The sequence below is a fragment of the Mytilus trossulus genome, chromosome 6, assembly GCF_036588685.1.
Source record: "Mytilus trossulus isolate FHL-02 chromosome 6, PNRI_Mtr1.1.1.hap1, whole genome shotgun sequence".
Taxonomy (NCBI): domain Eukaryota; kingdom Metazoa; phylum Mollusca; class Bivalvia; order Mytilida; family Mytilidae; genus Mytilus; species Mytilus trossulus.
The window spans coordinates 43,224,553-43,280,857 of record NC_086378.1 but is presented as its reverse complement, the minus strand read 5'-3'; the positions used below and the strand labels follow the sequence as shown (position 1 = coordinate 43,280,857).

The window sequence follows — 56,305 nt, the reverse complement described above, 5'->3', positions numbered from 1 at the left end:
GTATTGTTTGCTTTAAGTGCTCTAAGTTTCGGCAGTAGATTTTTTCTTCTTTTCAGAATTTCAACTGGCAATTGTTCGGATATACCAAAATTAGTGTCTTTAAGATTGACAGCGCTTTTACGGACTTCTTGTTTCTGAAAATAATTTGAAAACTTCACCAATAACGGGCGGATTCTGTCCCCCTCTTTTCCAATTCTGGAAGCATTTTTTATGTTTATTTCCCTCTCATTTTCTACTATATTCAACTTTTCTTTGAAAAAAATATGTAAGTTATTCACACAGTCTTCACCTTCCACCTCGGGTATATTATAAAAAACAAGATTGTTTTTCATTTCTTTCATCTGAATGTCAATCATAAGTTCTTCTTTCATTTTAACGCTTTCGTCCTTCACCTTTTTTCGAGTCAGGTCGATTTCATTCTTTTGTTCAGATATTTGTTTATTAAAGCGTGTTACATTTTCTGATTGTGATTTGATTTTATCATTTACTTCTTTAATTTTAGTGTCAAGTTCTAATATTTTTTTTCTCTGATCGTCGAAGCAATCACTGAAATGTTGAGTAGCATGTTCAACCTCCCCCAATCTTTGACTTAAAATCTGTGTTTCATATTCAACTTTAATCACTTTACTATTCATATTATTCACAATGGATTCAATGTTGTCAAGTTTATTCAGCCTACTGTCAATGTTTTCCATTTTCAAAAATAAATCGTCAACCCACGGAGGTTTCTGTGCCATACTAGTTGGTGACATTCGTTGCATAGTTGACTGATAGAATGAGGTGGGAGTTGAACAATATTGCGGTTGAATTTGTTGCATTGTTTGTGATGGAGCGACATATTGTAACTGCTGGTTCATCGGGTAAAACAAGCTATGATCTTGCACCATTTGCGATGAATGTGGAGGACCAGTGTTTTGTTTGTTTACATCTGACATAACGGGTGTGTTGGGTGTACTCGATTTATTCAATTTACCTTCAATGTTACTTTCAATGTTTTTCACTTCATTACTCTTACTTTTTGACCTTTTTGGTTGTCTCCTTGTCGTCTTTTTAATGTCTTTAATGTCCGATTCACTTAATGTATTATCGCTGCTCACGTTTTTACGTTTTCCGCTCATATTAGTCCATAATTCATAAATTTACATTGGATCTTTCTCAAACACCTCTGTCCGCCATGTCGCTTACACCCTTGTTACATGAGCGGAATGTCGTATCGAATTTTCTATTTAAAGAACAAAAACTTATATTTACAGAAACTTATGCAGATGTATCAGATCGCATGGATATATAGATGTCCCATTTTCAATATTTGCTGCAGTGCAGTCATAAAAACTACACAGGCGAATAATTTATTTACAAAAAGAGACACATAGTTAACTTCTTCTTGAATTTCACCATAAACATTTTAAAGTTTAAAAAATGTGTCTTTTTTAAATTTATGAGGTCATTAGCAATGTAGGTCAATAGAGCATAACTACTAAATTAGAAATGCAAATCATATACTAAATACAAAATTATCTTAACATAGATAGGTAAAGGGGTATTAGGAATGAGTAGAACTACAGCAAATATTTCATTACGAAATTTTGTGTTTTGTTTGTTATTTATTTACTAGTTTCACATTTATTCATTCCGGGTTCTTTTAAGGTAACCATACAGAACGAGTTTGTCTATTGCTGAAAGCCGTATAGTATCTTAAAGTTGTTAACATACTATGTTATTTGATGGACAGTTGTCTTCAGTGGCAATCATATTACATCTCCTTATTTTAACGTACAAATGTGCAGCTCTTCAAAATTTTTCAATTTTTCCAATCCAAAATGTTTGTCAAATTCAGACGGTAATTGATTTCATATGCTAAATATGATCATAACTATGATCATAGTCATTTAACACAATATTTTGTTCTTTGGAAATAATTATTAACTACACATAGTTTAGGATTTAAGTTAGATAAGGGGGATGACTCAATTCGTATCTTTTGGGTGTCAATCAAATATGAAAAATTCAAAAAATTCACAAGTCTTCAATCACAGTTATTTAAGATTAGTGACCAGCATCAAAACGTTCGACTTTTCTACACTTAAACATAACACTGCTATATTCCTTATTCGCATTTTGGAAGAAATCATTTTTCTTCTTATTAAACAATGGAGTTTCCCAAAAACAGATTTCTTAACATTAAAAATTTAAACTGATTACAAGAACAAATTCCGCTACGTGAAACTGATAATAACTCCGAGACTTTTATCATCATCATTTTGTGTTTGGTTATCAACAGTCATTTTAGAATTAGACGGTGTAGTATGATTGCCAATGAGACAGCTATCCACCAAAGTTCAAATGAAGTGGGTGTATGCAAATATAAGCCACCGTGGCGTACGGACTACAACAACGAAAAAAACCTAATACCGTATATTCAGTTAAAAAAGGAAAAGAAATGAAAAATATGAAACAATTCAGTAAAACTAACGGCCTAATTTATTACAAAACCATTTACGAAAAAAAAATATGACTGACATGAACCAAAATCAACGTCCATTACAAGCAACAACAAAAAAAGTAAATAGTTAATCACAATGGATTGGATATAATGAAAATAATAAAAATAAAGTCAAACCCATTCTAATTTATATATTTTTTTCACATTGACAAAGAACAGTGATGCTTAATTCGAAAATTGAATCCTGAATATATCAAATAGATTTTTTTCTGTTTATTTTCCGAAGCTGGCATACACATTTTAGTTATAACTAAAAATGTACGAGATGGACGAATATTTCAAAGTAAAATGAGGCGGAAAATACCAGGAAAGGAGAATCAAAGCTCTGAAGTGGAAGAGAGACCAATAATATCAAGAAAAATCAAAGTACTGAGGTACTGAACATCGGATGATCGCAAATTCTTGTGGATGGCCCGACAAGCACTTGTCTCAGAAAAAAAATCACAGCTCTATACCTGAAAGTTATGTTAATGTACAGATAGAGTTTGTTCTGGGACAAATTTGTGATTGGATGATAAATTATATGACAGGGAATTCAACCTCACCGTAATGACGTTTATAGTGTAGTGATACAAATTAGTATACTCTGGTTTATTGTTATATATTATTAATTCGTATATTTTAACAAATTTGATTCGTTTATGCCCGCGTCACATTGTCCCGATTTTTACGCCGATTGCAACACGATTATGGAAATTTTCAAATTCGGGACTGATCGTATCCAGATCGGGCTATTCGTAGTGCCATCTTTAACCATCGTAGAGCCATCGGCCATTTTTTCTACCCTTCGGGGACAACTTCGGGAAGGGTTCGAAGTTAAAAAATCACCGAAGGTGCGTCCGATGTTGAGGGTTCGTATTGAGTTCGTATCACCATCCTCACCATCGTAATGTCACCGGGAATGCATCTTTGAACATCGTATTGCATTCGTGTTTCCCTCGTTTCCATCGGGCAGTTTTGACATTACGATGTCTACACGAATGAATCACGAAGCTACCCGAAGGTCTTACGATGGCAACACGACTTCGTGAAGATCTCGTAATCCCGTCGTGTTGCCATCGAATAAAAGTACGAAGGCGACAAGATGGAACTACGACGGCAAAAAGTCCAGCTGAATGTTAGTTAATTTTTCGCGCTAAAATACATTATTAGTGCCATGCGCGTTATGCACTGGTCAGTCTAATACGACAGTTAAGACGTTCACAAAACATGGAGCTCATATCATATGATTCTATGAGAACAAGAAAGGCGACAGCGTTGTTTCTATTAATTCAAATGGAACAAGAAGAGCAGCTATTACAGGCTCAGGATTTACTTTTACAAGTAAAATATTATTTTTTGACAATTTTTCATATCAAGTAACATAATGAAAATCATATACGCGCCTCGCACACCAACACTGCAGGTACACGTATATAGGGAAACCAACTTTTTCTTCATTATTCAGATTTTTTATGTATCGTCTGAGTTGTTTGCACACGAATGCTAACTCCATAGCCATTTTGTTTTCTACATGTTATGTTTTGCCGCATTTTAATTGTTGCTCTCCTCACATCCTTCCTTTTGTATATATTATTATGATATTCTCCTGGAAAGAGCCCTTTTTGAATAACGAACCAATAACCTTACCTTTAAGATAGATCAGTAAACATGGGCATAATTATGGGTGATTATACAGACTAATGCACACATTTTACAGTTTAAACCAGGCAAAGCCGAGCGTGGCATCCCCTCGTATGTAACATATTGGGGACAAATATGGACACTATATTTGTATATCACACATGCATAAAATGGTAAATTGAATATGCATATTTGATACATAAACTATTTTTTAGAAATCAACCAAAACATTCAGTAACTGGAAATACCTTTAATATTGTCTTTAGAACCAGCAGGTAAAAAATGAGCAACCAATTTCCTGTGTATGTATTATGCTATTTCAAGTAGAGAAAACAAGTCCATTATACTAAAGAAATCGGATACGGGTCACGGAAATTACATTAAAATGATAGGGAATTTTGAAAGCACGAAAAATCACTACATTCGCGCTCATTGTTATGGTTAATTAGCAAAACCACTACTAATTTCTGGCTATGTGACCTTGACCTTTGGTCTTGAACGTAAAAAATGTCAGATCATTACAAGGAGGAATAATATACCAAATGCGGTTAAAATCTTTTGAGGCATATTTGTTTTAGAGTGTCCACAATGGTGATATTGCCTTGTATTACAACTGCCACTGTGACCTTGACCTTTGAACTTTAAAGTCAATAGGGCTTAAGATATTCTTAACGAGTAACACCATACCAAGTTTTGAGCATTTTGGTTCTAGAGTGTCCATAACAATTTTATCTACACGCAAGCTGCATGTAGTAGTCGAGGGGAAAATACACTAAGTTTTATAAGAATTAGACAAAAAGATTGATGTCCCGCCATGCATGGCAGACTTGTACATAAACGATATGTTGTCGAAATTCTGTTCGTATCATAAAAAAGTTCAAAACGCATTTTTAAATCGTTTGTATACTTGTATTATGTACATACATGTATTCTGTTCCTTCGGCATATAATTTAAATGCATCGTATAAAGCTGTACACGACGTCTTTAAGACATCGTATGGCCATCCCGCCATCATCGTAATCCAATGTGTAGCCATCGTGATCCATCGTGTAGGCTTCGGCTGAGATATGAAGCTTAAATACCCGTCTTCGGTTAACCTTCGTATGTCCATATTTTGCTATCGTGTATAACTTCGGCGCCATCGTATAGACTTCGTTATTCATCGTACTTGCTTCGGTCACTTTTTGGTTTTTTAACGAGATCGGGACCAAATTCGTACGAACTTACAATTTTCGCATTCGGGTGTCCATCGTATATAAAAATCGGGACAGTGTGACGCGGGCATTAGGGATAGTCACGTGTTAACCTATATTTTCGAAGGTATAGAGAAAACGGCGGATAGCAAAAAGCATATTGACCGACAAAAAGCATTTCGCACGGTTATTTTTAGAATATCTAAAAACCGATATACTTTGTGTAATGAATTTCAGGATATTGTTTCATGTTTTGAAACACATGATATCTGTGATCGATTATTTGACGAAAACATTCTTCAAATACATAAGATGTCCAAAAAAAAAGTAAATGAAATAACAACTAATATGTTGTTATTGTCAAGGAGACAATGTAGTATCTATAAAATTCCAACAAACCTAAATGACAATTTTGATACAAATATGGTCGGAAATTAATAATATAACAAATATAGCTTTTGTATGAGGTCAATACAGGATATATCGACTCAAAGAAGTATATCGACCTCGGACTTCGTCCCCAGTCAATATACTTCTTTCAGGTCAATATATCCTTGTATTGACCTCATACAAAGGCTATATTTGTATAATATTATATTAATATTTGTTTATTACAGTTATATGTATAAAGAATTTTCATGCGTTTGTATATCATTCTATTCTACTTTATTAATAAAAGTTCAGTGCAAGAGCATGGTGGACACTCTTCTGTCATAATTCGATTTTTCTAATATAATGGATTTGAGTAGGCATTCGTATTTCCCGCAAAAAATGTTTAATCATCCAATCAGAGTTATTTTTCCTTGAAATTGCAAACGTTTTTGAGATATTCTTCCGCATGCGTGTGCATAGATATTAATATATTTTTTAACCTATATGTATATACATACAACAAAACATTTTAACATTATTAATTTATATTCTTTAAAATGTATTTGATGAGTATTCATTGAACAGATGAATTTATAACAAGCGATACGTAATTGAAATCTAGGCGATAGCAATACACCGGAATGCCCTCACGGTCAACGATAGACAAACAACAGTCTACAAAACAAAGTCTATAAAGTAAAGACCAAACAACACAAACCCCACCAAAAAACGGGAGTGATATTTTGTATTTGAAACTTTATGATTTAGAAATGCAATACAACTGTACATATCATGTTTAATTTATTGTAGAATGACCCATTAGCCAACTGACCATTTCCGCTCCTGTATCTTTTCCCACAATCCAAACATCATTCGAAAAACCTTCGAAATGTTCTATTGTTCCGTTTATGTCTGTTGTGTCGTTTTTACTGACAATTACATAGTTCATAAAATACTACACATAAAGAAATCTTATTTAAGAAGTAAGTCTGATGCACCTACGCTGTATTAGTGCATTTGGGAGGAGCATTGACTTATTGTGGTAAAGTATGTTTCATAGTTAGTGGTAAACATTATTATGGTAACTATGGGTATATTTCATTGTTTGCGGTAAACAAGGATACAGACACAAAATTACAAACTTTATTGAAAACAAAACTTCCGATTAGGAAACTTAGGAACATTCAACAGGTGATAAACGAAACATTTTCAAGTTTAATGTGATATATTAAATATTATCTCCCATTGAATGGAATTTTAACAGTCTCTCGCTGCGCTCTTTTGACAGACATTTAAAAGGCGGCACTACAATATCAATTTTAAGTGAAATGAACTTTTGTGATGAAAAACATTTTTTTTATAAATTGTATTCAACCTTATAAGTATTGACTCATAAGTTTGGTGTTGAACCCTTTAGACCCAAATCAAAAAGCAATAAGGCAACTCTCCAGAATGGCAATATACGTCAATTTGACTAACACATGGTCATATATAAAGAGGGAAAATGTATCATGTTTTATAAGTAAGGGAGCATCTTAGCATTATACAAAGTAAGTTTTTAACATTCACAGGCGACATGGTTAACTTTTAGTAATAGAGTCTACAATTTCAATACAATATATTATTTAGGATACGAAAGATACTTTAAAAAAACGTTTACAAATTTTATTATTTGGGAGGACGAAATATTGAAATGCATATAAAATCCAAAAAAAAATCCGCTTTTTTTTCATTTTGTGTTCTATTTTTGTATTATACTCAAAATGAATAAAGAATGTCAAGTTATTTATATTTTTTGTATCATTTTTTAAATGTATTCCTTTAACAGATGAAAATCAGTGAAATATTGCTATCTGGAATATGTTTATGCATTGTAACTGCATCCCAAGCATATCTCTTAACCGATATTATACAAGATCCTTCAAACTCTCCAGTGGATACTCATGACACACAAAACAATGTCGACATCCCTTTGGGAAATATTAATGTTATACCAGTGCAAACTGGTAATATGGTCGACAGCAGTATCGACCAGAACCCAGCGATGATTATCGGCGATGGTGTCCCCACTGGTGTAGAAACGATTAATGATATCGGATTATCGGACGAAAACAAAGGTTAGTATTGTCTGCACACAGACTATTCTTCAAAACCAATTATTTTCTTTTTGATATAATGTCCTGTCTATTCTTCATTTTAACTTTACTTACAAGAAAACTACTAAATAAACACTTTATTTGCTTTCCTCTATTTTCTTTATAAAATGTTTACAAATTTATATTTATACTTTGTCTTCAAGATTTATTTTTGAGGTATGCATACTGGTTAAGGGGTATTAACATGATAAACGTTTGATATTTCACGTAGAGTTTAGGTGGCAAAATGCGCTATTCAACGCCTGTATTTCTAAATGTACGTTGACAAGTTGTTTCGAATCTTGCATCAAGTCAACACAAACATGTATGGACAGAAGCTCCTTGATCAAATTCTTATATCTTTCTGGAAGAGTTAGATACGTGATACTCTTGATTATGTTTGCTAGAGAACTGTAGCAGATTGTTCGTATCTTTTCTTTTATAAGAACAATAAACGTCAGTTCTGCCGTATAACTTTTGCTAAAACATAATCATTTTGTGTATTTTAATATCCAAGAAATTTCCCTCGAAAAAATGCTCCGAAAATTTTATGTTTTTTTAAATTCTCCTCCTGATCATATCTAATATATCCTTTAAGGATCTTGTCTAAAGTATATATGATGGGGTGAAATCAATGTAGAATTTGGGGCAAATTATTTTAAAACATGAGCCAGACGGCTGATAGTAAATATTTTAGAAGTACAATGAATGATTCGATTACAGTATCGGCAAACGAAGATGATATTTACAGTTCCTCTATGGTAGTTGACCGGACAGGTATATCAGATGAGCATGCTGATGATGATACGTTCGATGCCAGTATTAATATTGGAATTGGTAAGATTATCACGAAAAAATGGTTTTAATTATTGTTTATTTATTGGACCATTTTTGTGATTTTAAAATTTAGAAAAAAATCAAAAAAATTACACAATATCACGAAAACACATATTTTAATATTTACAAGAACTGAATGTTTATTAGTCGGTTTTAGTTGTACGTTACTGTTGCTAATAATATAGAAAATAATACATACTTTGTTTGCTTTCGATTATTCGTTTTTATTTTTAAATGTAAAAATTGCATGCAACAGCTGTTGTCTATATACTTGTAATGCCAAGGGGTAATTTATTCATTTGTGTTTTAATATATTGATCTATATGAGAATCTATGAATCTATTACTTACTTTGATTATATTTTTTATCTATGTATTAACTAACATATTATAAATAGGCAAATGAAATTGTGGTCATTTACTAGATTTTAAGCTTTTTGAATAATAAAGTAACAAATAAATCAAATAATGATTTTTATTGTATAACAATATAATATTTCCCACAGAAAGTAACCAAAAGTTAGCGTCCAATAAATTCCAATATTGCACTAGCGCAATAAATCCTCAAAATTCATGACGTCATCAACGTCAAAATCTTAGTTTAAACCAATGTTTTACTTTCAAATATTATATTGCTATACAATAAAAGGGTTATTGCATGACTATTGGGGAACATTGTCCCTCGTAGAACCTATATTGCACTTGCAAATTCGTGCAATATGCAATTCTACTCGGGACAATATTCCCCAATAGTCATGCAATAACCCTATATTACTACGGTTCATTCTACGTTTGAATGCTGCCAGACTATCATATAAGATATATAGATTAAAACAAATATTTTTAAAATTCTATACATCGAAAGAGATTTTCTATATTAAGGAAATAAGAAGATGTGGTATGATTGCAAATGAGACAAATCTCAATCAGAAATCTAATGTCACAGAAGTTAACAACTTTATAAATATGTCAACGTACGGCCTTCTACAATGAACAAAACCCATACCGCACATTAAGCTGTAGGCCCAGAAATGACAAATGTAAAACCATGCAAAAGATAAAACTAGCGGCCTGCTTAATGTACAAAACAATGAACAAAAACAAATATTATATACAGCAACATATTAACCTTTATCCGAAAACTCAAACTTAAAAAAATGAAAGCCAAAGAAGTATACATATCTGAAAACAGAGATATTTCACAAATAAAAATGTAATCAAAAGTCAAATTGAATTTAAGAAATGAAGTTATCGACTGACTGCCATTGGTTATTTTAGCAGCTGAAATCTCTTGTTACTTTGAGTTATATTTCAGGAATGAATTGTTCCCGAAACGGTGTTTATTACGAAGAAGGCGTTGGAATATACGATGATGATATTCCCTGTAAAATGTATATTTGTGAATTTGGTTCGATGAAGCCATACTATTCTAGTAAGTTAAGATCCCTATTCACTCCCGCTTATAGTTGCACGTATTTCACTCTTGTTTATGAACAGAACCAAATTAAAGGTATACATATTTTAATACGTAGGGAGTTATGTGCTGAAATTAAACACGTAGTGCTGAAATTGGTCACGTAATGCATACTATTAGGTAAATTCATTTAAGTTCAATTTTGCCAGAGAGCATTGAAAACTTAGTTTCGTAAGAATGTTAAATAAAATGAATAACTATCGGTTATGCTCGGTTTAAAACGTTTCAACTATAATACTTTTTATATCCCTTATGATATATGCTACCGTAAGAAATTAATATACTAGTATCTAACAATGTCACTGCTGTTTGACAAAAAGCGTTGCAACAATATCGTTACAATAGAATAGGTATAAACTTACATCAGGCACTGTTGTGACATCACAAAGTCTTCCGTAAATGACAAAAATACTTACAAATACTATACTTTAAAAATAAGAAAACGACTGAGGGGTAATATGAACAAAGTTTAACCTATATCGGAGAATAAGTCTCTATAAATATACTTTTAAATCTCTCTGAACAGTTGCCTTTATTTACTATCATTGATAGTTGTTCTCGGCATTATAAATGTTATAACAAAGCTGCGTGTTTCAAACATCTCTGTCTGTTTTTATTGTATATATATAACGTATTGTATAAATAACTTTTCTGATATAATTAACCAAACATTTACATATATTTACAGTGTGTTACATGGATGGTAAATGTTACGATGCAGGCCAAACATGGGTATCTGATTGTGTGCAATATACATGCATATTGACTAACCGTGGCTTCATGTCACAAGTATCAGGAAAACGTAAGTTACACCAAAGGCATTTAAATATAAAATGAAAAAAAAGTTGTTCATGCATACTTCGTCACGCGTCATTGTGCTTTTGTGTGTATTTTTGTCTTTCATTTTTCTAATACGCTTCGTATACTAGTAAATAACGTTTGTGTTTCTTTGTTGTTTATTGCTTTGTTTTTATGGTGATTAAGATTATAACACATTGTTGATCCCTTTTTCGACAGTTTTACCTACTATGTCGTTTTGTTTGTTCACATATCTTTGTAAAATATATTTGGAATTTAATGCGATTCTCATACAAGTGTGAGGTTAAGTTAGCTATTAAACCAAGTTTAATCCACCAATTTTTTTGTAACAAAATGTCTGTACCAAGTCAGGAATATGACAGTTGTTATTCATTCGTTTGATGTGTTTGTGATTGCGGTTTTGCCATTTGATTAGGGAATTTCCGTTTTAAATTCACCCCTCCCCGGAGTTCAATATTTTTATGGTTTTACTTTTAGATAGTTAAATTAAAATAAGAATTGTAAAACAATTTACTTGACGTATACTTTTTGATGCAAGAACACAGTTTGATCAGTTCAATAATTCTTATACTAAGATTTGCTCATTTATACTTTGATATTTCTTCTTATTCAATGTTTTAAAGGAACAGTACATTTAAATACATCGTCTATACGAATGCTCTTGTAAGTGCATTTCTTTAAAAAGACAACATTGACATTACAATGAATTAAACGTTCCTTTAACTTCAGTGTGCAAATTAGAACGACGAAAAGGTGGAACAAAGTGTTTAAAAGATGGCGAGTCCGGACGGACCGCTCCATGTGTTAAACGGCAATGCAAAGTCACCAAGATGAACGATGATTTCATTACAGAACTATCCCTACATCCGGAATTTGGCGGTAAGTGTCTATTGTCAAGTATGACGATGAAGTGTGTTCATCAATATTGTTATGATTGTTATGCAATAGCGTGAATTGATAAAGAAAATTCAAACTAGCACACACATATATCTATACCGGATTAATATAAAAAAGACAATTTCTATAAATATTTGTTTGTTCTGTTTTTGAAATACGACTATTTTACTGTAACATTAAATTTATGTTTAAGGTTGTGGATATGCAAAAGGTTGTAGAGCGCTAAATGAGAAATGGGAGTATAGATGTGTCACTAAGCAATGTATTACTGACGGATGGAACTTCATTAAAATATCTTTGTCACCAAGTAAATACAGCGTGTATCCAAAATATCTAACCTATCCATTAGTATTAATGTGTCGCTAACAACAGTTCTTTTTTCTTAACTTACCTTTTTTCTAAAATTCCCATATGTATCCACATATGTTTCTGTAATCTTATTTCCTACAATCTTCTCATTGACAGATTTCCTTCTAGTCTGGTAAAGAATTAACCCTTACTTTGGTATTTTGTTACTAAGCTGTACTGATTTTGTTTTCGATAAGTCTTCGGATTTTTTATTTTTTGTGTTAACCTTGTATAATATTATACTCTAACTTATTTGATGCATTTGACATAATCAATGTATCAAAGTTTGAACATAAGTTTCAGACTCACAAGAAGACATAGCAGGGTTCTGTGTCTTGGTATACGGAACTTGTTTCAGCGGTATTTAAGGCATACGGTATTCAGAAATCTGTACAGTTCAGTATCAAAATTTTCATATCTAACCCTTTCCCCTCCAATCTAATGTTTATTAGAATACTCACTAATAGAATAGCAAATAATAATTCGTCGTTGAAACATATGAAGTCTACACAGGTCATGTAGATGAAATGGTTTTGATACCATACTTTGATATTTTAACAAAACATAATCCTGTGTCATATTATTGAAAACAATGAAAGGACCAACTTTAGAGTTTAATTTAGTTGTCAGCTTTAGAACACAGATATTTTGTTCTTAATAAAATGATGATATTTTGGATAAAGAACTAGTAGAAGGCCGACATGTGACATAAAGTTGCTAACCGTCTTTATTATTTTTTTTTATCTGGCGGAGAGTTGTCACATTGTACCACATAATCTTATAGTTGTTTCCATAACAATTTTCATTATTTTACATTGAAAAAATGTATATGACTAACAAAATGTTTGGGCATATGTATTTTTACAACCTTTTGATATTATCGTTCTTATGCTTTCACATACTATATAGATTAAACTTACATTTAACTTGTAAGCTTAACACATCTCTTCTGTATCTGCGTCTACCCCTGCTTTTCGTGTGAAACTATATATGTCGGCTTCAAATGTGTTGGTGTTTGATATATGATTGTATAACGACTGGTTTACCATGCACATGGTTTCAACAACTAATTTGCTTTGCTCTGAAGGAGAGGTTCTGAAAACTCGAACTGCTTGCACAGCATATATAATTATTATGTGTTGTCTTCTTATGAGTAAATTAATAACTGTAATTGTATACACCGTCTAATTAAAATTCAATTCATATCTTCATGATTCGGTAATTATAATAAAAAAACGACAGCTTTTGCTTTCTGTTTCAAAGACTTTTCCAGATACTGTTGTTTGTCTTTTATGTTTAGTTTAAACATATTTAATTTTTATAAAATTTGAATTAAAGCAAAATGGATTAGACGCAAGTAAAATAAGTAGAAAAAAACTTATGAAGTCTTCTGCATGTCTTTTATGATGCACACCTTCAAAAGTGTGTAGGCACGCTGTTACAATAATCACATGAACAGAATGTAAACCAGAGTGTTGTTAAACCATGAACACTGGATTGTAATTTTGATAAGATTTTTGATATATCGATGTCATTGTCTATCCAAACAAACCCGTTAGAATATCTAGGGAAATTGTTGTGGAGGTTTTTTCTCATACACAATACCAATATACAATGTTTTTCAGGGTGTATACGCTTTGGTAAGTGTTATGGTAATGGACAATCAATTACTACAAAAAGATGTGTGACAAGAACCTGTCGGGTAAATGAACTTTTTCAGAAAGCATGGTTTGAAGAAACAGAGAGAGGTAAGTTGTCAACTTACAGCTGTTTTTTTTTATCTTTCGTTGTAAAAATGTCCATGTATATAAAATATTTCGATCAAATAAAAAGAGATGTGGTATTTTTGCAAATGAGTCACAATGAACATTTATTTTTGGCCAACAAAATTAACGCATATTTCGAATCATTCATTCATATAACATTGTTCAGTGTGATGCAAACATATTTCTTCATGGTGCGATAAATGGAAAATGTTTGTGAGTGTTTCTTGGTCATCCAATGAAAATTGCTGTAGTCACAAGAAATAAGTACCGTATACTTTCCAAAACCTTTCAATGAAGATGTTTCCTCATGTTTTTTCATTTCTTTATGAAATCTATGTTACAAAATGACCGCCTAAATTTTCCACCTTTCCGTCCTCCCTTCCTCAATTCAGGAATCACTTAATTTCGATTGCCACCAGCAACACGATTTGTCACTAGTAGTGAAGCAAAATGATTCCTTTCCGGTACAACTGAGATCATTCCATGTTTTCGATCGGATTCGAGTCAATCTATAGTTAATATGTAAAAACGTAACATACCACATACGAATTATTATTACAATAGCAAATACAATTTCAATATGTTGCATATTTAGTATTCGTAGCTGTATATCATTATTAAAAAAGATATAATTCAGAAATAATAAAAAAAAATGAAAGAGATACAATAAAGGTATAATTGTCGCATATGTTTCACAATTAAGTTTACAGTGTAGAAACAATCATCTATTGTATACTTGATTAGGATGCAAGTTTGGAGGTAAATGTCTAGAAGAAGGAGAAACAGCAGTCAGAAGGTGCATAGAATTCACTTGTACCAGAAAAGTGGTTCAAAATAATAAGATAAGAATGGTCATGAAGAAAACGAACAAAAATGGTAAAATTATTATACTAGTATATGATAATTAGATATTTTCATTTGTTTAAAAGAGGCATACCATGAATAGTAAGAATAATTTTACTTGTCATGATTATGAAACATGTGTAAAACAAACCAAAAGAAACAAAATTACTAATATATGAGCGAAATGAAATAGATAAGAAATAAATATGAACACACTTCGTAAAGCCTCACAATGCAATGTTTAGAGACAAAAATAACCATATAGTTAATGATAAGACATAAAGACAATAATAGTGCATTGACTTGACATATAAACGATATAAGAATGAGGCTTAGAAACGTCGAAATACGAGACTTTGCCGAGCTATTTACCCGTTTCGGGCCGAATCCTTATATCGTTGATATGTCAAGTCAATGCACTATTATTGTCTTTATACTGCAATTAAAAACATTTTTAATTGTTGTTTAATGCGTTAAGGTTATTTATTTGATTTAAATATTGGGGGAATCCCCTTTGAAAAGACCTCATAGCATGCTGTTGGAGAAAAATACAACACATTGAAATGTAAATTTACCTGTTGAATCTTACACTCGATGGTGAATAAAATCGTTGAGTATGGACTAAAATATCAACCATAAGCTTTAAACATTATGATTTATAGGTTGCAAACAAAACATATTAACAAATGAAATATGTTTTTTTTCTCCAAAAATTGCAAAAGAAACAAAGTTTTGTCCTTCCATGCATCGTTGTATGCATTGGAAACAAGAACAGGTTGAAGAGGTCGAATAAAAATTATAAAGTATTATTTCGGCAACTTCTATTTACATATTCTTGAGGAAAAGTTATATCGGGTCAGTGACTGTATATGAAATAGAAATATTGATGGCGATCCGATGGATACATCTGTTGTAGAGTTGTCACTGACTCAGACGTACTTATGAATATAATTATTTTCTGTGACTGTATCTTACATTAATTTGTAGGATCCTTTACTATAGATAATTTAGCTGATTTGTAACAATAACATCTTCATGCCTTATATATTATGTACTGTAGTACGCCGCTAGATTAAAACTGACGAGGAAAGGTAACACACGGCCAGCGAAAGCTCTATTATTAGAGCCCAGGTGGTCGTGTGGTCTAGCGGGACGGCTGCAGTGCAGGGGATTTGGTGTCACGATATCACAGTAGCATGGGTTCGAATCCCGGCGAGGGAAGAACCAAAAATTTGCGAAAGCAAATTTACAGATCTAGCATTGTTGAGTTGATGTTTAGACGAGCGTATATGACATAGAAATATACAGTCAACGCATTTTAACTGATCATATATTACGAGTGCAGTATAAATGACTATATATAGTTATCACTGTATTGTATGCTTCTTTTTTATATTTACAGTTTGTGGTGGAAAAAACCCAGATAACTACTGATCAACAACTTTGTCACGGAATGGAAACAGAACATTAGTGTACGACAATATTCTTCTGATTTGTTTTAATATCACGAAGGATGCATGTTTATTTTTTGTGTGCAAAATTTTACAAATAATGTTAGGACGATAATAATAATGGACGACATCGAAGCTTCAACTGAGAGATATTCAATTGACAAATCCGTTATAAATAAAGTTTGATTTTGCGATTAATAGTTTGTGTTTTGTTTGTCTAATTGTCCATATTAATAAATAAGTAACACAAAACAAATTTCATAAAAGATTATGTTCATTTTACCGTAAAAAGTAATTAACAAAAATACCGATTGCCGAGGAAAATTCAAAACGAAAAGTCAATAATCAATTGGCAAAATGAAAAGATCAAACACATCAAACGAATGAATAACAACTGTTATATTTCTGACTTGGTAACCTTGTCAGGACCAGTTACCTTCTTTACACCTATTTAATATTTGTTTTATCTTACTTGACCGAATACCAAGATGTCCAACCCTAGAGTTCGTTAATCATATAATCCGGAGTCGATCGTTTGTAATATGAAAATAGTCTTAAGTCATGTAGATTTATGTCATTTTCTTCTACTTCAGTTATTTTTTTTTCTTTTTACCTTTAAATACGTGTACCAGACTTAAAAATAATACAATTTACTAAAGACTAAGGCTGTTCTACCACATGAATAGATTAGCTTATCTGTGTTTGGCAAAGCTTTTAGGAATTTTGTTTTCAATGCTCTTACCTTCGTACTTTATTTAGCCTTTTTAACATTTTTAGCTCACCTGGCCCAAAGGGCCAAGTGAGCTTTTCTCATCACTTTGCGTCCGGCGTCCGGTGTCGTCCGTCGTCGTCCAGCGTCCGGCGTTAACTTTTACAAAAATCTTCTCCTCTGAAACTACTGGGCCAAATTAAACCAAACTTGGCCACAATCATTATTGATGTATCTAGTTTAAAATTTGTGTTTTTTGACCCAGCCAACCAACCAAGATGGCCGCCATGGCTAAAAATAGAACATAGGGGTAAAATGCTTATAACTCAAAAACCAAAGCATTTAGAGCTAATCTGACATGGGGTAAAATTGTTTATCAGGTCAAAATCTATCTGCCCTGAAATTTTCAGATGAATCAGACAACCCGTTGTTGGGTTGCTGCCCCTAAATTGGTAATTTTAAGGAAATTTTACTGTTTTTGGTCATTATCTTGAATATTATTATAGATGGAGATAAACTGTAAACAGCAATAATGTTCAGCAAAGTAAGATTTACAAATAAGTCAACATGACCAAAATGGTCAGTTGACCCCTTTAGGAGTTATTGCCCTTTATAGTCAATTTTTAACCTTTTTTCGTAAATCTCCATGATCTTTTACAAAAATCTTCTCCTCTGAAACTACTGAGCCAAATTAATCCAAACTTGGCCACAATCATCATCTAGTTTAAAATGTGTGTTTTGGTACCCGGCCAACCAACCAAGATTGCCGCAATGACTAAAAATAGAACATAGGGGTAAAATGCAGTTTTTGGCTTATAACTCAAAAACAAGAGCATTTAGAGCAAATCTGACAATGGGTAAAAAAAATTATCTGGTCAAGATCTATCTGCCCTGAAATTTTTAGATGAATCGGACAACTCGTTGTTAGGTTGCTGCCCCTAAATTGGTAATTTTAAGGAAATTTTGCTGTTCTGGGTTATTATCCAGAATATTATTATAGATAGAGATAAACTGTAAACAACAATAATGTACAGCAATTTAAGACTCAAAAATAAGTCAAAATGACCAAAATGGTCAATTGACCCCCTAAGAAGTTATTGTCCTTTATTATCAATTTTTAACAATTTGCATAAAATTTGTAAATTTTTTCTAACATTTTCCACTGAAACTACACGGACAAGTTCATTATAGATAGAGATAATTGTAAGCAGCAAGAATGTTCAGTAAAGTAAGATGTACAAACACATCACAATCACCTAAACACAATTTTGTCATGAACTCTCTGCTTCCTTTGTTTAATTCACATATATCAAGGTTAGCGACACAGGCTCTTTAGAGCCTCTAGTTTATTCGAACGTCACTGATGAGTCTTTTTAAGACGGAACGCACGTCTGGGGTAAGTATGAAATTTCAATCCTGGTATATATGATGAGTTTATTAACTACGAACAGTTTAGTGTCAATCTGGTATCTTCTTATCCTTTTTAAAGTGAAAAACAATTGTATATCTAATAACTACAATGTATTATTAAAATATTAATATCTAAATCAACTGCTGATTGTACGAAAAAAAAAAGTTCGGAATACTGTTAACCAGTTAACCAACTTATTTTCGCAGATACTTTATTTCGCGTTCCACCCTTTCTATCACACTTCGGGATTATTTGCGATTCTTTAATTTTCTTGATGTAGTTGAATACACAAGGTCTTAGTTTTTTATATTCGCGTTATTTTTCTGCGCGTGAATTTCGGGAAAATAAGTTGGTTTACAGTAATTGTTATTGAAGGACTTACCACAGACGTAAAACAAATAATTATTACTGTGAACAATACATTCCGTTGTCGTGAAATTAGTTCATTCTAAACAGTTAGAGCTAATCAAAAGTAAGGAGTCATCCAAAACCTCAACTCAAAATAAATCCAAAGCTGTCTGAACTTGTCAGTGTTGCTTTTGTTCTCATATACATTGTATATGTTTAAAATATTATTTTTTGTTGAGTAATTTTCTTTTGTTATAAAAAGAAGAATTATTGATATTTTGAAATATAGTTTAGTGGTTCAAATCTTAAGCGAAAACAATACATCAAATGACCTAACAATTATATAAAACGAAGATAAAACGTGGAACCTTTATTATCTCAATGTAAGTACAAATGACCTCTTAAAATCTCCGATAGACACGCGTTGTGTGCATAATGGAAGTTCTCCTGTACATTTACATATTTCTAACAGTAAGAACAATAGCTGGAACAACAGGTATGTGTTCTACATGTAAGATAATGTGCGCGTTCAGTCTGTTTAACACCCTCTCAAAATGTGGATAAACTCATCATAGATACGATAATTAAATTTTGTATTTACGCCAGACGCGCGTTTCGTCTATATAAGACATATCAATGTCAGAACGCCTCTAAAATAATGTTTCTGTGAAAGTGTGAAAGAAATAACATATATCTCGCAAAGGCTGGAAACAAATTTCCGGACAGACAAATAAACTAAAAAGCTGGGCAATAAAACCAGATTTGAATGAAAAGTCACCAAAGTTAAATATAAATCATAAACTTGGTGTATGATAAACACCAAATTGTACCATATAAGACATTGACACATATTATGTACACCTATGCAACTTTGACACATACTTAATACGATGCAGTAAATTGAAAATGAATCTTATTATGAATAGACTAGAATAGACTAGAATATTCTAATATTGAAGTGCAATCGGAATTATAACAAACAATACCATTCATATATACAAGTAATGTTCAGCCAGCCAAAATAGGCTTATGATGGACTGCACTGTACATTGTTTATCATTATTAAAAATAAAATAAATAAATACATATAGTTCAAATTTACTTGCAAATTATATCAAGGCACGTTATCAGTTGATCACAGATTGTCTGATGGTAAAACAGTTCAAGATAAAGTTAGAAACAAGGTTGCTGTAATTACAAATAAATGTTTTAATTTGATGTTCGCTGGTAGTCTAGTTAAGTCTATGTTGTACTTATCTCGGATATCATTGAATAATGTTGTTCGTTATTGTTCAAATCTTAAGCGAAAACAATACATCAAATGACCTAACAATTATATAAAACGAAGATAAAACGTGGAACCTTTATTATCTCAATGTAAGTACAAATGACCTCTTAAAATCTCCGATAGACACGCGTTGTGTGCATAATGGAAGTTCTCCTGTACATTTACATATTTCTAACAGTAAAAACAATAGCTGGAACAACAGGTATGTGTTCTACATGTAAGATAATGTGCGCGTTCAGTCTGTTTAACACCCTCTCAAAATGTGGATAAACTCATCATAGATACGATAATTAAATTTTGTATTTACGCCAGACGCGCGTTTCGTCTATATAAGACATATCAATGTCAGAACGCCTCTAAAATAATGTTTCTGTGAAAGTGTGAAAGAAATAACATATATCTCGCAAAGGCTGGAAAACAAATTTCCGGACAGACAAATAAACTAAAAAGCTGGGCAATAAAACCAGATTTGAATGAAAAGTCACCAAAGTTAAATATAAATCATAAACTTGGTGTATGATAAACACCAAGTTGTACCATATAAGACATTGACACATATTAGGTACACCTATGCAACTTTGACACATACTTAATACGATGCAGTAAATTGAAAATGATCTTATTATGAATAGACTAGAATAGACTAGAATATTCTAATATTGAAGTGCAATCGGAATTATAACAAACAATACCATTCATATATACAAGTAATGTTCAGCCAGCCAAAATAGGCTTATGATGGACTGCACTGTACATTGTTTATCATTATTAAAAATAAAATAAATAAATACATATAGTTCAAATTTACTTGCAAATTATATCAAGGCACGTTATCAGTTGATCACAGATTGTCTGATGGTAAAACAGTTCAAGATAAAGTTAGAAACAAGGTTGCTGTAATTACAAATAAATGTTTTAATTTGATGTTCGCTGGTAGTCTAGTTAGGTCTATGTTGTACTTATCTCGGATATCATTGAATAATGTTGTTCGTTATTGTTCATAGCGTTCTCAAAACAGCAAGAGATGGGACTCGTCCTCTATTAATTGAGACTGGCACATTTTACAAAGGCGTTGGTCAAATAGCACATAACGAAATCTGCCATTTTTGATCTCTAAATGTAAAGTTCCGCTTCGCATCCGGGCTTATTTTTATTCTTAATAGACAAATACTGTTTGCGACTTATATGAACTAAAAACAACCACTGAACTGCCGACTACTTATTTGAGACAGACAAATTAGGAATGTGGTGGGGTTAAACATGTTATCAGTGCTCAGAATATACCCTTATCTAGAACAATTGTGTAACAGCACACTATAAGAAAAAAAAATGTAGAAATCAGTAGCTATTGGCTTGTCTCAAAAGATTGATAAAGACGACAGAAAGCATCGAAAAGAGAGTACTCACAGTTTATGAAAGCTAGTTCAAAGCCAATTACAAATAATACTTGAATCATGTTTTCCCAAACTAAAGTTAAGAAGCATTAAGTACACATTAAAAGGTTTTACGGTAAAGACGGTATAAAAAATCTATAAAACGAATGGTCATAAGAAAACAGTACCGACATAATGTAGAATAATAAGTTCGCGTATCTGTACTGAAGCAATGTATGTACCGATTAACAGGTTATCTGCATGTTGATATCGTAAAATATCAGCTGCGAGACATACTATGAAGCTTTTTGTCGAGTGAGCGTATCGAACGAGATCAAAAAGCCTTCATATAATATCAAGCAGCTGATATTTTACAATATCAATATGCAGATAATCTGATAATCGATTTATGTTGCTATATTTTTGTGTTTCAGAAGTGTTTTCTTTGTTTCACCAGCACACAAAAGATGACTTGATAAGTTCGGTTCAAAATTATTAACGTCGGTTCAAACATTATGACGTCGCTGATATGTCCGGGTCAAAATTATTAAGGCCGGGTCAACGTATTTGACGTCACAAACACATGATACGGAATAATATTAAAGCAACCGCCTCTCCTGATCCCAAAACATTATATATAATTGTCTATTTTATTATTTTAGCTTGCCATGACCATTTAGTGAAAATGTATATGTGCATATGAATATTGTCCATTGTCTATTGTCATATTTGTACAAAGGTTTATATTGCTAGATGCTCCATATATTGAATACAAAGCCTGATGTTACGAAGTTCTCACCTGTCCATTATGACACTCCTTGGTATCATTTTCAGAACCCTTTCTGCTTATAAAAATGCCGTTTTGTTTATCATATCAATTTTTCACTTATAATGAGTAATATGATAACTATATATGGTATATACGATTCTTACAAGATCTTAATGTCTGTCAGTTAGACTTCATGATACATTGACATCGTTTCATGTGTCTATGATGTATGATGGTCTGGTCAAATCTATGTAGTCAAACAACGTATTTAAGACGCTATTGAAATATTTCAGTTCTTCTATAACTCAAATTCATTATATCATTAAATCATTGAAATATTCCATGATGTCAATAAATACAAATCATGCATAGTTCAACGAGGCTTAATTGTTTAAAACATATTCACTGCAGTCACAAGACCAGTTGATCCATGCAAAGACAAAAATGACCACTGTAATCAGTATGTCAGTGACGTGTGTACTACCTATGTTCCATGGGCAACGGATAATTGTCAAAGGTTCTGTCAATTTTGTGCACGTAAGTAGAATGGATGTTATTTTTTAAGAATATATATAAAATAAACTTATAAAGGTTTCAATAAATGTTTGAAATAAAATATGTAGACAACGTCTGTAATTGCACGTGATTTGACAGATACAGATTTTAGGACGATCTCATAGAAATTTTTAGGAGAGTCTTGTCTCTCTCATTAATGCGCATTTCCCTCAAACGTTATACAGAATTTGAATATATTTTTTTTTTTAAGTATACAAAAATGAATATAAAAAAAATTCAGCTGTAATATAATACGGGATGCCGGCGTCACACGTTGGCGTATAGACTGGCGTGCACCAAACGTATAGAGAAAATGACAAAGTCGGTATACGTTAGTTGCACGCCAGAGGATCGCTAAGCAATCGTTAAACGTGCATTTCTTAAGTTTGACGCTCAGATCAAAATTGTTATAAAGCCAAACAAGTACAAAGTTGAAGAGTATTGATGATATAAAATTCCAAAAAGTTGTGGCAAATACGGCTAAGGTAATCTATGCCTGGGATAAGAAAATCCGAAGTTTTTCGAAAAATTCAAAGTTTTGTAACAGGAAATTGACCACATTATTGATATTCATGTCAACACCGAAGTGTTGACTACTAGGCTGGTGATACCCTCGGGCACGAAACGTCCAGCAGCAGTGGCATCGACCCAGTGGTGTAAATAGTTATCAAATGTACCAGGATTAAAATTTAGTTCGCCAGACGTGCGTTTCGTCTACATAAGACTCATCATTGACGCTCATATCAAAATATTTATAAAGCCAAACAAGTACAAAGTTGAAGAGCATTGATGACCGGAAATTCCAAAAAAGTTGTGCCATATACGGTTACGGTGATCTATGCCTGGAATAAGAAAATCCTTAGTTTCTCGAAAAATGATAAAAAGGATCAAATAATTGAAATTCATGTCAACACCGAAATGCCGATTTCTGGCCATAGGCTGGTGATACTATCAGGGGCGAAACATCCAGTAGCAATAGCACCAACCCAGTGGTATAATAAAGGTACAATGACTATTATGTAATACGCATGTAAGCTACTGAACATTTTCTGAACATTTTTCTGAACATTCACTGTACCCGGGACTTGAGTATACATTTATCATTCAAATCCAATGCCTATTTTATGTCCTCCTTCAGAAAATTAAGATTTCTTTGCTAAGTGCGTCCGTTGTGACTGTGTAAGATGAGTAACTACGTAGTCTAGTTGTCATGGGGAAGTTAAAAGTCGATAACTCCCACACACAGAGCGTGTCAGACTCTCTCACAGAATAATCATTGTTTAAACAAAACGAAATGGAAAAAAATATAACTTTCTGAAATATATTCAATCAGCAATCTTCCGTTCATTTTGTAACTTTTGGATCGTTTATGTTTTAGTTCCCTTGCTGGGAAGACAATCTTCTATTTCCATTTTAGCTCTGTACACGACAGCACCACCACCATGTGAAAACAAACTGAGTACCTGCTCTGACTACAGCATAGATGTTTGCCATGACCCACGTTACTATCCGTGGTCAGAAGACAAGTGTAGATTGCACTGTGGATTGTGTGGTAAATAAAAAGCTAAGACTAAGGTTCACGACAACATACTGTACAGCATTGTGGTTAAAGCGATATCATATTTAATAAAAAGAATGAACATGCTCTTGTAGATGATACAATTTTGGCATTTTAACTCATAGGATAATACCTTAGGATATTATGCATGGTAGCTGGCTTTCAAAAAAGTGATACCATATTACAGTTAAATACATTAAAGCTACCTTTATTGTTTTGATAATATTCGTACCGTTAAAAAGACAAAACCATTACATTAAAGTATATTTATCTTAATGAATTTAAATGCTTAAATCCAAAAATGTATCATTGCTTTTGAAAAGGTTTTCAAAACCGTATTCATGGTGTTTATACTTCGGAGATTGTTTTTTTTTTGTTTTTGTATAATTTTAAGCTTTCTACATACATGTTCTTGTTGGTCATTTTGTTTTAACTATTGCCATATATTTCTTTCAGAATTTTTTTAAATTTTTTTTTAAAATATATAAAAACTTAGTTCAATTAATATTCAAACTGGCGATTGAAATAGGAACATGTTAGCCGCTTTAACTTGCAGTGAAGTGAGAGTGTTTGCTCCGTACTGTAAGCCTCACTGTGAATTTGATAACAGCAATAAACGCGTATATCATACTGTTGCGAATGTTTTGTATTGTCACATTAAACATAAACTTTTCTTATTGAGGTATACAAAAAAATTAAATCCTTTTGAAAATAAGAAGTGAAGTTTTCAAAGTGAAGATGAAAGTATTGAGCTAAATAAAGACAAACGAATGAAAAAAAATAAAATAAAATAAAGTGCCTTGTAGAGGTTTTGCAGTGTTGTTATATGAAATCATAATGGTACCATTGGAAACAGATTTGCAACAGTCATGACATTTAGACGGCTGAATTCTTAGTTAAAAGTAAAAAAGTATAGATAATTTAATTTGATTATTAAAAGGCATTAACAGAGCTCATTTATTTTGTTCAATTAAGCATATAATAAGCAAGATAGGAAAAGTTTTCGAAAGTGAGCAGCTTTTGTGTATCGAAAGAGTATCCCAGTTTGCTCTATGGATGGCAATCGTTTGGCTACTGGTTAGAGGATACATTTATGTAACTGTTAATAAAATTTACAAAAAGTCTTGCTGGCAACAGTAAAATATTGTGTAATGTTATTTTGATAAAATATATTAAAATCTGATTTATTATCTATTACAGGCGATACCGGATTCTGTAAGTAAACATAAAGAAGTTCCTTTTCTTCGGGTGAATGGCGTGTCAAACTTTTACTATTGTATTTTTTAATTCATCTATATGCTGTACTTTAAGGTAGGATTTTTATTTAACGTGCTATGACGATTCTCTTCTTTAATAGAAATCAGTGGGTGTTTTTAAGTCAATTGACTGAATGTCGTTAACAGACATGGCCATTCACTTTGTAACATAATTTTGTCATCTATTTTGATAATTCTAGAGATTTCGAGATGCATAAGAACAAAAGAAATCAAAGTGACCGGGTGATACAGAAATAATAAAAATGTAGAAATTGATTCTTCAAAGAATATTATCACATGGCAGCCTGAGTTCGAATCTAATTATCACCTAAGGTTATGAAAGAAAGAGTACAATGTATGTAAACATTCGCATCTAGTGTGGATTAAAGTCTTTGAAACAAAACAAAAAGCGTCTTTCAAAAAGCCTTGTAGGGATATGTATAAATACGCACTTCACATATTAACCTAAAGCGTTCTTTGTGAAGGTCAATCTCTAGAAACATCGAAGCTATCAAGTGATATTTCAATCTTTTGAGACGTTAAACATGATTTTTCTCTATTCACGTAGTACAGCAAAAAAATATTACAAATCTCCGAGACGGTAAAATTACAACCGTCTTTTCGGGTCCGATTGTCAAAAGATAATTCGACAAAAGTGTAGGGGTGAAGTTCCGCAAAGCTAAGTTTCAAACAACCGTTAGCCTTTGTAAAGGACATCAAATTCAAATTCTTTATTACCTTGAACTTTACAGTTCATCGGTGTAAATACAAGTTTTCATAGTAAACATGTAAACAAACAGAGAATGTTCATGTAATATTGTCTATCACCATGTTTTTGAACGAAAATCGTTTAAAAATGAAGAATTACTAAATTATAACGAAAACAATCGTGTATCATTCCTTTCATGTTTAATCAACAGAAGTTCAGAGATAAAAAGCAAAATCGTCAAACAGACGACAATTCACCCAGGTGGGGGGATGGGGGTTTACAAGTTATAGTACTTTACGTAAGCTAGATCATTGGAGGTCAAAACCCACTATGCTTCGAAAAGCCTATTTATTCTATGTAACATACATGCTTTTGAGGGATGAACGTTTGTGATATAAGAAAGTATTTTTTTTAATTTTGTTTTTCTCAGTCAAAAAATGCCACTATAAAGGAACAACGTACAAGGAAGGAGAAACATGGACTGATGGATGTGATTATGAATGTGAATGCATAGATGGACAAACTGGAAGATACACATGTAGCAATAAGTACTGTATTACTATTAATATATTGACAATCTCCTAATATTATACTAATTTTACTCGCTCAACATTCAAATGATGATTCTTGTGAATTGAATCTGTCTTTAAGGTCAGAACGATTTACTTCAATAAACATACATTTAAAATAAAATATAGAAATAAAAGTGAAACTTATTTTTGAATTCGAACTCTTTCTTGAAAAGAGTGATATTACACAAATAAAAAATTGCAATCACAATTTATTGATAGATTAAAATACATTAAAAGAAATCTTACAGGAACACAAGCATGTTTTTTTGTAAACTCTTTATTTTTAGCTCACCTGGCCCGAAGGGCCAAGTGAGCTTTTCTCATCACTTGGCGTCCGGCGTCGTTAACTTTTACAAAAATCTTCTCCTCTGAAACTGCTAAGCCAAATTTAACCAAACATTGCCATAATCATTATTAGGGTATCTTGTTTAAAAATTGTGTCCGGTGACCCGCCCAACCAACCAAGATGGGCGCCATAGAAATGCAGTTTTTGGCTTATAACTCAAAAATCAAAGCATTTAGAGCAATCTGACAGGTGTTAAATTGTTGATCAGATCAAGATCTATCTGCCCGGAAACTTTTAGATGAATCGGACAACACGTTGTTGGGTTGCTGCCCCTGGAGTGGTAATTTTAAAGAAATTTTGCTGTTTTTGGTTATTATCTTGAATATTATTATAGATAGAGATAAACTGTAAACAACAATAATGTCCAGCAAAGTCAGATTTACAAATAAGTCAACATGACCGAAATGGTCAGTTGATCCCTTTAGGAGTTATTGCCCTTTGTAGTCAATTTTTAACAATTTTTCGTAAATCTTAGTAATGTTTTACAAAAATCTTCTCCTCTGATACTACGTGGCCAAATAAAACCAAACTTGGACACAATCATCATTCGGGTATCTAGTTTAGAAAATGTGTGGCGTGACCCAGTCAACCAACCAAGATGGCCGCCACGGCTAAAAATAGAACATAGGGGTAAAATTCAGTTTTTGGCTTATAACTCAAAAACCAAAGCATTTAAAGCAAATCAGACATGAAGTAAAATTGTTTATAAGGTCAAAATTTATCTGCCCTGAAATTTTCAGATGAATCGGACAACCTGTTGTTGGGTTGCTGCCCCTGAACTGGTAATTTTAAGGAAATTTTGCTGCTTTAGGTTATTACCTTGTATATTATTATAGATAGAGATAAACTTTAAAATACAATAAATGTTCGCAAAGTAAGATCTATCAATAATTCAATATGACCGAAATGGTCAGTTGACCTAGGAGTTATTGCCCTTTATAGTCAAGTTTTAACAATTTTTTCGTAAATCTTAGTAATCTTTTACAAAAATCTTCTCCTCTGAAACTACTGGGCCAAGTTAATTATAGATAGAGATAATTGTAAGCAGCTAGAATGCTCAGTAAATTAAGATGTACAAACACATCACCATCACCAAAACACTTTTTTGGCATGAATCCATCTGCGTCCTTTGTTTGATATTCACATAGACCAAGGTGAGCGACACATGCTCTTTAGAGCCTCTAGTTTTATTTTTCATGTTTATCGTAAAAAAATAAGTATAGAGTTGAACTTTTGGTAAAAAAGTATATAAAAAGGGAGAACTATAACCTTTTAAATGGGCAGTATCTACAAAAGTCATATTTTAAGGTTAAACTGATACGCCGGAATTTTATGGATATTCATTTTGTAAATGGTGAACATCATTTGTCCTAGCCTTTTCAGTATTCGTATGAACGCAGCTAAGAAGAAAAAAATAAGTTTTGTGGAACATGGTGTTTTTACCACCAAATTCAGTATTTTGACCGGCTGTTCGGTGGAGTTTGGCCTCTGTTGCATATCTATGATAAAAAAATTATTTCAAATATGAACCTATTACAAATGAGACGATTTCAATTTTGAAATTATCAATTCCATCCACCTTAGTAGTATTATAACAACCTCACCTGCATATGGGATGTATATGTCACACTTGTTCGGTATTCAAGAGCTTGCAGCTCCTACTCAGACTTTGTAAAACGCCAGCAGAGTCTGAGAAGAAAGTTGAAGAACCAGGGGTATATCAAAGAACGTATCGTCCTTTTTCTAAAAAAAAAAATCAAGACTTTGTTGAGTTGATAAATATTCCGTATCAACATCACAAATAATACACGATGGTCTTGAAGTATATTTTCTGCATACTGACGTTGTGTATCATCTTAGTACGTGTGAAAGTGTTCTTTTATTTGTTTTTATTAATATTACTTTTTTTTAGCGTTTGTTTCTTTTTTGTGATATCCATTTGACGTGGCTCTGTACTTAAAGATCCCGTCATTGCACATGTGTTGTTTGCATTTCTTATTTGCTTTGTCCAAGTGACTTTTTGTGTTTCTTTAATGTCTTTTCGTTTGATGTGTTTGATCTTTTGATTTTGCCATTTGATGAGGGACATTCCGTTTTGAATATTCCTCCCAGTATTTTTGTAATTTTACTTATAATATCCTAAATATTTTTTCTATTTCAGGTGCCCAATATATTTTGATTTACCACAGAACTGTTCATTGGTTCAAAAATCAAACCAATGCTGCAAACAGCCTCAATGCAGCACAAACCAACAGACTCAAACAATAGCAAGTTCGTTTGAAGGAACAGGATCAATAAGTGGAAAGGGAGCAAGTATGAACAATATTCCGATTCCCTTAAGAATAACAAAGTTATAAGCACACATGTATTTTCCGTGTTACTCTCTTTTCTGATAGTTAAATGTAGATCTATTGTTTAATATATATATTTTCGCGTTTCATACTTTCACTTAACCCATTCCTGCTTATGTATATTTCATGAAAATATTGTGAATTCAACCTTATTGAAACAACTCATATGATATGCCCTTCGTGGAACTTGTCTTCTAGTTTGAAAGCTTAATTGGTTAAATTTTGAAACCATCTGTTGAAAGACCACAACACCTGCTAAAAAATAAATGATTAGAAATGCAATGTTTAGCAGGACATAACAAAAAAATATATAAAGATTGAGTAACAAGAACTTCTATAAAACATGAGGACAAACTCTGCAGCTTCTGAAATTTGAAAACAGTCTCCCCTTTAATGTATTTGTCAGCTTCCTTTAAAGGAAAATAAATCAGTGATATTAATTTGTTTTAATAAACATATTGCTAAGCATTTAAATGATTAAATTGGCAATAAATAAGGATTTTGTTTTGTGTGTATTTCAGGCCGACCAGGAGAGATTACTCCTCCACCTTGTGGTGACAAACTAAGAAATTGTCATCAGTATGCCGCAAATACTTGTACAACATATGCTCCCTGGGCAAAAGCTAATTGCAGGCAGTATTGTAACCTTTGTAGTAAGTCTAGAGCTATGCAAATTTTGTTTTAAATCTTTTAAACTCTTTAATTTTTAACTGTTCCTGTCAATTTCTAATTTATTGTTGATAAATTTCATTGGTGGATTGGTAATGTAATAGAGCCAGGTTGTCATATATAATAAACAGTACCAAACAATCTAATTTGCAAAAAGACTAAAGTTGGCTTTAGAGAATACAATAAAAAAAAAGTTACATGTCTAATGTGGCTTGTTGCGATACATTTTTCTTTCCTCTGTGTGTATATATACATGTTGGTATAGTTTGAGAACAATAATTGATTATATGAAGTTTCAATTACAAGTTCAGGTAAAGAATATCAAAATAGTTAAAGACAAATTACTATCTATTTGTAGATATAACCTCATCGCCTGGTAAGGAAGGTATGTAATTTAAATAAACACTGGAATATTTAAAGGCTCCCGGAAATAAATAAGATATATATGTTGTCCTCGCAGTTTCCATTTGTTCTTCTGTTTTAGACAATTTTTCGAAGAACAATATGGCATGTGTCACTAGTTGAGCAGGAATTCCTTTTTCTTAATAAACTCATCATAGATACCAGGATTGAAAGTTTATATTTGCGCAAAATGCCCGTTTCGTCTACAAAAGACTCACCAGTGAAGCTCGAATCAAATTTTTTAAAAAAGCATAATAAAGTACGAAATTGAAAAGCATTGAGGACCAAAAATTCCGAAAAGTTTTGCCAAATAATAACTTCTATTTTGAATTTTCCTTTTATAGCTATTTTAATTTTTATAAATTCTTTGATGTTTAATTTTAAGAGTTCAAAACTGTTTTTAAACGGGTTCATTTTCTTCGGGTTTAAGACTGATATAGCGTCCTGCCTACACTGCTTGTTTTAGTTTAACTTGTGTTCTTACTATGATGTCGTCTCTCGAATTATAATTAGGATTTATAACTTCATAAACGTTTTCAAGCTCACACAAAATATGACTTTCAGTGAATAGTCAAATGTTGATTGCAACTGTTTAACTTGCATATTTATCATCTCGTGCGAAGAAAGCTGTTAGAACAAATGACTTGTTGCAGACACTCTGATTCTAGGTTGTCAGTTGATATATTCAAATTTCGCACAATAATTTAAAGTTAGCAATAATAAGCATATATTTATGCCTTTACAGATAAGTGTGTGTTCAATAGGGAAATCTACAGTCAAGGTGATAAATGGCAGGTTGGTTGTGATACCCAATGTGTTTGTGATGATGGTTTATATGGATACTATAGATGTTATAATATGTAAGTTGTCAGTTGTGATAGTTTTTTTCATATACAATTACTACATTCACAGCGAACCAATACCAAATTACTAGAACAAAGTACTATTTAAATGTACAAAATGTACCAACCCTTTATTATTAGGGGATGGCGATATTTTATCTAACCATACGGATTTTGTTTTGTATTCTTGAGGCACATTCTATCCTTAGTTGTATTTCTAAATAGTTTTATATATTTGTTTTGTCTTTTTGAAGCTAATTGAAATTTACTTTTGAAAATTATGCAACATTACATAAAAAGATTACAGATAACCCTTTTGGGTCATAACGCTCTTCACAAGTGTTGGCTCTTAATTATCCGTGGTTTTTAAATATTTGGCTTTGGTGTTGATGATGATGGGTAACCAAGAAAACCGCTTCGAACAATTACAATTAGCAAAATGTTGAGTTTTTAATAGTAAAATGATTGTGTAAGAAGATTCTGTATGAGTGCCAATGAGACAACTCTCCATTCAAGTAAGAATTTGTAAAAGAAACAATTATAGGTCAAGTATGACCTTATACACGAAGCCTTGGCTCACACCGAACAGCTAGCTATATGGGACCCATATATGACTAGTGTTAAACCATTCAAACTTAATAAAAACGAATGGCTTAATCTATATAAAAAACGAGAAACGATAAACACGTAAAAACCATATCAACAAACGACAACCAGTGAAAAACAGGTTCCTAACTTGAAACAGAGGCAGCAGGTTTAAACGCTTTAATAGACTTTTAAACAATACTTTTGTATTGATCTTTACCTTCGACTGGTGTCATGGGTGAAGCAGAATCCGCTTACTATTCCAGAGCACTTGAGATCATCACCGGTTTGTATTAAGGTTCGTATTGCATAGTCTTTATTTTTTCGATCTTGTGTTTTGTATATTTCGATCGATTTTCGTTTTTGGCCAATGTGTTGTCAGTTTGTTTTCGACTTATTATGTTTGCATGCTCCTTTAAGAAGAGTATTGAATAGCTACACAAAATATTAATCCACTCTGATTTTGCATTGTCAAAGTACGTAGTTGTAATTGTTTCTTGCTGTTTTATTTTTTATTGAAAAAAGAAGTTTCCTCTGTTCTACGTTTATTTTTTTCCTTCTAGGCTTTTTTGCATTGCGAGCTTTATCTATCTAATATAGATAATCTTGATCTAAAGGTGTCTTTGATGGTTTATTTGCGTGTTGTTCTTATATCCAGTTCTAAAGTTTTTGAAACAAATTCCGATATCTGTAAAGATCAATGTTTTGGTTATGACGTCGTTTTAATAAAGATTTATGAAATATGTAGTGTCCTGTGAAGTGGTTTAATTTGTTTTTTTTTCCATTGGATTACGACATTTGATTGTCTCTCGTTGAATATTTTTAACTTATGTTACTATACCCAAATTACGCCCTTTGAAAATTTGGGTTTGTCCAGAATTTCCCCAATATACCAAGCCGACTTAAATATGTGGAGTCACAGAAATTTCAATATTCTATGCCGATATCTTTGGTATCTGGCTGTTTTCTAAAGTTTTTTTAAAACTTTTTTCTAATGTTCTTTATAATCTTTATGTCTTTTTGTATAACTTTCCAATCATTTGTAAGCTTCGAATGAAGGTTTATCTATTAAAATAAACGTTTAAAGCACAAAAGAATATGCATATGCAAATGTACCGTCAAGTAATCCCAGGTTACCTCAGGTTCTCCGGATAGAAATTTGTACTTGCTCCACATACTTTAAATGATGGAGGAAACTGAAGTAAACAAGATGCTCCTGCTAAGTATTACTCTTCAACTATCGAGAAAAAGAACTGGGTAAAGAATTTTAGAACATGAGCTTTCCGAGGTCATCTGTGACGTAGATACGTAGTTTTAATCTTTTGATGATGTTTATTTTATTAGCTGTCCTACCTATTCAAATTTGCCCTCTGGGTGTAGTGAAATGAAGAAATCGGGAGACTGCTGTCCAACAATTGTTTGCAAAACTGGATATCTACAGACTGCATCAGTTAATTCAGCTTCGATTGGCGGAAGCATAATATCAGTGAAAAATATTACAAACTTATATACCAAACTAACTACTATTTCGGGTTTGTAAAAATAGTACATATATTATATTGCATGAGATATGCTGAATGAACGTAGAAACTGGTGAAATTCAGTAATAAACATGTGACATGTTATACAAAACAATATATGTGTCAAATGAAAATACTCAAATTTGTTAATGAAAAATTAGCTATGTACATGTGCCTCAGCCTTCAAAATTCTCGTTTGATGATTTAAAATGCAACGAATTAAAAGTATCCCCAAAGGTCAACAAAGATGTATGTCTAAATCTTTCAACAAACTGATACTACGAATCTACAAAAAAAGTGAAATCCTAAAAAAAAAAATCAAAAGAAAATTCAAAACAAATGGCTGTATCAACAACTAAAACACATCAAACGAATGGATAACAACTGTCATATGCAAAATGATGCAAAAAATAATATTTATCAGCCCCCTGCAATTGAATTTTAATATTTCAAAAGCAAAAAAAAATGTTGTATCCTGCATTATTCTAATTTGTTTGTTGGGATTTTTTAGTTTGAACATCTTTGGATTCAAGAAAATCAAAAGTGAAATTAAAAGTTATACTTATGTTTCTAATAGCAAAAACCTCGACACAACCAAATTCGTTGACACAGTGTATTGATTCTACATTCATTAAATGTAGTGACAGTCATATATGTAGGGATACTTACTTGAGAAGATTATGTCCAGTAACATGTAAACTCTGCGGTAAGTTCTGAGTGAAAGCTTAATTTTATTTATATACAGACAAGGTTCTATCAAAATGTTATAAAATTTATATTTTCTAATCATTCGAAATGTGTAACATTAATGATTTTGATTGTTTTTCAAGAAATCTTTCGTACCAATGATTCTTTAGATTTTTTGCAAATCGCTCTTAAAATTCCGAATAAACTGCGATTGGAACTCTTTTCAAACGAACCTGTAATTTTTACAGTTAACATTTACAGAAGTCACTAATTTGGTACTGACATGATTTATAACAGCCATTTTTTTCAATTGTTTGTTTATTTATTTTGAATTATCAACCCTCTCACATAAAGTTGACTTAAGTTGGATTTGGCTATAAACTTTATATCCTTTTCGGTCGAATGAATCTACAAATGTTTTGTATCCTATACATCCTTGGCTTTTAATTATTCGACTTTAAGCGTTCCTGGTGAAGGAACATGCAGAAAAGAGCTTTGGACTCATAACATTTATAACGTGCTGTAAGTTGTTTAATTCTTAGGCTTTTGAATGAAAGCGCGGTCGAAATGTTTTGCGTTTACCCGTTAACAACAGTTGCATTTAACAATCTAAGTTGCGTTGATATTTGCGAAACTATAGAAGCTGCAGGACACAAGAATCAAATCAAGAACCATGACATATTTTGTGTAATAAATTTGAACCAAGCTTACATTCAGCATCAAAATAACCTTTGTTTGAAAAAAGGGACAAAAGATACCAAAGGGACAGTCAAACTCATAAATCGAAAATAAACTGACAATGTCATTGCTAAAAATGAAAAAGACAAACAGACAAACAATATTTCACATGACACAACATAGAAAACTAAAGAATAAACAACATGAACCCCACCAAGGACAAGGGGTGATCTCAGGTGCTCCGGAAGGGTAAGAAGATCTTGCTCGACATGTGGCACCCGTCATGTTGCTTATGTGATAACAAATCCGGTAAATAGTTGAATTCGGTAGGTCAAATTTATGTTTGATACATGAATTAGTCCGCCAATTTTAACGTCTTGAACTACTTTGTGTTGTCCTATACTGCTTAAAACAGTTCACGATGAACACTCATGAAAGATGTAAGTTTGTCATTGTACGTTATTTTTAGTTCAGACAACGAGTCCGCCATGTGTTGATGTTACATATATCGACTGTGCCGACGGTCATGTTTGTGGTGATGCATATCTTCGACAAAAATGTCCAGTTACATGCGGCATATGTGGTAAGTATATTATTTCCTTACTTATTTAAAGACAATTATATATTTGCGTCTTGGTGTACACTTCATTTAACTGGTTTATTTAAAATATGGCAGCAGCAGTTTCATAGATAAGAAAAATATACTTTTTTATGATTTTATTTTTTTTTTTTTTTTTTTTTTGTTGTTCAAAAGGGGAAAACACAAGAAAACAGTTAGAAGGTTAAATGCATTAGAATACTATAGAGACTGCTACATTCAACCTTTCTGAAATAACTTTACAGACGAAGAAAAAGTCATAATATACCCTAAAACCTTTTTTCTTTACTTAATGTTTGACATATTACAAATAGTATCTTATGAACAGACAAATTGTTAGATTTTCTTCTGCAATAGTATCAGTTTTCTCCTTCTGGTGATTTATGATTTCAATCAGGAATTTGATTAAATATGAACGAAAGAATTTTGATTTTCGATTTCAGCTGGATCAGTGAAAAATACAACTCCTACATGGATCGCAATTGGAAAGTAAAAGCTTCCTTTATCAACTATTAAATTGCCTATATATTTTAATAGCATTTCAATTCTTTAACCGCAATGTTTTGTATAGTTGATCTAAAATGAATTGTTCTGAACACATAAGAAGAACTTAGATTAATTGTTACATGAGTACAAAAAATGAAAAGCCCAGATATGCATAAAGTTTTGATTATTAGGCTCGTTATCACATCAATTATACCAACTTATTGCACTAGATGCGCATTTCGACAATAAATGTATCTTTAAGTGATGTTCGAGGCCAAAGAAATCAGAGATATGCATCATGGAATGATTTCGAAAATCTATAATATTCCTGTTTCTATGTGCAGCAGGTGCCATATTATTTTTAAATGTTTACCGTGGTTATAAAACTAAAACAATAAAACTGAAATGATTTATAACATATTCTAATTTTAAATGTACAACCGAATTGTCAGATTTCATACATATCAGCTGTAAGTAGTTTCAAATACATTTATTACTAATCTTATGTTTACTGTTTAAAGGGAGAAGACTGAGACTCTATTTAAACTGAGTCTATCTCAATATGATATAAATCTCTCTAATCAAATGTTTAAATATTGCTGCTCTTTTCGATATGTAGAAAATTTATGAAACAAGACAGTATGATTGTGATTAGATATATATAAAAAAAAAGATATAAAAGAGTCATTCAAACTTGTAAGTCGAAAAACACACTGACAACACCTAGAAAAAAAAACGAAAAATAACCACGAAAATACGAACGAAAGTCTACATAGAAACTGCATCAGATTTCGTTGTGTCTAGTTACGTAGCTTTTGGTTTGATAAACAGTGAATACCACACTATTTTTAATGCTACGTTTTAACACATATTGCCCGAATAATATTCGCAAAAGAAGTGCTACTTTTCTCAATATTCTATGTGCTGAATTAAATCAACTTGATACTTTTTTTTTTATCTTATTATGTTTTACCTTTTCTTTATGCGTGTGGTTTAATGCTGTCATTAGACTGTGAGTCTAAATAAATCTATCAACTTAAGATTCGTTTGACTTTCTTTTCCTATTCTTGCTTGACTTAAAAGTAAATCACAAAAAATTAGGATTTATTTTTTTCGAATGAAATCAATTTAGGATCACACATATCAATTTAAATCATTCATACCGCACATGATTCTTTGTGTCCTAATTTAGATAGAACACGGACCAAATCGAACAAGTCGAACACGGTTTTGATTCCGGAAAATAAAAAAAAACCCATCGAAATAACTTAACACGACCATTATGTTTTTTACACACTTACTTGAGTAATCAAATCATAATACTGTAATATTTTTAACACTAGCATAATGAATCAGGTAATATTATACAAAAGAACTCTTTCCTTAATGTTTTGGTAAATTCTTTAATAAAGTGAGCTTAAAAGCTCTTAGCTCAAAAGATTCCTGGACATAACTACTCACGAGGGGCATACTGATGTTATTGTGAACATGGATAAGAGTACTAGTTTTCTGATTCAAAGAAATTTATATCAGGAAGTTTAGTCGAGCTGGCATATAAAAAGAATGCTTAATTAAATGGCAAAATCAAAAGCGCAGACACATCAAACGAATGGATAACAACTGTCATATTCCACTTTACAATCTCATCGATATACTCTTCGTAAGCACATGCATCTAGGAATATATTTGAACTGGAAACAATGGTACAAAGGTTCATTATCAAAACTAAAAGGTTTACAAACTAATGACTCACACAATAAACCTGTAAGGATTTCATCTTATCAGTTGCATTTTTTCTTTACTTTTCAGTTCATTATATAACTCAACTGACAATATCAATATTCTTATTATGTAACAGAGCATGTAGTTTTGATTTATTTGTGTATAATGTATTTAATTTACCAAGGAAACAGATTAATATAAGCAATTGTTGCTTGTTTCTGGATCCTTATTGTGTATGTGTTTATAATTTATACTTGTATTTACCATAATAAAAATATTGTTTACACTAACTGGAAACAGATAATATAAAACCGTTAGTCCTTTCGATTTCAATCTTGAACTCATCTACAACGAAACAATCAGGCAATCAATCAACCAATCAATCAATATATTTCAATCTTTCTTTTTTTGAACAAATTATGTATTGCGCCTTTGCTATTACAATTTATTATTTTACTGGTTTTAAGTTAGTATCCTTAAGATTAGTTTACCATATTGTTTACGGACGATCGAACTGTTATTATATAACCATGATAACCTTATTCACTATGCATGTATTAAAAGTATAACCTTTTATAGAATATAAATACTCAAGTGTCCTAAATAAATGAGTGTAAATACGAATACACATAGTTTTATATTATTCAATGGTCCGGAATCAAATCCGTATATGTATTTGACTTGCTCCGTGTTCTATCTTAATTTGGGCACGATGCATCATGTGCGGTTAGGATAGTTTGTTATTTATTTCATTCGTTAGGGATGTAACACATACGATACATATTGGTGAGTATAAATGTTTGAATAATCAATTCATTATTTTATATGTCGAAGTGTATACTATATGCATTCTTCTGTACAAATATATATTTATGATCTTCTTTTTAAAGACAATTACAACAAAAGTCTTAGTTTATTCGTTCACACGTAATTGCCGTGTTGACTATTGTTATAATTGACAATTCTCATTTTCAAATACAAAAATGTCCTAATTAAGCCGCATTACATGCATTGCCAAAATAGTAAATTCCCCTTCTATTTTGCTCGGAAGAGTGGTTGAATTATTTTCTAGTGTGTGTTTCGTTGTCTCTTTTAATTCCAATAAATGAAATGAAAAGTGGAAATATTTTGTTCCATCCGCAAATTGTTTGTTTCTTAAAGGTTTCTACTATTCTTTTTTAAAGTTAAGGTTTTGTTGTGTTAAAGAGATCGATTTAACTGATGACTTTCTTTCAACATACCAGCTCGACTAAACCTCTGATATGAACTTCTTTGAATAAAAAAAAACTGGTACTCGTATCCATGTTAAAAATCACATCGGTATGCTCTTTGTGAGTATTTATATCCAAGATTTGTTTGAGCTAATTGGTCTTTTGCTCATTATTTCAAAAGAATTTACCAAATCATTAAGTGAAGATTTATTCGGTCTAATATAACCTTATTTATCATGTTTGTATTTAAAATATTACAATTTTAATTATTTGATTTCTCAAGTGAACTTTATAAACGATTGTGAAAATATATAAACATGGTCTTAAATTGTTTAATTTTCCGGAACCAAAACCGTGTTCGATTTCTTCGATTTAATCCGTGTTCCATTTAAAATTTGGGCACAACGCATCATGTGCGGTATGGATAATTAAATTAATATGTGTGATCTGAAATTTTATTCGAAATAGAAAAAGACTATTTTTATACGGAAATGTCCAAGTCAGGAATATGACAATTGTTTTCAATTCGTTTGATTGACTTTCCGTATAGATTTTCCTTTGAGGTCAGTATTTCTGTTATTTTATTTTAAGATACATTTAATGAGTATAAATATTTGGATAAAAAAATGATCATTTCAATAAAGATTTGCACACAAATTATTATCCTCGCTTCTAAGAAAACTATAATTATGATAGTGTAATTAAAATACTTCAAACGTAATTATGATGTTGAAATTAAATCAATTTGTCTTGTGTTTGACAATTTTTATTTTCCAATATAAGTCTCTTTCTTTCTCTCTTTCTCTTTCTCTCTCATACGAATGATTTATAGTTATACCGATTTGAAACATTTTATATTTACCTTTATTGAGTTCAAGTTTATCAAATGACTTGATTCTGTCATGGCCTTTCCAGCTCGTTACTAGAAATTTTGGGACAACTTTTTTTAGAAATGTTTCACTTTTGAAAACTTTTCAATGGCATTTTTGTTTAATCTTTTTTATTTAAAGAAATCTTTAAAAAAACTAAAAATATTTATTTGGTTTGAAACATTGTCCTGTGAAACATTTATTGGACATCAGACATTGATACATATAAACGTGTGCTAAAAATGTAAACATGTTTGTTTCTTTACTACTAGAATTATGAAACGCAAAATGGGACATTAAGTCATCATAGCACATCAAAACACAATACTTTTTTTACACAATGCCTTCATATTTTTCATCACATATCATCTTGATGTTATACTGGTTCATTTGATAGTTGACCTGCTCTAAACTTTCGTCATATAATTTTCTGGTGAATTCTGTGTATTCAGAAACGAATCTTCCTTTTCGTCCAAATGTTGATTTTCCTAACTTTGAAATGATATTCTGTTGGCTTGATCTTTAGAGTGTGAATTTATCATTTGGTTTGACATTGTGTCTCTTCAGAAGTGAACATATTTCAATGCCACTTGGTTTTTATTTCATGAATTCTAAACGTTTGAAACTTTGAATCAAATATTATAGTGCATTGTATCGTTAAATAATCAAAACGTTAATAAGTTTTTATCCCAAAAAGGAAAAGCAAAGAAATTTGTTTCACTTGCTGGAATTTAGAACCCTCCAGACATTTCACACTCTAATTTTATTGAGAACATCATTGATAAAGTAAAGAACATTTGACACTTCATTATTTCATCTTTCAATGTGACCTTATACACTTATTGACCATGAATTAAATGATACTTCCGTATGAAGGGATTCAATTATTTCAGACAAGATTAAAGTTATGTTCGTTGTCAGTGATTTTGTATGATACTTGGTATAAGTATTGGAATTATAATGCAATGCAAATTGCATAAAAATTTGTTACTTGAAATAGATTTAAGTTATCTTTCTTAATCCACAAAAAGTACAGAACAGTGTATTATGTTATTTAATATCCTTGACGATATCACTATTTTGAAATGCAAAATGTGATTCTAAGCCTTAATCGCACAGCACAAGACATTACCTTTTTAAACAATGCTTGCATATTTTATTTTTTTATGAAATATCATCTTGGTGTTATACTGGTTTGTTAAATCTTTAAAGTCTAGCTTTCGGTTTTTTAATTTTCTGATGAATTCTGGATACATAACATTTTTAGAAACAAAACTATTTTTTCGTCTAAATGTAGATTTTTCCTTTCTCTGAAATAAAAATCTGTTGATTATAATTGTAAGGTGTGAATTTTTAATATGGTTTGAAATTTGTATCTCTTCAGTAGTGTTTCACATTTCAATGTCGGTAGGGTTTTCTTTCATGAGTTCAACACATTTGAATTGCATATGTTAGTACATTGTATCGTGAAATAGTCAAAACGTTCATTAGTTTTATCACAAGGAAGGCAAGTGGGGAACTTTTATTTCACTTCACGCTAAAATTTAGAACATTCTAGACATTTCACACTCGAATATCTATGAGAACATAAAGTAAAGAACATTTACGACTTCACTGTTTTACCTTTCAATGCGACATAATACACATATTGACCAAGAATTTAGTGACACTCCCTTCTTCTGCGACGCATTTGTTTCAGGATTAAAGTTATCTTCTTTGTCAATGATTTTATTTGATATAAGTTTCAGAATTATGATTCAATAAAATTGCATATTTGATTTGCATTTGACTAAAGTTATCTTTCTTAATCCACAAAAAGCAGAAAAAATTGCACTTTGCTATTTATTATCCTTGTCGAAAAAATCTATATTTACACTATAATCGTTACATTATATCCATTTTTCGTCTCATTTTATAGATTTTCTGTTGTCTTTATCTACCTGACTTTGTAGCATACTATTTAGTTGGAAGATTTAGATATTAAACTACTGATCTTATTTCTTGTGATTTTTTATACTAATAAATAAAGTACAGTACGCTTATATTCAAGATTTGTTCATGAACATCCAAAAACATCGTCTATAAATCAGATTTCATTTAACAAAAATAATTCAGTTTTATCTTTTTTTGGTCTCTATGTATATAATAATAAAAATGAAAAGAAAGAAGTTCTCTAACAAATGTTATTCTTGCTGCATTTTTGTTAGTTCATGAACGTTTTCTACTATTGTTAATTTTAGTCCATAATTACAGATGTCATGTTTTAATTCTATATGCTATGTTTGCCATCAATTATGTTTACATATTTTTTTGGTTTTTTTTGTTGAATCACTCCCATACTGGCATTGGAACCCCATCTCCTTTTTTTTAAACTGATTGAATAATATCGGCACAAAAATGCTGAACTCCAAGGAAACTTCAAAATGGAAAGTCCATAATCAAATGGCAAAATTAAAATCTCAAACCCATCAAACGAATGGACAACAACTGTCCTATTCCTGATTGGTACATGCATTTTTTATGTAGAAAATGGTGGATTAAATCTGGTATTATAGCTCGCTAAGCTTGATTAACCTCTTACTTCAGCTCCAATGACAGGCGAATAAAATTCCATTATATTGACAACGATGTGTAACCAAATCAAACAGATATAATTTGTAAATAAAGGCAGCAGTAGTATACCGCTGTTGGAAATTCATAAATGAATTGATTGTGACATGCCAAACCTCCCGCATTAATAGCAATGTTCTATAAATTTTCTGTTTATAAAACTTTGAATTTTTCGAAAAACTAAGGATTTTCTTACCCAAGGGGTAAATTACCTTAGCCGTATTTGGCACAACTTTTTGGAATTTTGGGTCCTCAATCCTCTTCAACTTTGTATTTGTTTGTTTTTTTTAACTATTTTGATCTGAGCGTCACTGATGAGTCTTATTTAGACGAAATGCGCGTCTGGCGTATACAATTATAATCCTGGAACTTTTGATAACCAATTAAGTATAACATTAAAATGACAATGTGTAAACATGTCAAAAATAGGGGTACAGCAGTTAATATTGTGTAATTATCTTAATTACTAATCACTATAAAAACAAACAAGCATAAAAACACCACATTTATTAAGGCACAATAACACAATGAAGGGTTGTATAATTACAGAGCCACGTCATATGTAAGAAAGCACCATCACAAAAATGCATATTGACAAAGCATATAAGCAAAAAACAAAAGACAAAAATTATCATAGAACATTGAGACACTGTAGAGTGTTTTATGTTCTATTTATTTCTTTTGCTCATGCATTTGTCCGTGTATTTCTGTGTCTTATAGGTTTTGTTTGAGTCCTTGATATCTTTTTCTCTCTTTTATTTAAGTACATGCTTTGTCATGGTATTAAATTGCATTTGGGAGATAAATCACTATCGCTTTTGAATATCATTATAAAGAGCTTTCTTAATATTGGATAATATCTTTTGTTATTGTTAAATTTCGTTTAATTCAATTTCAACAGTCTATATATCACCACAAATGACGGGGAAATGTTTAAAAAAAAAATCATTTTAGGGATAATCATACACGTAAATAAAGTTATAGTACACCATTCATTTAACAATATACAACATGACATACGATATTATATTGCAGCAGACATTATGAAACGAAGATTTAACAATCACTCCTTCAAGGACAACAACAAATCAAGTTTCGTTGTCAAGTATAATATTAAGGGATTATTTACTGTAAACATTTTTGAAACTGTGCGATTAATGTGCTATCTGTATATATATTAAATTCATAATTAAAACAAATTTCAACACAAAACTTATTTGATTGTCATAGATACAGTCCTTAACAATATTATTAAAGTAATTAACGTAATGTTTTGAGGTGTGGTTGTGAAATGTATAGTAGAAAGTAGATCGTACAAGTTAATTGTTATTAAAAATGTATTCTTTTTCTACCCAATTCGTATGAAATATATATCTACTAGTAATTAAAAAACTTATGATTATACATATTAGAGATGGTGTAAAATGTTTTTTTCGACAGATTGGCCGGCTTTTTGAAATTTTAAAATCCCTGTTCTGGCAATACTTGATTCTTTTTGTAAGTTTTCATCTACGATGTGTTTGTACTAGAAAAGAATTCACGATACAAAGAAGTATCAGCTCTATCATAGGGTAAAAGCACGGGAGACTGACAATAGTCATTATTAGTATTTTCGATTTTTAACAAGAAATTACGCAATACAATTTTTGACTCCAAATCCATGGAGGATTAAAAAAAAAAGAAGCGAACATACCGAACTCCGATGAAAATGCAAAAACTGTTGGTAAACAATTGATTATCAACCCTTATCTTCCAACGGAACGAGTGGTAAACGGCTGTAATATTCCTGACGTTCTTATAACATTTTCCTGAGAAAACGGTGGATATTCCTGACTTTATAAGGACATTTTCCAGACAAAACGGGGGATATATTTGACTTTATAATTACATTTTCCAGAGAAAACGGGGATATTTCGGAATTTGTAGTGGCATTTACTAAAGAAAACAGTGGATTAAACCTAGCTAAACTTCAGCTGTCACTATATATGTTCACACATACTTTTTAGTGATCTGTTATACTGTACATATCCTAACGTAATACCACAGAACGTTTCGGAGGATTAGGGGAACTCAGCATACAAGTATATTAAACACTATGTTGCATGTAATCTAAGGGAACTATAAACCCTTATGGTTAATCGTTAAACTATATACATTTACCTAAAGCTTTTAAATTGCTTTAAAAAAAAAAGGCTTTATCTTAATTCATCTTTAAGCCTGCACCCTATAGAAGTTAAACCCAAACGATTGTGAACCTCGTTTATCAACTCATCATATTAAGGATCAGAATTAAAATGTTGGAGGCCAGACGTGCGTTTTGCTTAAAGTAAACAATGTTAGTTTTATATCTCCCAATTGCTTTTTCCATACAAGGTTATTTCCATTTAAAAAATTAGTCGTGCGTTGTGTATCAATTTGTGTAACTATGTATTTTATTGATTTAAACCATAAAATTTATATTTTATAGTGTGTTTTTCTATGTTGTTATGTTACACTATTGTTTCAGATAAGGGAGAAGGGTTGGTACCTTTAAAACGTTTATTTCGCTTCAATTGTTTGCACCTGTCCTTAGTCATGAATCTGATGTTCAGTAGGAGTCGTTTGTTTATGTGGTTCATAAGTGTTTCTAATTTCTCGTTTTATATATGGATAAGACCGTTAGTTTTCCCGTTTGAATGGTTTTATGCTTGTCTTTTTTTTTGGGGGGGGAGCCTTTATGATGCGTGCCAAACTCCGTGTTGAAGACCATACTATGACCACTTATGGTTTACTTTTATAAATTGTGACTTGGTTGGGAGAGTTGTCTCATTAGCACTCATACCACATCTTTATATATCTAGATAGCACTCATACCACATCTTTCTATATCTAGATAGTTTCTGTATCTTTTATGTGTCTAGCCTTGAAATTTTATATGTCAAAACTATTCTTTTTTTAAGAAAACTCGAAGATCGGGATTCCATTTTCTATTTGTGACACGAACCATATGAAGTTTTACTACATTTGTCTTAAACCTTCTTCTTAATTCGGTTTTAACACGTTTTGTTATTTATCATTGAAACAGAGACAATAAAATGGATTTATACAATTATATATATAGCAGTATAATATGGGATTCAGAAGCAAATAATCCTGACCGAACTTAAGTCTTTGAACTGTCAACTGAATTTAAAATTATAAAGTTCCCTTAAATATAGAAGGTCCGAGGGTTGCCACATACCAATATTTTGTGTTTTAAAATGAATGTGATTACATGAATGTGGTCATACTTATAAATTTAATGTTTACAAAACTTTGATTTTTTTTTCTTAGGCTTTTCTAACTCAGGGGTCTCGTTTTACAGTAAACAAGCAATCAATTTTGTCGATCTTTATTTGTCATTATTTTGAAAGAACTTATACCTTTACAATTGGTTCTACGATTTTTTCTTTTATCAAAGGTTCTGTGAAACTCATGTCATATTGGCTTTAAAAGCGTGCAATATGGTATGTGTTCAACAGGATGCAGCTTAAATCCACCAATTATTTCTGGAAGGAAACAATAACATAATGCTGTCAGTTCTATGAATTTTATTGAAAATTACATGGTAACAAATCAGTGTGCATGCATCTGAAATACAAAACCTACTGAAACACCCACTGTAATGTAAGTAGTTTATATAAAAATAATAGACGTTTGAATGCAATTGAGCCTTTGTTATTTCCCATATATAATTCTCTAAACCACAATTTTTATTCATAAATTAGCGTTAAGCATTTGACAAGCGTAATCGCCTATTGATATTACAAATCATATATAGCCAATCCTTGCTCATAAGCATAATTCGTAAAAGATGTTTTATATGTAAACAAGTTGCATGTCTATATAATTAAACATTATAACTTATTATATTTAGTTATATTTAGACAACTACCATCTGAGATTTGACACCTTTTGTCTGTTCTATTTTATTATACCAAAAAGCATATACAATTTACAAAAAAAAAAAAAAGACAAAAATACCTAACATCAATGAAAAAGATTTGGAAAGGCCGTTATGAAATGGCAAAATCAAAAGCTACAACATATCAAACAAATGCAGATCTAAATGAAAGACGAGGGCAGTTTTTCGCTAATCTCACTATCGTTCTGTTGTATCAATCCCATTTTGAACCTTTTTTCCATCTTAAGGGTCGTTTTTAAATTCCATGTAGACATCATGTTTTTTGCTTTAAGTTGAAGGTTTTTCTTTCTGTTACCTAATTTAATTTTTACAACATCTGTTTCAGATATGCAAAGGTGGTGCTTATTTTGATATGATACTGGTTAACCACTTCTTATGTCTGTAAAAAGTGTGGCTGTCTGTACCATTTGTTGTTCGTTGTTCATGCTTCAAATTCTTGGAGGTGTCGGGTGTTTGTTGTTGTACTACACATCATTTTGGTTATTCGTAGTTCCTCCAAATTAATTTTTAAAGATACAATTATTTAATTCTGTTCATCTACAGTACTAATGAAAAACGGTATCTTTTTATAATGACATACATTACATAGGAAACCAATGTTCTGGTTGAGTGCTACTCTGTAAATCTTTGAATCATTATTGCCACAATAATCATTTTCAATGTTGATATGCAATTTGAATTGATTGTAGTGGCTCCACCTTGAACGCGGCATAGTAGTGAATCAAACCTGCAAATCAAGAAGTTGATAATTACCTGTTACGTTTCTATAAAGTATCTGTATTTGATATCACTTAATGACAACATTTCACTACATGCATATTTCAAGATATGCAAAGACAAATGCCAAAATGAAAGGGATCGCATTTAAATTTGCCAAACATTTATCTCTTTGTTTAAAATAGAAAGCAATGATATAACTGCGAATAATCTACAAAGACATTTCGGCAACTGATTTTTACTGTGTTTTTTTATCCATTTGGTAATGTTTTTTTATTCTTTTGATACGAATTTAGCAATAATGAATCAAATTCATCTATAATGCAATGTTTCAGTCCAGTGTTAGTTTTATTTTGTCAAAGATTTAGTATGGTGGTACATAACACGACAGGGTGAAAACGTTTGAAAATCAGCTGAACGTTCCAATCACATACGTTTGTAACGGTAGTTTAAATATCTTAATGATCAAAATTTGTGTTTGTCAAACTGCTATGAATCCAATCAGATTTTCCGGTAAAATGTACTTCAAGAATTTTATATGTTTGTCAAATGATCAAAGTAGATAATTATGTTTTATTTTATGAAATGTAAAAAGCCAAATTAATGTCAGTCAATGTGTTTGGTACCATCTTAAGTGCAAAAAGAAATGAACTCATTGTAAAAACGTTATCATTTTCTATTAAATAATGCAATCTTTATCCCAACAGTAGTTTAGATCACGCTGTTTGAGTAGTCTAGGTGTTAGTTTGGTTTAATAATGGAAAAGTATGGTTGCTTTTGATTTAATATCATGGCAATATTAATACCTTCCCCTTTTTTATTGAATTATTTGTTAGTTGTATATCGATGAGGCATGCACATAACTTCTAGATATAAACGCATACAGTGTCTACTTTTACTAATTTGTAGAGGATCGTACCATGACCTCTGCTGCAGTTTATTTCATTTTCATACTCAGTTTATGTTAAATCATCAATTAAATCTTTTACATGCTACAACTTTAATACGGAGCTCAAAACATATAACTTGCCGACTAAACAGCCCTCTAACTTTCTTTTCATACTCTAGCTCGACTAAACTCCCTTCTATAAAGGTCTTCTCGTCGGCAAACTGGTACTCGTATCCTTGTTTACAATTACATCGGTATGCTCCTCGTGAGTATTTATACCCAGGTATCTTCTTACACTGAAAAAAAAAATTGCGGCTGCTTGTATTTTTAATTTTCAACTTAACTCACCATAAGTGTTAAATACGCGGTATCAATTATTTATTAAGGAACAACCATATTATTCTGAAGGTTGTGGGGTGCAGTACATATATTCTTGAAAGAATTTATATTTTTATCAGGGAGCGGGAAAATATAAATGTTCTGATTTAGAGCAATTGCCACTAGATTTAATGTTAACAAATAATTCTCTAAAAGATTATCCTCTAAAACCTACTCTCTTTCAGTGTATTTTTTATGTATAAAATGGTATATTACAAATGCAAACCTGTAGAAATAAAGGATGCATTCAAAAATACCCTGAGTTTAATAATATAAAGTAATATCATGCTAACTGCGTGTAGGCTAGCGATAAACAAATAGACATAATTTTCCTATAAGACAACATTTACCTCGGAAGATATATGACATCTCGCTGTGTTTTTGAAGGCATTGGCAACACTAAACGACTGAGGACATTGGTTTATTTCCAGGTTGTCAAGAGGAACATCCACCGTAACAACTCCTCTGTAAAAATTGTGGACAATCGTGCATCAATATTATTTATATGTTCTCTGTCTTTCTTAAGTTTTTATTTTAGCATTTCAACGCTTTTTTGTAACAATATTGTTCAAATCCTCGAATCGTTATCAATATGACTGTCACATAGTATATAGGGGAATATTTTAAAAGAATTATTTTCTGGAATAAAAATTAAACTGCATTTTTTGTTGCTAACGAAGCTGCTTTTTGTGAAATGTTACTTAATCATATGATTTAAATCTTTTTGCTAGCGTCCAAAAATTCTGTGGAAGGTTTTCAATTCTTGACTTAAAAGTGTATCTCCTAGATGTTTATCAAATGCTACTAAGTAACGTCTAAGTATTGAAAATATCTCATATAACATCGTTGTGCTGTATTTGTTTTCAATCTTTCTCTGCTACTCTGGTACATTTTTTTTTAATTTTCAGCGTTAACGGTGAATATTCACCTGTTTGGTAATTCGCTGCATTCAGTATATAAACGTTTGAAACACCATTTAATATAAAATAATGGAAAATGTTTAACGTATCTATACATCGTTTCTATATCCGTTCTAAAGCATACATTTTGTATTTTGTTTGATGTTTAACTTGCTATTGAGTAAACTCAATATATAAATATATTTCGCAGCTGTTTATAGAATTATACTTACGCAAATTTATTTTTCTTTGCTACATAGTCTCTTTGAAAGAATGGAATGCTATAAGTCATGACCCAATTATCTACCATTCTATCACATTTAAACTTTGGATTGGACCACATACCATCGTCATATTTGGGAGCAAAGTACGCGATTGGATAATATTCAAATTTGACTGCACTGGTTCCTTTGACGTCGGAACGTACAAGCTGATTCATTTTATATTTTTCGAGTTTTGCTGTATTTGTTTTCCATCTCTCTTTGATATTTTGATACCAATTTTCAAAAATATATTTTCTTGGTAAACCTGCTGTGTCTATAGCTTTAGCAACACCTTCACTTTTGAATGCATACGGACCAAAGAGTTCTTTAGGGGTTCCATCCTTGTTTTTGAAAATGTATGGTTCAAAGAAAATTCCACTAGATACAATTCTATAGTCTGCCATTACATTAGCTAAGACTTCTCCAAACAAATGATCTTGATGCAATCTTCCACCTCCTCTCAAATTACCAAAATTGTCTGCGGCCTGAACATTTTCTAGGAACAAGCTGAGAAAATGTGATAGTTTAAGTGCTGTTGATCCTTGTGATTTGAATTGATTTTCCACGTCATAAGCGGCATCACCAGGCAAATGAAGAGAACTTGCTGGTACGGTATTGCAATTGTTTTTATTTATACTCACCTTTTGTCGGAAAATTCTAATCATTCGATTAAAACGCATTTGATCAAATTTAGATCTATTGCCAAAATCAGTGGTTCTTTTCTTCCGTGTTCTGTTTTCATATATAAATGAAGTCGTTTCATTCATTGACTCTAATGATCTCTTTTTCCGAACATTTATATTGGCGACTCCAAATTCAACAGTGACGTGAGCTTTCTGGTCAACAATAGGGAGAACACGATAATCTATGAAAACAAAAGAAATTATTGTTTCTACGTAACATGAATGTGTCTCTTATTAAAGTGTGAGGAAGTCAGTTCGCAATATACATGCATGTAGACACTCGGAGAAATTACAGGATCGCTGAAAACTTTGACACTGCCTTGATATATATTTCATGCAGAGACCATGTACATTGTTTATGTTGTGCATATTGTATCCTCTCTCTTTTTGAAATGTAACTCATTTAGTTTCCTGTTGTCTTCTTGAGTATTAAAAAAAACCACATTAAACCAGAGTCAACGGCCCCTAACTTAATTTGTGTGAAAAATGAATTCGAAAAATATTAAATAAGTTTCGTTATTTATCAGGAATATTCTACCCTAAACATTTAAAAATCATTATATTCTAGAAACGTTAGTATCTATATGATCAAAAGTGACATAGAAAGAAGAGCCATATGCATTTAATGAAACCTTTCTTTTAAAGAGTTTCTAAAAAATGTCTTAGTTTGTCAAAGTGGAATTCGAAAAAGTTCGTTCTAAATCATATTAATTTTGAAGCAGATAACTATGTGATTAAAACCCTTGAGAACTATCGTTTCTCCAAAAATGAGTTTTCCTTCCCTTTATCTCTTTATCAGATTTAAAATCACACAAATAGAAGTGAAACACAATTAATCAATACAGCGTGATTAAACAGATGCTAATTATACATAAGTATACAACAATAAGATTTGGTTTCTATTTTACTTAATAAAACAAACTGAATTCACGTTCAAACAATTCAGATCAATCAAATACGATTATGTTGTACCTTAACCACTTCAACGTAAACATCAGTTGATGAATATTGCAATGAAATTTACTTGACTTCAAATATCCCGATTGGAATATTCCACCATACAACTAAGAAGTAGCAAACAATAGAATTTCGTCCATAATATACTAGTCAACAAAAGTAACGATACACACCTTTACAATCAAATGTTTCATAAAATATCATAAATATGAAAAACTGTTTAAACTAGCCAAAGAAAATAATTTATTATATTAAAAGCAAAAGCATATGTTTAACATATCTGACCAAATTGGAAAGTGATAGAATACCGTTTTATAAAACATAGGGGTCAAAATCATATTGCGGAAAATAATGACAAAAGTCTGCCCTTAATTTTGAAGATGCGAATTATTAATTTTAAAAATCATCAAAAGAATTAAAAAAATTTAGCAGAATTAAAATTTTTGAATTAAATTAAATTGCACCAAAAAAATCGGCTTTTGGCTAAAATCAATAGTTTTGGTCTGTAAATATTAGACCAGTTAGCCAATAATTTAACTTGGCACAGTGTTTCCAATTTCATTATATATGGAAATATATTTCCTTGTATCGTTTCTCTTAATTTGTTGACTTGTATATATCAAATTTATTTAATGTGCGTTTCTGTAATAAACTCCACGTTAAGTCAAATTTGAGCATATTTTATAAGATATTTGACCAAATACACAATATTTAAAATTAACATTCTTTTTGTCATGTACAACTTACGATCACCACGTATACATCCAAAACTGTTTGCATACTCCACGTTGGTTGCCTGTTCTAGCAGTTTTCCATTGTATGGTCCTTTGATATCCATAGGATATACGTATTTATTCTTACAGTGACATATATATCCTCCACGCTTGTATCCTTTACCGCTCAAATGCTTACACTGCATACAAATATATTTATATATATAGATTACAAATAATTCCAAAATTTCCGGTATGAATAGTTTTAATTCACTGTTTCACATTTTAGATTACAATCTTCAGGTGAAACTATACATGATTAACGTAACTATGTAACGGTAGGTATGTAACCATATAACAGTTCAATTAATGTACAAGAGTGTAACATTTTGACGTTATTACTTAAAATTGGTTGTTTCATGGTGTGAGCATTTCAATGTTGCATATTCCAAGAAAGAGATTAGGCCTCACCCAGAATCTAAATTTTTCGAATATTTATTTGGAATTCCTTAGTAAAGGTATTAATCGAAAAATAATAAATGGGATTTGTTTTATAATTTGTGGTTAAATGGCAAAATATACGCTGAATGTATTTGACTATTATATTTAGGTTATTTTTTTAAGTGTACAGCTCTTCCAGTGTTTCAGTTCTTATACATCATATGCATTCAAATATTTGGCTTTGGGCGTGCCTGGTAAATCCATAAAATCGCTTTGGACATATGTAATTTATACTGTTGTTTTTTCATAATTTGCAGAGTAAAGACATTTTCTTACCCCTGTATTTGACTTACACCTTGCTATCCCGGCAAGGTAGCTTGGTCCAGGATTACCAGGGCTGATTCCACATGCATTGAAATCAATTTTTGCAAAATGTATATCCATTACCGCAACACCAACAAATCTATACAAAGAAATAGTACTTATTTATATCAGCGCTGTTAATTAGTTTGTGGTTCTTTCAATGATTATAATGTTCTGCTGGTGGTTTACTTTTAACATAAAAGAGAGGGTACGGCTCATGAATTTTGAAAATCGATTGGTATCTTAAATCTGCAATGTAACATCCCCTGTCATCATTATCTGTCAGATATCAGTATTTAAAATCTGAATTCTGTTTTTGAACAAAACACCAGCGACCCCTATGCAATATATCGGCTAGTGCAGTTTTCATCGAAATGACAAGGCGGAAAACACGTTCATCGTCTTTTTTTTCCTGTTGTTGTTAAAACATCACAAAGACGATTACAAAGAGCGCGACACTCTTCCAATATGAGATAAGTCCATACTAGGATCGGACGAGGCTGCGTATCTATATTCACAACACAGGTACTAACTTTGATGAAATAGCAACCCGAGGACATCTTATTGGCAACATACTGTCTTTTGTAAAAGAGAGGTGTCAATTATCCCATGTAGGTGTCAATTATCCCATGTCTTAAATATTGTCAGTAGATTTCTGTTTTTGTTATGTTTTTCTTATTATCTGTTTAGAATCCCAACACTTTAAGTTTAAATCTTAATCAATGCACAATACATGTATATGCAGTATTAAATTATAAAAGTCTCAAGTGTTCATAATGTACTTACCTCTGTCGTCTCATATGAGTATAGTTGGAATATCGTGGAAAGAAATCAACAATAGGTGATACTGCACTGACTATCCATTTGTTCGATTTTCCGCAATCAAAATAAGGCACAGTGAATCTAACTGGCATTTTACCATTGTCTTTTTCGTTCTGACTTGGCAAGTTTGGACCGAAAAAATTGAAGACATCAAACTCTTCTTTATTGAATTTTCCCGTGACGTTGGAATAACGAATTCCTACGCTGTAAGTGAATTTGTTTGATTTATCTTCATGCTTGTCTAAGTCTGGTAACCAAAACTGGTACCACGGATTCATCTTATGCCTTTCATTAGTATAGTTTTTGTTGTTTCCCGCTCCAATATCTTTAACTTGGACTACACGCCGATTTGGTTCCCGGATGAAGTTTCCTTGAGCAAAGGTATTGTCCTTCCGCCAACCTTTTACACCGAATAACGGAATAGTTTTATTAAAATCTAAGTTTGTCAACCAGTTCGGATAATAGACATCTTTGTCAAAGATGATGGATGATCCGTTAATGGCATATGGATTAGCATTGATATCTGCTGTTACTGACATGTAGAGATAATGAATATTGGGTTGTATAGAGTAGTCTTTGGTACTATTCATTCGTTGCAATATGTAACTCATGAAGAATGCCCTATTCAGCGCCATATTATGCATATGAACTAAAGCAGATCTATTTGAATAGAAAACTTTACTAAGAAGCTCATTTGCCTTCGGAATTTGTGTGACAATATCATCCCTCATCATCATATCAGCTTTTGATCTACTTGCACAGTTGTGTCCCTTTATGGCATTGATATATTTTTCAACAATTTCATCATATCTATCCCTCTGAAGCCACGTAAAGACCCCGTCTGCCACAACTGATTCTTCTTTAAATAACATACAATAGAAGAGGTTGAACAGAACAGTTGTTGTCTTAATCTTTTCCATTTCCAAATTATAAGTTGATTGACTGGTATATCAAGATATTAAAGAAATCTGCAAAACAAAACAGATACATCACCAGGTACCAGCTAGAACTTTTACTGGGAAAGTGAATATCATTGTAGTGTTTGTTTGGTTTTTGGGTATGTTTGATTTGTTTTTAATTCAATCAAATGGACAATTTAACAGTCTCGTTAAAACTAGTTCCGCCAGATGCAAAAAAAGGAGAGTGGATTTTGGTTTTGACAAATGTATTATGTGCGATTCTGTTGTTGAAGAAATTTTGATAAAATCAACAGAATCTGAAAGAAAAAGTCTGATAAAAGCTACAACAAAGAAACGTGGTGATTTTTTCAGTTATTTGAATGAATTATGCAATGAAACAATAAGTGAATTACCCATATTTTGATAACAGGTCATTTTATAATAGCTACACAAGTAAGCAGAATTTAAAATCACTATCATGTTCTTCAGCTGAAAAGGAAACACCAGATATAGATTCCGATTCATCTGATTCACACAATTTCATCTCTGAAAGGTAAGTCAATCTTAAAGATGCTGCGGTTATAGCATGCGACACTGAAATGATTAATCGAATAGGGCAAGATGATTTGTACAATAACGCAGTGTATCATGCAGCATGTCTTACCACTAGGCATGTATACCAAAATCCACTGACAAATCTGCGTATGATTTAGCATTTGAAAGAGTAGTTGAAATTATAGACAGATAACTTATCCGTGACAAAAAGTCTCTTGTATTGTCATCACTTTTGACAATGTACCAGTCTAAGCAGAATTAGAAGTGCTTGAGATTAAAGCCAACTCAACTACATGTAGCTCCACCAAAACCAACGAACAAACCGATATGCATGTGCTTTATGAAGCAGCCTCAATAATAAGACAAAAAATGGAAAATGTTTATATAGCTGGAGGTTATAATCCTGCAAATGACGAAGTATCGTTTGAAATGTCAGAAGCAATGGTGCCACCCTGTTTGATAAGTTTTGTTACTTGTCCTCTTGATAAAAAGTATTTTGAAACATTTTCTTCAGTGTCAATGGAGAAATTGAGCTGCTCTCTCAACGTGCCTGGTGTAAATTTTAATAATATAACTACTCCATTTAGTCTAAATCTTACAGTACAGTTGTGTCATGAGTTCGGATCGAAGTCTTTGATTGAAAATTTAAATGCACATGGTTTCTGTGTCAGGTATGACGAGAATCGGAGATTTTTTTCTAGTATAGCGAATGCTGAAATAGCAAAAATACAAGTTGGTTGTTTCGTCCCATTCGGTATGGCTAACTGTGGTTCCTTAATCGAAGAAGATGTGGACAGTATTGACATTAATACTGAACCGATTGACGATAAAAACACTATTCACTCGATGACGCGTTCCATATTCCAAAATTCAGAACACTCGGATTTAGTATCAGACAACGGTTGAATGGAAACAGGGCAAATAATAAGTCTATGAAAGAAAAGTATCCCCGTTGATGCAGTGCTTACCCTTTACAAAACCAAAAATAACAGGCGAACCGTCGCGACGTCAAATACACTTTAAAACACTTGCAAAAGATCCAATCGGCTAGACTCCAGATATGTTGTGGGTAATTCTTAGAATGATATGCAGAGAGAGATCTGTCTTGAAACATGCATTGTCTAGAAGTTCTACCGAACAACTTATTCCATTTTTACAAATTTAGCCAACCCAAAATTAATAATGGCTACACATGTGCTGGTGGTTAGACAACTGTGCAAAAAGACAAGTTAGTGCCAGTTGTTCTTGAGGGATAAATGGCGTCAGACTGTCTACAAGATCTAATTTATTCGTGTAAGGGTAAAAAAGCATGCCAGGCAGCATGTGTCTGCTAGGACCAGGGTCTTCCTCAAGTTGCACTGATTTACGTTTTTGTCAAAATTTAGGTAGTTGTAACAA

The 56,305-nt window shown here is 31.7% G+C and overlaps 3 protein-coding genes across 4 annotated transcripts; 2 read left to right on the top strand and 1 right to left on the bottom strand.

The window, feature by feature from the left end:
• The first annotated feature begins 8,555 nt into the window (after nucleotides 1-8,555).
• LOC134723435 (uncharacterized) lies at nucleotides 8,556-16,424 on the top strand. 2 transcript variants are annotated; one of them, XM_063587047.1, is made up of 8 exons: nucleotides 8,556-8,664; nucleotides 9,979-10,095; nucleotides 10,826-10,939; nucleotides 11,686-11,835; nucleotides 12,047-12,160; nucleotides 13,827-13,949; nucleotides 14,712-14,843; nucleotides 16,213-16,424. In XM_063587047.1, the coding sequence occupies exons 1-8, from the start codon at nucleotides 8,586-8,588 to the stop codon at nucleotides 16,242-16,244; spliced, it is 861 nt and encodes a 286-aa protein (XP_063443117.1). In that variant the 5' UTR covers nucleotides 8,556-8,585; the 3' UTR covers nucleotides 16,245-16,424. The 2 variants fall into 2 exon arrangements, with proteins under 2 accessions (XP_063443117.1, XP_063443118.1); XM_063587048.1 differs by lacking the exon at nucleotides 12,047-12,160.
• Nucleotides 16,425-20,114: 3,690 nt separating this feature from the next.
• Nucleotides 20,115-36,021, top strand: LOC134723434 (protein kinase C-binding protein NELL2-like). Its single transcript, XM_063587046.1, has 13 exons — nucleotides 20,115-20,219; nucleotides 22,571-22,696; nucleotides 24,132-24,266; nucleotides 25,473-25,487; nucleotides 26,668-26,785; nucleotides 29,317-29,468; nucleotides 30,028-30,159; nucleotides 30,534-30,560; nucleotides 31,323-31,437; nucleotides 33,349-33,536; nucleotides 34,102-34,230; nucleotides 35,359-35,472; nucleotides 35,931-36,021. Exons 1-13 carry the CDS (start codon nucleotides 20,159-20,161, stop codon nucleotides 35,978-35,980), a joined length of 1,362 nt encoding a protein of 453 aa, XP_063443116.1. The 5' UTR covers nucleotides 20,115-20,158; the 3' UTR covers nucleotides 35,981-36,021.
• An 11,996-nt stretch (nucleotides 36,022-48,017) lies between these two features.
• LOC134722716 (uncharacterized) lies at nucleotides 48,018-54,391 on the bottom strand. Its single transcript, XM_063586337.1, has 6 exons — nucleotides 53,418-54,391; nucleotides 52,605-52,731; nucleotides 51,862-52,027; nucleotides 49,445-50,339; nucleotides 48,657-48,777; nucleotides 48,018-48,230 (listed from the first exon to the last, which is right to left on the bottom strand). The coding sequence occupies exons 1-6, from the start codon at nucleotides 54,371-54,373 to the stop codon at nucleotides 48,018-48,020; spliced, it is 2,478 nt and encodes an 825-aa protein (XP_063442407.1). The 5' UTR covers nucleotides 54,374-54,391.
• Nucleotides 54,392-56,305: the final 1,914 nt, after the last annotated feature.

Coding starts and splice junctions, on each gene's coding strand:
- LOC134723435 (XM_063587047.1), top strand. CDS start 8,586: ATGGTAGTTGACCGGACAGGTATATCAGATGAGCATGCTGATGATGAT. Junction 8,665..9,978: donor CAGTATTAATATTGGAATTG/GTAAGATTATCA, acceptor GTTATATTTCAG/GAATGAATTGTTCCCGAAAC. Junction 14,844..16,212: donor GAAGAAAACGAACAAAAATG/GTAAAATTATTA, acceptor TTATATTTACAG/TTTGTGGTGGAAAAAACCCA.
- LOC134723434 (XM_063587046.1), top strand. CDS start 20,159: ATGGAAGTTCTCCTGTACATTTACATATTTCTAACAGTAAAAACAATA. Junction 30,561..31,322: donor CTCATCGCCTGGTAAGGAAG/GTATGTAATTTA, acceptor ATGCCTTTACAG/ATAAGTGTGTGTTCAATAGG. Junction 31,438..33,348: donor TACTATAGATGTTATAATAT/GTAAGTTGTCAG, acceptor TTATTTTATTAG/CTGTCCTACCTATTCAAATT.
- LOC134722716 (XM_063586337.1), bottom strand. CDS start 54,373: ATGGAAAAGATTAAGACAACAACTGTTCTGTTCAACCTCTTCTATTGT. Junction 50,340..51,861: donor TGGATGTATACGTGGTGATC/GTAAGTTGTACA, acceptor TTGTTTTCATAG/ATTATCGTGTTCTCCCTATT. Junction 48,231..48,656: donor ATATATCTTCCGAGGTAAAT/GTTGTCTTATAG, acceptor TTTTTTTTTCAG/TGTAAGAAGATACCTGGGTA.